At 40.2% G+C, this 72,089-nt stretch overlaps 2 protein-coding genes and 3 long non-coding RNA genes across 8 annotated transcripts in view; 2 read left to right on the plus strand and 3 right to left on the minus strand.

Moving 5' to 3' along the window:
- Positions 1 to 6,884: 6,884 nt before the first annotated feature.
- LOC135423892 (uncharacterized) lies at positions 6,885 to 13,089 on the plus strand. Its single transcript, XR_010435008.1, has 2 exons — positions 6,885 to 7,239; positions 11,696 to 13,089. It is a non-coding gene; the product is annotated as an uncharacterized LOC135423892 (long non-coding RNA).
- SNX10 (sorting nexin 10) lies at positions 9,008 to 44,697 on the minus strand. 4 transcript variants are annotated; one of them, XM_064674529.1, is made up of 8 exons: positions 44,631 to 44,697; positions 28,564 to 28,619; positions 23,294 to 23,380; positions 20,633 to 20,733; positions 19,947 to 20,045; positions 17,769 to 17,819; positions 11,638 to 11,853; positions 9,008 to 11,195 (listed from the first exon to the last, which is right to left on the minus strand). In XM_064674529.1, exons 2-8 carry the CDS (start codon positions 28,585 to 28,587, stop codon positions 11,117 to 11,119), a joined length of 657 nt encoding a protein of 218 aa, XP_064530599.1. In that variant the 5' UTR covers positions 28,588 to 28,619; positions 44,631 to 44,697; the 3' UTR covers positions 9,008 to 11,116. The 4 variants fall into 4 exon arrangements, with proteins under 4 accessions (XP_064530599.1, XP_064530589.1, XP_064530612.1 ...); XM_064674519.1 differs by having other exon boundaries at positions 17,769 to 17,822; XM_064674542.1 differs by lacking the exon at positions 17,769 to 17,819 and having other exon boundaries at positions 44,631 to 44,695.
- A 1,488-nt stretch (positions 44,698 to 46,185) lies between these two features.
- LOC135420422 (uncharacterized) lies at positions 46,186 to 47,838 on the plus strand. The gene is made up of 2 exons (XR_010433519.1): positions 46,186 to 46,325; positions 47,635 to 47,838. It is a non-coding gene; the product is annotated as an uncharacterized LOC135420422 (long non-coding RNA).
- A 6,742-nt stretch (positions 47,839 to 54,580) lies between these two features.
- Positions 54,581 to 59,155, minus strand: LOC135423947 (uncharacterized). Its single transcript, XR_010435030.1, has 2 exons — positions 55,318 to 59,155; positions 54,581 to 54,876 (listed from the first exon to the last, which is right to left on the minus strand). It is a non-coding gene; the product is annotated as an uncharacterized LOC135423947 (long non-coding RNA).
- Positions 59,156 to 63,890: 4,735 nt separating this feature from the next.
- Positions 63,891 to 72,089, minus strand: part of CBX3 (chromobox 3) — a 10,387-nt gene continuing 2,188 nt past the window's right edge. The window contains 7 exon segments of the mRNA XM_064674667.1: positions 63,891 to 64,552; positions 66,085 to 66,179; positions 67,522 to 67,687; positions 69,214 to 69,356; positions 69,809 to 69,850; positions 69,853 to 69,954; positions 71,208 to 71,357. Of these exon segments, the coding sequence (XP_064530737.1) occupies positions 64,426 to 64,552; positions 66,085 to 66,179; positions 67,522 to 67,687; positions 69,214 to 69,356; positions 69,809 to 69,850; positions 69,853 to 69,954; positions 71,208 to 71,249 (717 nt within the window). The 5' untranslated portion in view covers positions 71,250 to 71,357 and the 3' untranslated portion in view covers positions 63,891 to 64,425.

A 72,089-nucleotide genomic window follows, 5' to 3' on the forward strand; every position in this document is an offset into this window, starting at 1 on the left:
TCATGGGAGCTGCAAAGAGTCATGCATTCAAGTGGCAGAGTTCAGCACATGTCTCTCAGCAGACCTCAAAGCACCGTTTCCTGGGGGGAATCTGAGCAGGGTGAAACCACATCAAAGTGGTGCAAACAGGGAATGAGCAAGAGAAGTGACTTTCCTGCTGCTGACATGCCTGACACTAACCCACAGCCAAAGAAGTCTCCCTCAGCTGTGGCAGGAGGGTTTCATCCAGGGGCTCCTCCTTGCCTTCCCAGCTATGGCAAACAGAGAACTGCTGGAAGATCCTTCTCTAGGAACTACATTTCACTTTACAAAGCCAAATCTTTGAGGTCTCTCCTTCTTGAGCTATGCCCACATGGGAATTTGGACACTGCCTGCAAAGAAATTTCAGGGCATGCAAAAGTTGATAGTTATGAACTAGTGCAAGCACATCACCACCACGGTCATGAACTGGCTCTCCAAATTATGTTTCACTAAATTTAACATTCAGGACTCTGCTTCCTTGTGTTGCATCCAGAAAAACACCAAGTACTTGGTTCTCAGACCAGCAAAATTCTTTGTGGAATCCCAAGCCCTGAAGTAGCCCAGAATACTCCTCTCCTTACAGGATGCAACACATCAGGGCACATCCAGCTCTTCAATACAAAGCATCAATGAGTTTGCCATCTTCAGAAGGAAACATAAGCCTCATCTTTTTACAATGGCTCCAACATTATCCAGGAACAAGGAGGGACAAACTAAACCAAGGAATTTCCTAATGGCTTTCTTCTGTGGGAAAGAGGAAAGATAACATTGTACTTCTGGCTTTTGGAAAGGACAAGAACTTTCTTATTTACAGGCAGTGGCCTGTGCTGATAAATGCATTGTAGGAAGCCATTGTGATTAGTAAGGAACAAAGTGGGAGGGAAGATCCAGTAGAGCTCCAGCACAGCACAATGCCCTGTCCTTGGCACAGTCTTCATCTCCTTCTCAGAAGTCATTCACTCTTTCTACAAACAATGCAGAATTAAGGATAGGCTTGCAGAGCCTTCTGGTGAAGTGTTTCAGTCACCAGCCATCTCAAGAAAAAGATCTGCCCAGAAACTAAAATATGAACCTTAAAAGATTCTTCTTGGTTTTAATTAAATGAGCTGTTGTAATCTAAAAAAATTGTATTTACCTATAATGCTTATATTTTAAGTCAATTTTCGAGACTTTTTTTACTTATGAAAGGTCAGACCATACATCCCATCAGCAGAAGAAATTCACACCAGGAGGATATCTGCTGGAATCAGCTGAACAGGCAACACAACTTTGGTAAGGGAAGTTTGCTGTGCTCATTCGCACAAATGGTCTTCACTCATGCTAGTGGCTCCAAATTGTTTTAGTAAGTACTGTCATGGATGGATGAGTAAAGACTGAAAGATCTGGCCAAAGTCAATCTTTCTTATACTTTCCAGTCAACATCAGCTCCACTTCCTTCAGTCCAGTTCCAATGTTAACACCATCTGATGGCAACTAAACCACAGCACTTCTCCAAGTATCCCTCAGAGAAAATCCTGTCAGTGCTGCTTATTTAACCAAGCTAAACAAGGTACCCTAATTGCCTCTCTTCTCTCCTCCTGATTTTTTAATTAGTGAGAAGACTGAGTAACATTCTTTTTACAAAACAGACATAAATTTCTGTTCTGAACACTGCAACCCCAAAGATAATTAGCCCAAAATTTTCAAATGCAACAGATGCCAGAGGGAGTTTGATTTCCAAGAGCCGGAGTGCACAGTGCTTGGAAGTAAAAGAAAAAGCCTTTCAGGTGTTTTAAATCAAACATCAATAACTGGGACCCCTCTGCTACCTCTTAGAAGTGCTTCATGCTGATAGCTGGGGTGAGATTTTCACAAAGAGCATGGCACTTTGTCTCTCTCATCAGGTAAAGCAGCGGAGCCCAGCAGCAGGAGGAACACTGTTCTTCCCTTATCTGTGAGAGATGCCTGGTACATCATTGTGGTCACTTCACTGTTCCTCAGTTTCCTCAGCTGTAAAATAGTAGATCCTGTTTATTGTAAGGATGAATTAATTCCTCATCACAAAAGGCTTTGAAACTCTGGACGGGGAAGCTTTATCCTAAACACAGACAAATTATTAACTTCCTATATCCAGCCCATGATGTGCTGACTCTGGTGCCAGGGTGGAGCTTTGACTTGCCAGCAAAATTCAAACCATCCAGGATCAAAACTTGCTTTTATACTTCTTTTGGTATGTGACTAAATTGGCAGCATTTTTATGGGTAGACAGTCATATCCCACCTCCTCTCCCATTGCTTTAGACCATTAGAAGTAGCAAGAGTTTTAGGTCTTTTGGAGGGCAGAAAATAGTAACAAAATAGAAGATTCATAGAAACAGCACTTAAAAGGCATTTCTTGCCATGCAATAAGAAGCTATCCTATTACTATAAACAGGTTACTCTTCCAATGAAGTTATTTCTTGTGGCTAAGTACTACTGTTCCAAGGTGGACATTCACATGGTTACTTTTCTGTCATAGGACTGGGTCTTGAACATCAAGACCCTTGAACATAAGGGGTGTGGTGGGCTTCTTCAGGGAATGAGTCAAAGCAACTGAATTTTTTTAGGAACCAATCTCCCTAAGCCAATGTTAACTTCTGAGAAAAGCTCTGCCCACATTTTTAGTGCTTCAGTCTCATAATTCAACATGCAGAGCTTTCAAATGATCATTGGAAGTAAAAGGTGGTGTGCAGACACAGATGGGAACACAGGAACCCTGGGCCTTGTGGGTTAACTCCTGTCCCACATTGAGATCTCTCATTAAAGCCCAATTTCAAGGGATAAGCTGGATCCAGATCAAGTTGTATCTTACTACCTGACAGCCATTGCCTTCAAAAAAGCAAGAACTGGGTCAAACCAGCAGTTACTGTGACTCTGAATCTGCTTTCAGACAGGGGCCACCAGCAAATGCTGAAAGTAGACTGCAAGGGCAAGACAGGAATAGGGAGAAGCCTCCCTCCTGGGAGACCTGCCCGTCTCTCAGCCCCACACTGACTGTTTTCATCCCCACACAGGGATAAATACACAAGCCCAAAATTTGGGAAAAAAGCCTCCAAGAATAATCACATATCCAGATGAACACAACTCAGGGAGTGAGCTGTTAAAATATCTCAGAGCATCCAGGCCCAAGTGAGAAGTGCTCTGAAGAACTCAGGGCTGCATTTTCAAGTTTTTAACACCTTCATCCAACTCAAGCTTTTAAGATGTTTGGCCACCTATGGCCGCTGACTGCCTTTTCCTCACAGAAACCTTTTAAGAATGTATTGCTTAAATAGGAAATAAAACAGAATCAAGATTCCTGATGCTCAGCTCAGAGGCGTGACTTCAGAAAAATCACAAGTACTCCCTTTCTGAAGAACAAGGAGATACTGTCTTTTGAAACAGTTTTCATTACCTGTGCAAGTAACAGGAAACAAGAACCTATGCAAGGTTTTAGCAGCTGGAAATACATGGCACTTTAAAAGCACAAACATACAAAAAAGAAAGGATAAACTTCACAGTCCACTTTATCATCACTATTATTGATCAGTTAGGACAAGGGGTGATGGCTTTAAACTTAAAGAGGGTAGGTTAAAATTTGATATTAGGAAGAAATTCTTTACTGTGAGGTGGTGAGGCACTGGAATAGGCAGCCCAGAGAAGTCGTTGACAACCCATCCCCCAGGTGTTCAAGGCCAGGTTGGATGGGGCTTTGAGCAAGCTGGTCAAGTGGAAAGAGTCTCTGCCTGTGGTAGGGGAGTTGGAGCTAGATGATCTTTAATGTTGCTTTCAACCCAACCCATTCTATGATCCTATGATACCACACATTGAAGACTCATGACTTAACATAAGCATAAGTACACCAAAAATAGAAAATAAATCCAGAACTTCATCTACTACCTATTATCTTTCACAAACAAAAAATGAGTTTGCACCATATTTGAAAATGATTGTTTTAAAATGTTCTCTATTTCAAAGCAGACATTTTTCTGTTTTGAGGGAGAAATTAACTATAGCACATTTTAAAAGGCCACCTGTTTGTTCAAACAAAAATGTCATTTTTAATCTGAGTGCCTTTCAGAAGATAGAATGTTTTCACCCTCAGCATAAGAAGCATGAAGTTTTTACCATTGACTTCAACTGAACCAGCACTTGATATGTCTTAACCAATTCTACTGTGAAATTTGCATTTAGTATTTGTACTGGTATTGTTGTAAGTTACAAAATATCTGAAGCAAATATGTTTTTATTCAGAAGGCTTGTTTTTTTTTTCTGTATTCAGTTTTCTGTATCATGTTTTCGCTTTGTTTTCTGATTAACCACGAAAGAATAAAAATAACGTAAGAATCTGACAAAATATTCATCTCAGCTGATGACTGTTTTCTTACAAGCAAAAAAAAAAAAAAGGAGAAGACACTACGAGTAATTTTGCAAGCACTCAAAGTCATCACTGCCACAGGAAAGTTCTACCACTCAGGCATGTTTTAAATATAACCATGGGAAAAAATCAGAGAAAGTGCAAATACTTGTAATTACAGCATCCATTTAAACTTTACAATGTATTTTATTGCTGTTAGAAATAATTCTAAGCTCAGGCATATGCTGGCACATTTAACATGGAAATTAGCTGTGACTGATAAAAATTTAGTACATTTTAGTAAAACCTATAGCTGCAGCACTACCTGAGTAGTTTGCTCCTCCTGATCATTAAAAAAAGCAAAGATAAACTGAGTGAGACAATGGTTGAGTTTGGTGTACCATCACAAAAGATAAATTATTCCCTACCTTTGGGGAAATGTGTGATAGCTGACACGTGTGAAGATTTTTTAATTTATCAAGAGACAGTAAAATAAAATACATTCTTTGAAGGAGCACAATCAAATTGCAATCTCTTGGTCTGGATTGGGTTTAATTGTTCTTTTGAATGGAGGAGATTAAAACTATGATCCAGATTATTAGCTGACAACTACAAGAGCAATGTGAAGCGTACAATGGAGCTAGATCTATATGCCCAAGACACAGCAGCCCTTCTTCAAAGAGTTTACAATGTGGTGAGGACTCCAGCACTAAGTGCTTAACTCTTAGAAGATTCCCAGATTTAGGACTGAATGTTCAAGTTTTGGTACTGTGATTCATGTAATCATTCCAATACAATGATGGACAACAAGACAATATGTATATGGCCAAAGATGTCCAGAGGACTCAAGCCACATAGGCCTTATTAGTTGTGTTTTATTTTTAATCTGCATTTGCCCTTACAGTCGTTGCAAACAATTGTGGTTTTACTGTCCAAACCCCTGTTTTACTTCTTTTCCTTTCTCCACAGAAGCAAATGGCAGATCTAAGCAATCATGAAGGGGAAATGTTCAACTATCAAAGGGCATAAAGAAAAGAAACAATAAGAAAAGGAAAAATACCCCTCCATCTCTGCATAGCATTTATCACAAGAGCAGGGAAACACTTAGCATGTAGAAATACGATGATGCATCATGAAAGCCATTTAATGTCTTGGCTAACAACTGTATTCACTACCAGGGCAGTCATTAACAGGTTGCCAGGAGAGAAAATAAAAGCTCCTAGACTGTTTCCATACTGTCTGCACTCAATGGTATTGGTAATTGGTATATATAACTATTATACCAATGCCAAGAAATTATAATGGGATGAGGGCCCGCCCCAGCCAGGCACCATGAAAAACCATACTGAGAGGTTGTCAGGAACCAGTGGACAAAGGGAGTTTTCTTACTCTTGTCTTGAAGTTGAGGCATATCATGTGCAGCAGAGCCACGCTTGCCATGGCTGCATGGAGGCCTGTCCTTGTCCCTGGACCTGGTTCTTACCCACCCTGAGCATCCTTTTCCCCACTGGGGAGGGAGTCACAGTCCAGGCTGAAAGAAAGGTACCTCCCACTCCTGCCTTCCCCAGTATCATGACATCTCTATCTCTAAATCCCTCCAGCTCTTGGCAGCCTAGACCCTGTTACCAGAACCTCTGGCACTGCAGCCTCAGGTGCTTAGTGGCTCCCAGGAGACTCCATCTGAAGGTCTGCCTGAGGCAGCAAGGCCCATGCTGATGCTACAGACCTTCAGGCACTTTCCCTATACATCATCCCAGGGCTGCCTTTGTGGCATTTTCATTGCCACGGAGCTAGGAAAATCCAACTCTGGTGCCTGTGCTCTCCAGGATATATCCCTCCTCTCCCTCCCCTGCTTTGCTCCATACATGAATACATTTCTCTCTCTTTTTTTTCTTTTTTTTCTTTGGGTATTTATTTTTTTCCTCTTTCCCATTACCCCTTTAATGCAGAGCAGGGCTGCTGATTACAAAAGAGGCAGTTTGACTTGAGCAATAGGTCTTCTTCACTAATCCTCACTGTCATGGAAATTCCAGCTGCTACAAGAATAAGAGGCTCAATCCATATTTGCCAGCTCTAATATGAAATCTGTCAGGGCCCAAATTAATGAGTTCCAAATTCCTTACATCACGATAACAGGTTAAGACTGGTCAATTAATTACATAAATCCTTCCCGATTCATTGTGCATTTTCAGGAGAGATTGTGTCTTACATAACTGGGTGACACAAGGCCTTTTGGCTCTTGCTGTTCCGCAGAAAGGCCTCCATTTAAGAGCCGCCTCCCTGCCACCGAGGCTGGCAAATGTCTCGCCTTTGCTCTGCGCTGCGCCCTAATCGCTTTTGTATAAAAATATAAATAAATAAACGACACGTAAAATATATTTTAAAAACAACAACAGAGCCGTGGGGGGCAGGTGCAGCCCCTCCCCACCCCGGCTGCGCCCCATCCCCAGCGCGGTGGGCACCTCCCTTGTTTCGCCCGATTGCGGAGCTGCGCGGCTGCGGGAGGGGCTCAGGGGTGGGAGGCTGATGGGGAGCATAAAAAACTAGAAATAAAGGAAAAAGGCTCGGTCGCCCCCGCGGAGGGCCGCGGGCACGGAGCGCGCACGGAGCGCGCACGCAGCGCGGGGCCCCGCCCGGCCCGGGCCCGCCGGCGCGCTCCCGCTGGCGCACAGCGCCCCCTGGTGGCCGTGCGGGCGGGGGCGCGGGCCCGGGCGGGCTGTGCCGCCTCCCTTCCGCGGGGCCCTCGCGCCCCCCCGCCGTTGCCATGGCTGCGGTTGCCACGGGTTACCGGATGGAGGCTGGGAGGCCCCGCTCCCTGCCTGGCGGGCGCGGGGCGGAGCGGGGCGGACAGCGCGGCGGCCCCAGGTAAGGCTCTCGCCCCGCTCCGCGTCCCCCGGGCAAGGCAAGGCAGGGCAGGGCGCGAGGAAGGGCCGGGCCGGGGCGCAGCGGGGAGCGCGGTCTGGGATGCTGCCTGCCTGCCTTTTCTCTTTTTTCCCCTGTTGGTTGTTTTTTTTCCCCCCTCCCTCCTTTTTTTAAGTCCTGCCCCGCGCTCGTCGCTCGCACCGGCGGCAGAGCCCCGCGGGCAGCCGGCGCTGCCGCTCCCATCCCCGCCGGTACGGATGCTACGGGCGCCTCGAAGTCAAACCCGCGGGATTCGAGCCCAAAGGCGAGAGTTCGATTTCTGTTTTACAAGGCCATTTGAATTAATTTCTAAGGAGGTTTTGTTCCAGAAGGCAAAGAAGCGAGCTAAACCGTTATACAGCATTTTTAACGCCGAAGAAGAGAATAGTTGTGTCTTTCCTAAAGCGTTTAGGCCTTTCGTGAAAAGAATCAGTCTGAGACTGGAAATCATTATTTACATTTTTGCAACATTGTAAAAGCTAGAGAAGAAGGGTAAAGTCCCGTCCTTCCCCCTGTGCCTAGTCCTGCAATTACAGGGAGACGACACAGGAACATGGAAGGTTTATTCTTTTGACTTTATCTGCACTATGTAATTTACAACAGAGCGAGTCACAAACACTGTGTTTTAATAATTCATAATAATTATAAAAATTTAAATATTCCTCTGGAGAAAAAAAAATATCGGTATATCACATGTCAAAAAAAGACCTGGACACTGAAGTTTGCAGTGAGGCATTTTGAGTATAATTTTTTCTCAGTGCTATAGATCTACATTGCTATTTAAACATATTTCATTCCCAATACACCATCTTTCTCATCTTTCTGTTGTTTTTTTGCTGTTCTTTTTGTAAAAATCAAAATGAAGTGAAAACCCAAGCACAACAGTGTGGGTGTGTGTATATACACAGTGTGTGTATCTCTCTCTCTCTCTCTCTCCACACACACATATATACACACTGTATATATATAGTGTATTTACATATGTGTATATATATACATATTACAAAATAATTGAAGAGTAAATCACACATGATAAGTCATAAGGTGATTAGAATATTGATATTGAAATAAAGGAAAGCTCACTGTCAGGTTTAAACATGAGCTAGAAAGTAGTAACTTGTTTTATTTAATTACTTAAAAGCTTTTAGGAAATCATCATAAAAATGAGGATATAAAGTTCTAAGCAAAAGATAAAGCACAGCTTTTGAGGGCAGAAATACTGCAATTAGATAGAATGCAATCTGATTACTATTTCTAATTTATAAATTAGATATTAGCCTGTTAAAAAACAAAATAAAACAAACTAGCAGGAAATGTCAGCATTATTTAAAACTAAAAAATGAGAATCAAAATACCAGTGATCAACTGATCAAACTGCATGCCACTGTTGAGAAATCACCAAATCACTGAGGTCACAAAGGACATTAAAAATCTTTTTTTTAACATTTAAATTTGTAATAGTTATATTTAATGTTCCAAATGAAACAAAATGTCTTAAAGCATTTATATGCCATTACATACAGCTGATACAGAAAGTGGACATACTAGAGAGCATGGAATACTTTTCCTCACCCTTTCATACAAAAAATTCCAGTAATACTAGCTACACAAGCAACATTCAAAAGATAAATATTTAAACAAATCTCTGGCAAAGCTGAGAAGAAAGTTCTGTTATAGTAGTCTTAAAATTTTTTAACAGAGTGACAAGAAAATAACAGAACAACAACAGAGCTATTAGAAAACAAATATTTATTTCAGAAACATCTTCATTTGAAAAACACTCACTGGCCTACAGATAAGCTCCTAGAATTAAAAAATCAAAAAACCACCACAAAGGCTTTCCAAACCTTGTGTTTCTGTAATTTTTTGCAGATCTTGAAGATGTCCTAGGAGGCCAGAACTGTAAAGTGCTGCAACAGTTAAGCTCAATCTTTTAAAACAAAAGAAAAAACCACACTGTGTTAAATAAAAACATTAGTATCCTTCTCAGACATTATTCCAGTTTTTGTTTTTATATCCTTCCCATTTTTAAAATAAATTCACTAAACAATTTTTCTTGTAATGTGCCAACTTATTTAAAAAAAAAAAAAAAGAAGAGAAGTCAAGAAATCAAAATCTGTGCCTGGCAATAACAGCTATTTTTAAGCTACTTTTTTATGATAACTTGTTGCTTTAATTGTTATCACTTTTAGATTAAAATAACATTGCTGCTAACTAACACACAAGCTGAGAAAGTGAATAGATACATTTGTGCAAATCAGTAAGACCAAAGGAAAAGAAACATGGATATTTATCTTTAAAAAGTGCTGCCATCAACAAAATACAGTGGCTTAAAGTAGTTACCTAAGAGATGTTATTCTCAAGGCTATTAAAACATGGTTCTAAAATTACACAGATTCCCATCTGGATGCTTTAAAAAAGCATGCCCACACATGTCTATGCTAGCCCTTATTAGCTGGCCATTTAATAATCCATTGTTTCTGTAATTCACAGGTTTAAAATGTTCCTTCTTTGAAAGTAACCACATAATTCTTACAAAAAAAAAAAAAAAAGCAAGCATGTATTTATATCCATTTCTAGGCCGGTAACTACAGCACTGAAGTTAATGGAAGCTTTGCTAGGGTGATCAGACCCCCTAGCTCTTTTTAATAGCAGTTAAATGTCAAATATAAATACAACACCACAGTGAAACATACTCCTTTGACAGAATCTGGGACAAGACACTACGCAGCTGCTGTGAACAATAAAGAGCAAAACTGACATTTAATCAAAATAAGTGTTGGTGGTTACGAAGTTGTGTTTAAGCCTGCCTTTTGTTTGTGAAAAAGTCAATATTCCAACGTGTTAACTACAGCCACAATGAAATAAGCAGCTCCTGTTACTCCCAAAGAGTGGAGAGGACAACATCCATACAGCGTGTTATAGCTATGTGATTATCATCACCTCTCCATTTCAGCTGCTAAACTAAAACATCTCTCCCAGCATCTTCAGTTATAAGTGCCAAAAGTAAAACATGTTGGGTGAAATCCTGGCCTTAGCAAGGTCATTGCAAAATTCAGCCATCGGTTTCAATGAGCCTTATCCAGGATTTTCACTGCAAATGAGTATCCATAATTCCCTGGGAACTGAGAACCTCCATCAAGCCTAGAAATGATGTAATTTTTATTTATATTTCTAAACTTCTAAGCAACCATACTCGAAAATTTTTGCCTTCAGTACTCGCGCATGATAAAACCAGGCTTTCTGTAAACACTACAGAAAGACCATGGAAACATGTATTTATTTATATCTCAAATTGTCAGCAGCATATAGTTTGTATGAATGTTGTTTTGCTGATGTTGCTGAGCTACTTTAAAAAGTGAGTACCTTGGTGGGGTGTGTAATTTCATCACCAGTGTTAAATGACTTCTAAAGATGAAACTTCTCTGCTGCAAATTACAAAAAGATGCTTTGAATATGTTTAATACGATATACCAACTTTTAAGATGAGGAATTAAGTTATCTTTATTTTTCTGATCCAAGACATGCACTCACTGAGGGAAATATTTTAATTGCCACGTATGCCAGAAAAGGACTTACCCAATACTGAGATTTTAACAGTCACAAAAACATAAACAGGTAACATGTAGACCTGAATCAAGATACATTAGAAAAAAAAAATCAACAAGAAGATAGTATCGAGGTCTGTTTTGACTATTTCGTAAGGACATATGGTTGTATTGATGATGGGTCTTTTAGGTACGCGTTACCAGACAGCCCTGCTTATGTGGCACACGTAACCAGTAAACAGAGCAGGAACTGCTTTGTACTGTCCTTAAGATAGTAATAGAGGAATGATTTTTCATGATTCTTCAGAAGCTGGGCTTGCTTTACATCCACATGAAATGCTGTCATCACTAGGTCGGAGCCCGGAGGATGAACTGCAGAAAAGGGGAGAGGGGGGGAGAAAAAAAAAAAATAAAAGGAGGAAATTGGTTTTCACAACACACTCAAAGCCTGAGTAACAGAGGAGAACTTTAATTATCTCCAGTCACAAAGAGAGACAGGAAATTTGGACTTTTAATTAGCCATTTGGAGTGCAGTTGGATATTTTTTTAGCAAGATAATTTAAACGCGAATAATTCAAGTCTGACTAAATGAAATTCACATAATCAGAATGCAGATAATTGAATTTCTACTGCATTCATTAATTCAGTGTGGAGGTGTGTGTGAAGACTTCTATGATGAGCTGTCACAGCTCAATAAAATCTCAGTCAATTAATTTTTTCATTATCTTAGTATTACATCAACAAAAAAAGCGAAGCATGCGCGTGTGTACGTATGGATATATAACCTCAGAAAGTAAGGAAATACAGAAATCACCTCTCTGAATCAGAGTCTGCATCATTTTTTCCTTTTTTTCTCTCTTCATCTTCTACAGGAAAACGTCTGTTCAAAGAGGCGAACTTGTGAATCGCATCAGCAACAGAATATTTGGTCTGTCCAGACACACAAGCCTCCATATCTTCTGGGCTAAGCTGAGTCTGTAAGAAGAGGTGAAGCCTACTATCTGACAGCAATAATGCATCTTGTAGGATCCTGGAAAAAGAAAAAAAGGCAAATGTTTATATATAAGCTGCGCACAGACACATATATTCTAAACTGTTTTCTCAGAACGAATTCTAAATTATGTCCTGCTTTTAAGTTTTCAGATGAATCCTAAATCAGTAACAGAAGGTAACGAACATATTAAAATGATTAGGTGCGTGTTACTTTCTTATTGCATTATTTGGAATTTTAGGTGAGTAAAAACACGAAGCTAATAGTTAGGCACATCTGCTATTAGAATAACTTCAAGGACATTTCTTCCATTTAACCATCTGTTATTACCACATGGATCAATTAATGAATTTTAGGCAGTTGGAGGCATATACTCTTACGAAAACTTGGTCTTTTTTGTTTGTTGGGTTTTTTTTTTCTTTTAATAGCTAAACTTTTATAAAAATTACAAGTCATCAATTTGTTAGGTGGAATAAAAAAGTATGTAGAGAGACAGTGTGTAGACAGAACAGATTTCATACACGTGCAACATCAAGACTTTGGCATACCTGTAAACAATAGAGCCAACATTAGACAAAGTTATTTACTCTGTTACAAATATGCATATATTTAAGCTAGAATGAAAATGTTAATACTGAATATCGATTTTAGTTTACTTGCAAACAGTTTTCAGGGACTCTTAAATTTTATTTCATTCCAGCTATTATTTTAAAAAGTCCATTTTAATATTTGGTTCATATATATTTTAAGTCTCCAAATAAATTTAGCACAGTGTATTTACTTAACACACACGAGAGTAAACAAAATACAATCCATTCCAGTAACACAGAAAGTTGCAGAGTTACTTTTTCAAAGCCTCAGAATTGAGGATCATCATCACTATTTTGAAAAAAAAAAAAGATATGCAACTCTTCTTCAACATTTCTTTACAGAAGGAATTCTTTAATATGTAAATCCTAGAATGATTAACAAGAGACTTCTTTTATATGTGCATGTAATTTTACTCATGTAATAAAGACATCAGAACCTATGACCATGCCAAAGAGTGCTCCACAGAAAATTATTAAAATATCTTTAAACAACTCAAAACTATTAAGAGTCAGTCAATATTTACCTATTTCTACCCATTTTCACCAAAAAACTATTACTATGCAACAGGAAACAAGAGATTATATTAATGTAAGAACTAGTAAGAGCAGAAAGAAATATTGCATTTTAAAGGTACTCTGACTAAAATAAAAAGTATAACTGATTAGTTCCTTTGCATGAATAAGATTAATGCTGTGTTTGGACTGTAATGTTTTAAAACACAAATACGTTCTGAAAACTGTTCTCTAAAGTGGCCAACATTACAATAGTGTTTAATAAACACACAAAAGGATTTTTTGGCTTCATTCAAGCCTATAAAATCTGTCAAATTAAAAATAAGTAATAAGAGATATCTACTTGAAAACACAAGATACTTGCACACATGCACATTTCACTGGCCTAGGTAAACACACACACACGCAGTCTCAAACAAATAACTCAAACTCTTTACACCTTCCAGTGAGGAAATGTCTGCAATGACCCTAACGATCTACCCAGGTACTACTGAAATTCAGTCTCAGAAAGACCAGATTTTGCTGAAGTTCAAAATAAGCACACACTCATACCTGGAGAAAGACTTTTTAATCCCATCTAAATTCTCACAATTTTACTTAAATACAAACATAGCAAATAGACGTGTAAAAATCAATGCGTGTAGTGTATTAATACAAAGAAAAACTTTGTAGTCTAGAAGCCAGCAAATGCTGTGTAAAAATTATTCAAAACACAGAATTTAGAGGTCCACACACCTTGACAGCAACAGCTTCATGATTACAGTTTGAAAAGCCATCATTCAGCAGCCACTAAAAGAGGATTTCAGCCTTGACTCTTGATAAACACACATTCCAAACAAAGACAAACATTGCAACAAAAAGTAAAAGTATCATTCCAGACAATAAATCCACTTTTACAGTTTATGCAATCGGGGGAATAAATATCCTCCTTCCTCTTCCCTTCCCCTCAAAAAGAAAGAAAAAAAAAAAAAAGAAAAAAAGAAAAAGAAAAGAAAAATAACATGCTGGAGTTTACTGTAGAGTAACTCTACTGTTACTGTTTTTCACAGGCACCATGAGAGGATGCACATTTCTGCAATTCTAACATTTGCGTGTCTAATACCAAGTAACCAAGCAAAAAGCGAAGTCATTAAATTCTGTGGATGGCATTTAGTTTCACAGATTTTCCTCTTGCCGTACCTTCAAAAGTTTCCTGCCAACCAGCAGAAACACAAGTAACTAACTGTTCATGAGATTACACTACACTTACAGCTCTGTTGCTGTTTGAAATGTATTTTATTTTCTTTATAAAATAACGGCTAATCTTTAAAATTGATTTAAGATGGTTTGAGGCATTACACCAGAGAAGTAATGAGCACTAATGTCAATGATATTGGACACAAATTCATTTTAGCTTTATTTCATGTCCAGTACAATTCTGCTAAGCCTTGAACTGCTAAAGCACTGTTATTAACTCAGCAGTAACCTAACATATGGAACAGCAAACAAAAGTGATAAGAGTACAGACTGATCAGGACCTCAAGGCTACTTTCCTTTTTCTGCAGCTATAATTCAATTTCCAATTTTACTTTACATTGGACTCATTATTTCACAGTAATTTTCTTTTCTGCTTCATAGTGCCATCTGGAGGCGAAGGGAGTGAAGAGAAACCAAGGCGAAGAAATGGAAAGATCTTTATAAAGCTAATCACACACACATTCATATATATATGTGTGTGTGGGGGGGTGTACATACATATATATATGTGTATGTGTGCGTGTGTGTGTTCACAATGTGACCAAACACTCAATGCATTTTGCAAATCTTTTAAAACCATCCTGAAAGCAAATATATGAACATCTTTCACTCTTGAAGCATTTCTTTTTTCTCTTAATTAAAAAATAACTCCTGCTTTTCCCACCCCATCTGAACCAACAGGTTAGACTGCTTTTTAATTGCATTCTCCAAGCAATGAAAATGAAAAATAAATTCTGTGCTGCCCATAAATGTTATGCTTTCCTGTTCAAAATATTCCTTCTTCAAGGAAATAACCATATATTTGTCACCAGATGGTACTAGTAGCATTAAGTGCTGGTATAGTAGTTGCACTCTGGGGCTTTCACTGTCCTGGGGACTCACTGTGTGAAGGGCTGTACATCTGAAAAATAGATTTGGCTCCAAGGACTTTAAAAATCAAAATTACAAACCACTACCTAACAAATTAAAAAGGCAAGAGGAAGGGAGGAGCATCATAATATTAATACTGGGATGTCTTCACAGAGGCTGAACGCGTGCGCAGTCTCGACATGACCAGTAGCACTCCCAGTGCTTCTTCAACACTTTTATTGCAGCCGGTGTCAGCACAAGGCTATGGTTACAGTGATGTAAATCAGCACTCGCTGCCGTTGCGCTAATGGAGGAGTCACGGCTCACGGTAATAATTCCTATAAACTGACGGAGCATATTTAGGAGAACAACAGACCTTCTATGCAAGCCTGGAATAAGAACGAAAGGCTAAATCCTGCAAGTCTTGATCCCATCAGTAGTCATTACTTGTCAGAGATCTCACTCCTCTTGGCCAGATTGCTCACATGCATAATGACTGCTTATGTGATTAAGGGGGCTGCAGGATAAGGCTCTACATTAGAATTAGAGATAATAAAATCATTTTTTATTCACAGCCATGTGAATCTTTGTTTGTAAGCTTTCAGTAAATGCTCATGATCTCTAGACCTTTAAGGAAGCAGGGCCCAAAAACATCACTTCACAACCAGAAGAAATAATGTCATTTTTTGAGGAAATGCTGGATACTATACAAGGAATATTTCTCTTTCCCTGTGTTATGGCAAAAATATTTACAAAAGACAAAACATGTGTTTTGTCTTATTTGGATAAGGTCCAAAATCTGGTTTTCTTCAACATGATTTTATTAGGTATATTATACACTGTTCTGCTGGAGGAGAACAACATATGGCTGAACAGTACAACTTAATCCTAACTAAAGATTTCCTGTATCTCCTGTAACCTAATACAATGACAGATGCATGCTTGCATGTGTGTGGAAGGTTAACACTCTGGTTTTGTTTTCGACAAATTTACTCTGCCCATTTACATCATATCACGAGAGCAAGGTTAAAAACCAAGGAGCTGAGAGGCGAGGGATGACGGCCTGTGCTGTGGTGCCCTCTGTTGAGCATCCAGCCCCTCAACCCCAGCCCACACCAAACAAAGCCCCAGCTCCCACTTAGAAAAAAGCCGACTCTGTTTCCTCCTTCATTTTTTATAAGGGAGGAAATGTTACTGATATCAAGCAACTGCGAAGCAACTGTTGGGTATCTGATAATGTGTGTGTTTAGGAAAAGATTAAGTGACACATGCCTGCTAGACATTATTCACTCACAAGATAGGAAATACTAGCAAGGCTCCACTGGAAAGAGGCAACCACCACTTGCCGAAGGAGATCCACCTGCCCCACAGCTGCTGACACTCCTGCCTGAGCCCCTGGCAGGAGCAAGCTGGCATCCATCCCTTTTGGAGCCAGCCTCCCACTTTCCACATCCCTGAGAGAGCACCCAGTGGGGACAACTCCAAAAGAAACCTCTGATCCTGTACCAGCTTCTGCTTGTGGGATTGCAGTGGGGAAGGTAGGGAGGTGGGAAGAAAAGGGTAAAACACAAGCCACCTTCAGGGAATAGCTCTGCCTTAGGCAGCCAAATTTTGAGTGGCTTGCTCAATCCAGCACCAAGCAAGCCCAATGCATGGCCCTCTGGACCACCAACACTGTGGATGTCCTTTATCTCCTGTGGATCCAAGCACTTCCTTTCTCAAAACTCCTGCTATGTCTTCTACCCCATCATAAACTGCATGTCTGAAAACTAATTGAAGAGTACTCCTTTTTCCTAAATCACTTAATTTTTTGACATCCAACTATATTCAATTAAAAAAAAAATAAAGTCAGTGATTGAACCCAACTTCATTCAAAGTATCTTTGTTAATTAGTTTTCTCATAAGTAAATCCAAATGATCTTCTGTGGGGGTAATCTAAATCCCAAAGTTAAACCCACACAGCTACAAAGGGATGAAAGCAAAGAGGATCTTACAGAACCTAGTATCACAAGATAGTGTTTTAATATTGACCTCTAATTTAAGAATAAGCTTTTCCTGTGAAATTACAGGCATCCTTGAAGTATGAGGATACTTACCAGGAAAAACACATAATTTTCCTTATTCTTACTGAGTAATTCATAATTGAAAAGGGGCTAGCTGACTTCCGTTAATGCAAATGGCCTCTTGAAATATTAAATTATGCCAGACAAGAAGTGAGCCTTACAGCTCTTCATCACTCAGAGATAATAACCTGTAAGACAAGTAGGTCTTACCCTGCATTTGCGCAGCAAAACCAAATCTAAATGGGACACCTGTTTCCAGATTTCACCAAAATCTAGTGCTTTGCTTAAGTTTCCAGCTGTTGGCCCAATTCTTATGCTACTGTGCTCAGCACAGAGAGGCTTCACAAAGGCTCTAAGTATGCACCTTGCCCTTTGCTAACTTGTCCTGGAGTGAGATGCCAAGGAGGACAAGAGAATTCTGTAGCCATCCACATACAGGCAATATGGAGGTGTTCCCAGGGCCAGAAGCTGAGTACTAAAGAGCCCCCAGCTGCTCGATCCTTGCTCCTCAGGCACATGGCTCCTGCATGTAGATACTACAGGAACCTGCTCATGCAGCAACAGGCACGGGGCACAAACCAAGACTTTGAAAGATCTAACCCCCCTTTTCAGAGATGGCTTGGATCCTGATAACATCAGAAGGCACCTAGTGCAGAGAGGAGCTGGGATTCCTGCATCGCATGCGGGCATTTAAAACTGTTACCTGCAAACGACTCCCTTGACAGGTCCACATAGGCTCGAATCCCATTTCTTCCTGCTGCCACAAAGAAACACTGGTGGGACTATGAGCTTGTGCACAATGACTGCTGGGGCAAATGGAGCTTTCAGCTTTGCAGTTTTGGGTTACACCGCCTTTCCAACACATCAGAGAGGTTCTGCTTCACCTGGCATGGCCACACCATAGAACGTGCAGCATCCAGACCCACAGCTTCAGTAAAGTCAAGTGCATATAGATATAGATATAGATATAGATATAGATATATGCATAATATATTTATATTATACATATATGCATATTATAAATATAGAACATACACATCTACAAAATATATGTGTATATCATACATATGTATATTATACCTATATATTATATATATGTACATTATATATATACACACACTTCTTAAGGAGTCCCACAAATTCAATTTCAGAGAAAGAATCATCCTTTGATTCAGAGTCATAAAATGGGGGTGGGGGGAAGCATCATGGCAGCACGGCTGAGCCACTGGAAAGATGCTTCCTGTGAAGAGCAGCAGCACGCAGGTGCCAGCCAGCAGAGGGCAACGGTACAGCATGCAAGGTGCCAGGCCAATTCATCACAACACAATCTCTGAAAATTCCTTCCAGTTATTCCCCAGGGCTGAGAGAAAGCTGATACCTTTCTAGTAGTCACATTCAAACATTTAAATCCTTACTTGACAACTGAGTTTGCCTCTTTTCCCAGTCCTGGACTAACAGCAGTAAAGTAAAATGCTCCATATGCTGTCGTTTTCTGCTGCCAGTATCCACTTAAACTGCAGACATCCACAAAATTGGAGCATGATGATGTGTTTTAAGAGACTCTACCTCTCTGTTTTGCCTCTGTTTTGCACTGACAGTGGTTTTGAACATTTCTGATGCTGATATACTGTACCTTGTTACCAGATTGGCCTCTTCGCTATTTTAAAATGAGAGTGTTTTTTGAAATGCACTACTCCATGGGGCAAAACAGCTAAGCTACCCTGGAACTTGAGCTACCACACCCTTTGTATCATCATTAATATGCTTCTATGAGCACAGTCATTCCATTTCACTGTTTTTCTTTCCTGAGATGCAGAAAAAAACCTCTGATCATTTTCTGCTTTCCCTTCCCTGTCTCACATGCCTTCAACCAGTATTTATTGGCTGACCTTTTGGCCACAGATCCTATATAACTGTATACAGAATAGTATTCCTGCAGCAGTTAGCTCTCCCTGCCTTCAGCTGTTAAGCCTAACAAATGTAGCTCAGGACCAATGATTTGTAATCTGTTAGGGAGGCTTATAACACACTGACTGGAAAGAAGATGAATAGTCTCTACTTGCAGTGTTCCACCATGCCCTTACCCTGAGCAGCAGCTAGACAGATGTATGCACAGTTCCTGCCCCAGCAGCTGTGAGCAGCCTGCTCTCATTCCAGCAGTGCCAGGGCACTACAAGAATGGCAGAGAAAAAGCAGAAAATTACACCCACAGGGTCTCTGCCACTGCAGAAGGTGAAGTGGTTACAGCCATGGGACTGAAGGATGCAGTACTGAAACTCACAGTACTGCCTTGTAACACAGGTCAGGCTCCAGCTAAGCCTGATGAATGATTTTAGACAGATTGCAGCTATACTGAAAATCGTCACAGCTGCTAGAGGTTGCTTACATTAGCGGGACTGGTAAACAAAGTAATTTGCATTATGGAAAAGCTCTGTGTTAGGAGATCTCACTTGAGAATTTTCCCAGGTTCCCAGGGGTTTAGCCCACCAAAGACACTGATTTTCCATGAACATAAAGAGGGAGACTAGTCTGCATCTTTGCATGAGAATATCTAGCTCATTATTGAAAGCTAGAAACAGACATCACAGTGAAAGATCTCCCAATCTCAGTACACAACTGCAAAGTGAATTAAATCCAAAACATTGCATTTATAACCAATGCAATGAAAAGGAACGGAAAAGCCCCAGTTGATGCCTCCTTATAACCAACAGAGCTGAAGTCACATGTATGAAATATGACAGTGCAAATAAAAAATATAACCAAATGTGTAGCAATACAGATGACCACACGGTGGCTCTCAAGTACCAGAGATGAGCTATTTTGAACCAGAAATTGATGACCTCATAAAAATTCCAACATTTCTAGGATAGGCTGTACTTACTTTTCCAGGAATTCTTGCAGACCCTGACGGCGATGGTCCACGTGATGAGGATTGTTCATATTGAAAAAGGGAGTCTTAGATGGCAGTTCAGGTAGCTGTCTTTATTAACAGGAAGAAAATATGCAGTTAAAACCAAATGTGAAACAGCAGAGAAAAATGCAATAAGCAAATGCCCACCCCAAGCTGGTGAAAACCATGGGCCATATTCCAGAAGCTCTTAAAATCAATTTGGGAACACAAGGTTGAGAAACTGGAGGGCTTCTCACACACCTTAAAGGGGAAAATAAATTAATCCGATTTTTCTGGTCCAGTTGTTAAGCCTGCATGCATGTCTGGCTGGGTCTCTTATGGTGCTTGCAAAACCTAAGCAGACCCAAGAAGTGCAGAGAGGAGGTGCAGACACCTATGCTAGATTGCTATTTCTGCTACCTGTGCATAGCAAAAGAAAACACAGATCAAATCTCTTACAAATTAGAGGGGACCTCACCAAACAAAGGCTATCAGTACAAACCACATTCTTCTGGGTTTAAAGCACATAAAATGCCTTGTACAGAATGAACTTGTCCAAGTAAGAAACACAGGACATTTTTCAGATCTGATTTCTGTGGTTCTCAGAATTAAGATGAAACAATCCTTCCCTTCCTTGCCTGACAGATTATGCAATAGCCACGTATAAAGTTGCTCACATAAGCACCGCATTGCTCTGAAGCCTCTGACGAAGCCAAACAAATTCTCTAAAGCGACGTCTAACACAGGATGTTTTCCTTGTAAAGCACATGCTGTTTGTCTGTTGGGAAATAAAAAAAAACATTTTATTTTGTGAATCAGTGCAGGCATGGTATTAAAAACACATCTGAGATTCTATAGTAATGCCCAAGACACAAATGGAAAGCTTGACATTAATTCAGTTTATGTTAAGGACTTTGCTTTATCTCAGGCAGGACTGGTGACAGTTTCTACTGCTTCCCAGGGAAGTATTTTTCATTTGCTTCCTTTTTAAAAGGAAGAGATTTGGATTACTGTACAACTTACACTAACAGGAACAAAAAGACCTCAGAAAAAAGTTTCAGCAGATAATGTCAATCTTTGCAGGGGAAAAAGATCATCTTTAGCTATTTTAGTTATAATCCTGCAAACAGCTACATAGAGGTCTTCCAGTGTGCAGTCTCACTTATATCAAACCAAAGAAACCAAAGTGACTGCTCTCTGCAAGTAGCAGCATTTGGAAATTTTCCCAAAGAACACTCTTAGTTCACTGGAAAAATGACAATTCATCAAAAAAGAAACAATTTGTGGAAATTAAATACTTTTGCCAAATTTTCCCATGGAGTATACATTTAGCTGAAATCCCACCTACCACACAAGACTCCATTAGAAAACTACCAGCAGCCCAACCTACCCTCCTCGCCTGTCAGGAGCCATAGCTCCAGAAGATGCAGACTCTAGAGAGCACAAAGATGACAGCTTTCTGGAATAGAGGAGTATCCAGAATATCTCACAGTTTAAGAAGCCAAATGCTCTAGGAGCTGGGTAGAAGAGGAACTCAGCTGGCTTAAGAGCATGGCAGACAGAATAACTTAAATCCACTGAGAAGTCTGGATGGTAGGACTGACCTAGGGAGTTGGTCTCCAAAAGCCCTGGCATTGTGATGGCAGGAAGCTGAGCTGGTGCTTAACAGCTTCACAGATGCCCAGTGCTGGAGAGTTAATTTTCTTCACAGTAGCTGGTATGGGGTGTGTTTTGGATCCATGCTGAAAACAGCATTGATAACACAGGGATGTTTTTGTTATTGCTGAGCTGTGCTTGCACAGAGCCAAGGTCTTTTCTGCTCCTCATCCGTGAGCAGGCTGGGGTTGCACAAGAGGTTGGAGGGGACACAGCTGGGACAGCTGACCCCAACTGACCAAAGGGATATTCCATATCATATGGTGTCATGCTTAGCAATAAACTAGGGTGGAGGTTGGCTTGGGGCTGCTGCTCAGGGACTGGCTGGGCATTGGTTGGTTGGTGGTGAGCAAATGTTTCCATTTGCATCACTTGTCTTTCTTTGGTTTTATTTCTCTGTTGTCTTCTTTTAATAATGATGATGATTATTATTGAAAATTATTGAACTGTTTTTATCTCAACCCATGAGTTTTCTCACTTTTACTCTTCCAATTCTCTTCCCTCCATCCTGCTGGTGGGGCAGGGTGGGCAGTGAGCAAGCAGCTGTGTTGTGCTTAGTTCCAGCTGGAGTTGAATCACGGCACACTGGGTCTAAATGCAATCTCCCCAACTTAGCAATTGCAGAGAAAACCAGTAACACACTTCTATTCAGAGGCACCAGTGCCAGTGAAACTAATATAGCACTCACCCTGCCAAATGCACAGAATTTCTCTTTACCAGAAATCAAAAATATAATTGATTTGGAACCAGCACCTGAAGCAAATTGCAAAATGTAAAAGTTTCACAGTTCTGATTGCTACACAGGAGAGAAGTACTTGTCACACAGACATTAAAGTCATCATTTGACTGCTTGCTTTCATTACACTGAATGCTAACTCTTCCACACAGGAAGGAAATGCTTTTGGTCTTGTGCCAAGCATTAACCATGTAACTTGGTGCTCTCCAATTCTTTACCTTTAGTAGATATAATTCACAAAAAAATTATTTTACACTGCAGTTAACATCCCTGGATCTAGATTTGGTAAATCAGGATAATGCCTTCCATACGTCATCCACCAAAGAACAATCAAGAAAACAAAATTAGGCATAGGACAGATTTAAGGCACACAAGAACCATAATTCTAGGTGCACTTCCTTTACATATGGTGGACTACAACCATAAACCCAAATGCAGTTATTTGACACATCCAAGCACAAGTAAACTAGCATAATATGAATGTCAAGGTATGCTGAAAACAACCACCTTGCAGCAACCAAATAACTTGGCAAAAAGAACTGAGGAGAATTTGAAGTACAAATAACCAAATAATTACTCTAAAAGAAAGATTTTTCCCACCAATACCTGAACATCAACATTGTTCTATAACGGTAAGATGTCACTGACCCTGACAGTCTTCTGGCTGATAAGTAAAGCTAAGAATCATCTCTGTTGCAAGACACAGTGGAATGCACATGTGAACAAAACAGGTCCAACTTCCAACCCTCCCAGACCTACTACATGGCTATTGGTCAACTCACCTTACCTGTTTCACTGCATCTCAGTTGCTGAAAGGACAATAATAACCTCCAGCCTTCCGGAAGTAGTATACAAAAAATTCCACTAATATCCCAAAGACAACCCTGGCTTGGACAGAAACAGCAACAAGAGCACAAAGAATCTGTGGTGATATTTTTATACTTACATGTATAAATATCTCATAGTCTATGTAAGAATGCCATGAGTCTTCTTTCTGTGTCCTGGGGTCTCTCACCAAGACAGTTACAAATTCCTGCAAGGGCATAATAAAAATCAAGCAATTAATTTCAGAAAGCAAAGGCAGACTTAAAGACTCTCTTGATTGTTCTCCTGTTCCACAAGCTACTGTGCTCAGATTAAAAGCTAAACTGCTGTTTTATTGAATTTTGCAACCCTATAAATGGAGAAGCAAAAAGCAATGAATCATCTGAGCTACACCATGTGTCTGGGAAATTCCCTGCCAAACTGCTATCTGAAAAGGAGTATTTCAGATTAAGTAATACTGTGAAAACTCATACATGTTTCATGCACAGGAGACATGTCTTGGTAGCTACAAACTAAAAACCTAATATTCAAACCTGCACATGTAAAGGAGAACTATGCAGGTGCTTTAGGCTTTCCCCACACTTGTAATCAACATTTACAAAGACACGAAGATGCAGCACCTGGGCACTTCTGTCCCAATCTGCCCATCCACCTGTCCAAGGAAGCAACACAGCTGCACTGTAGAGCATAATTCCCCATTTCAGGGGGACAATGATATAGCGTATTCGTTGTAGAAATTGTCATATCTTGTCTATTACCTTGTAATTTCTACATTTATATAATAACTTAGAGGGATTCCAAAAGAGAAAAAGAGGCCTGTGTGCATTACTGTAATGTAACTGGTCATCCCTAATGGGAGTCAGAAGAGACTGAAGAACTAAATGTTCCCAAGTATCATCAGCTAATGATTAAAACTTGTATTTTAGAAAAAACAGAAAACGAAAACCAAAAAGCCTGATAAATCTGTATATTCAAACTGAGATGGAAAAGACTCCTTTCAAATACAAAGGTCAAAACTGTGCTTAAGTGCCCGTTATTCCAAAGCAAACAAGCAGGCTGCCCTACTCCAGTTGCTTACATAAGCTATTCACCCAAAAAGCTAAGCCAATCACTTAGCAATGACTCAGTTAAAGAAAAGCATATCACTTTAAGCTGTAGATACACTCCCTCCCAGAGAAAGGCACTGCACAAGATCTCCAGGTACAGGATTCAGCTGTGGGAGGAATGACAGTGTCTCTGGTAAATACCATGCTTTTTTAGTACATATTTGCATAAATCAAGAAATCTTGAACTAGAAAGCTCTCAAAATGTGTCTTCCCATGCCCAAACCAGAGACATCAAAATAAAAGCTTTTCTCTTCAGACAAGTCTTCTGCCCCTGCCACACACTTCAACACATCACCAATGGCAACTTTCAATGGACCAACAGGGGAACAATGACAACCTTGAAAGGAAAACATATATTTTTCCCTGAACAGCCATTGCACTCAGCACATGGCAGGGAGGTATTCAAGGTCTGGATTAAGTTATTTACTACTCTGATTTCCAGGTGGTACTGCTTCAGGCTGTGCCTGATGGCTGGACACAACCCACAGTTTTATGTCACTTAGTCCAGCTCCTAGTCACAGCAGCGTCATCTGCATTATTGCTGGATACCATCTTGGTGAGTAACATGAGTACCTCGCCAAAGAAAGACCATTTGAAAGGCTCCCACAACCTCTGCTGCTTCTTTCCTCACTGAAGAGCACTGGAGGGCCAATTCTCCTCTGCAGCTTTTAAACCCCGTGCCAGTGTGAGACAAGAGGAACAAATGAACAGAGCTGTAATCATTTCTACCAGCTGAGGGTCATGCCTTTCCTTTTACGAAAACACCAGTGGGAGACACGAGGAAGTCATTCCCACTCCTGAGATGATCATGAGCAATGTGCTGGACACGGGAGAGATGACCATTTTTTTGGTTGCTTTTCTCCACCTGTATCACTGTCTATCATATTTGGCATGCATATATAGACAGAACATACTTTCATACCCACTGTAACATCTTTTCATATCCACAGTCCGAGGTTCTCCCAAGTTTTTGTCTTCCCCAAACTCCTATTTCCCTGTGTCCCACTCCTCTCCAGAGCTGCAACCACTTCTAAACATACTGTCTTTTCTTTGCTGAGCACTAAATGCATCAGTCCTGCAAGAGGAAGAAGAGGAATTATGCCAGGAAGCTTCCAACAGGATGCTGCTTTTCTCTTCCCTTCAACTGCTGCAGCCCCGAAGTCACAACTGCAGTCAGCCTGCTTATAACCTGATCTCAGTCCCCTTCCTCTCATCTACTGCTGTATCAGCTTCTTGTTGACCTTCCTTTTGACCAGGTTCCCCAAATTACTCCATTTCCATGTAACCTTCTATAACCCTGTCCTTTGTATATAATCAAAATAGTCTTTGAAGTAAAATACTTCTTTCAAACCTTTATTATACCGAAGTTGCTATCGGATATGCTGTGGGTTAGCTATGGCTTACCTTGCAAATCATTCCAGACCACAAGATTTACACAATAAGTTCTGTACTCTTTCAACTCACACTTAACTAATCACTGAATTTCAATACAGAGGAAGTTAAAGCCCTTCACACTCTACCTACTAAAGAAAAGAGACCTGCTGTAGGCACTCTGGCAGGCAGGTGTCTAAGCAGTAAAGCACTGAGCCAAGAGCAAAAATGATCTGCAGAACAGCAGAGCACCTCAGCGAACTGCAGTCCTCATACAGTCATTGTCAGCTCTGATTTAACACACCAGGATTTCAGCAGAAGTTCCTTTTTCCCCTTTATTTATCAAAGAATGTTAATACTGAGTTTAGAATGAAGCAAGATAAACATTAGGCAACTAGAAATAAAAAATAATGTACAGCCTTTCTCAAGATCTAGGGTTACTTCCCCTAGAAACCTCATGAATCTAGGAAGTGTTAATCCCAGTTCCTCTTGCAAAGGTTCTGCTGCTCTGAAACAGTGTCATTGCACATGTAGACTACTCCTTATCTTTTGACCTTTAATTCTTCTCCAGGATACAAGATCCCTCAGGGAAAACAGTATTGATTTAATCAAAGCAGACCTAACTGTCCAGTATAAATGATGATCCGCTCACAGAAAAGGTGCTTATGCTTTTGCATCCCTAGAAAAGTAGGCTTGTAAAGACCAATATTCACATATAGGCTATGTTAGGGTCCAAGCAGAGTCAGCTGGCAGAATATTCCTCTGTGAGATTGCTGTTTTATGCTCAGTCCATCCTGCATTCACTACTCACAAACAATCACAAGATTACAGCAGTTCTAGGTAATAATTGCCTTTATCCTCTGTATATACTCCACTCCCTCCCTATCTTGCTATAAAAATTAGGATACTCTCAACAGACACATCTATCCTCTGTCCACCTGGGGGAGGTGATGCTGACCTCTTCCTCCCACAGCCCACTTGAAGACTAACTTAATTATTTGTCACAAAACTGGATTGCAGACCAGCTGTACAACATGGGAAGCTCAGCCCAAAGAGAGACAAGGTTTCAGGAACTTTTTACTTTTGCCAGCTCCAATCCTTTCCAAGGTGCCTCCTTCTCCTGCCTAGTGCTGCTTGGTTTTTCCAGAATAGCAGATCTAGTTATTATGCAACACTACATATACTTTCAGTTTTGTTTGGGGTTTTTTGCTTGATTGTGCTGTTTTGCTTTTTCTAATTGAGGGGCACAACACATGCATATATATCATGCATTCAAGAATGATATGTGTCCTGTAACACTCAGTGCAACAATTCTCTCAAACCAGAATTTACTGCTGACACTTCAAAGTGTCCAGGCTTGGGCATGGAGGCCTACTGCACTAGGCACAATATAGACTCAACAGAAAGCTACTGAAGTGTCATCTCCATTTATTCCTTCTCCCTGCAAAGCGCTAAATTAAACACAAAACATTTCCTGTCCAAACTGCTAATGCTATAGCTTTGATATGGGTCCCAGCAGCCATGCTGGCCTGGACATCCTCACGAATATTCAGAATTTTCAAATCTGCAGCAAAAGTAGTCATAACTACTTAACAAGCAGGAATTGCAGAGCAGTTTCTCTGACTGGATGTGCCTTTTAATTCCTGGCTAAAACAGGCAGTTTAAGCCTGGCACTGATGGTATTTTGCTACCTTGTCCTCAAGGCTGGGAGTAGTCCAAGCAGTTAGAGTCACTGACAAAATGGCCAAAGTGACACCTAAATCTCCTTTACACCTACTCCCTCATGGTTATAGATCTGTGCAAAGAACATTTACTCTGCTGATAGCAGAGTAAAAGGGCAGCACTGAGGTCACATAGACACAACTATGGAAAACCGAAACGTTCCCATTTGGATTTGCCTCAAAAGAAAGAACACACCAAAAAGGCAGCTGAAGCAAACACAAGAAGTCTTATCTTTTAGTTTTTCTCTTTTTTTTCCTTCCCCCTCTCTCCTTTCTCTTGTTGGATATATTTCTGCAAAATGCAATGGATTGCTTAGAGACAAGGGTAAATCAGAAGCTTTATTATATAGAATTTGACCACAAAACTTGTCTTTCTGAAAAGTCTCTTTAACATTTTCCTACTAGGAAATAGGAAATCTAACATGGAAATATCTATTTTTAATATGAGGGGAAAATCTAACACAAGGAGGTGGAATAAAAACCGTCTCACATTGGTTGATTATTTACATTAATCATTCCAGCTGCATTTTAATTCAAATCTCTGTGCTCAGGACTGTATCAGGTGATAACCTTGTGCTCTTGTTACCCATCTGATTAGTCAATAATCCCTGAAGAGTCATTTTCCATAAAGCTTCCAAGAAAAACAGCATATCCCATCAGGTTGCCTGACAGTAAAAGGATCAGCCACAAAGGACATGGGGCTTTTCACACTGGGGGTGTTGGCATCTTCACTCCACACGTGCTGTGTAATAAGGCTGATAAGAGACTATAAGCTGAGATAAAATAATTTGTTGAAACTTCTGGTGTTCATTGGAATGAGCAAAATAGAACAGGCAAGTATGATAGTTGTGGTCCACACAGCTGGTAATCAGAGTTCAGACCCAGCTCCAACCATTATGTCCTAGAAAATATCTAAAGACTGATGAAAAGAAGACTCCATAGAAGTTCTTCTCTCCTGTCACTGTGTCTGAGCCCCTTATGCACAGTCACTTGCTCTAAATGAATATCTGATTCTTCCATCAAACTTTAACACAAGGAACTGGCACTGCATCACTTCAGAATATTCTGTATCCTGGCAACTAAAAGGATGAAGAATGCAGCCAATTTTCCCTGATCCACGTGAACCTTAATGAAGTTCAATCCACAACTGCCAAACCTCAACCCTTTTTTATTAAAGCTTAGACATGACTTACCTGTTTTTCATGTTTTGGTGTCATCCTCACTGGTACGTAGCAAAGTAAAAATCAACCTGAAAAAAAAAAAAACAGAATAGACATTAGATTGGCATTTAGTAGTTTTTTTAAGGTCATTATCACTTTTGCTACTTACTAGTAGACTGTGGAAAGAGCCAGGCTTAGTGCCATATACACTAGAAAACATGCTTGCATTAACTGTACCTCAGAAAGTACTCATTTTTTAAAAAATCCCACTTCAGAAGCACTGGGCCCAGTCCCTTTCTGTTTGTATTTGTCATACATGACAGTCCAGCGACGCCTGTCCATCTCTGAAGTCACTGCTTTTCCTCATTGCTCCAAGAGCGCTCTCAGGGCTCATCCTTGCACCCACCTCCCAGCAGCTCCGCGCAGCCAGCGTTCCCAGTGCACAAACACAGCTGAGGCAGTACTGCCTGAGCCTCATCCCAGCTGCCCAAGCACAGGTCTGCGTGACCGCAGCTGAAGCCCAGAGACTCTAAAACATCTGAGTCAACAGAATCAAATGCCCCTCTCAACCATTTCCCTGAAATGGAGAGAACTGGAGAGACAAACAGGCTAGCTAAAACTCAGGCTAAATTTCACAGTGTCTGTGGTTTTAAAACCTTCATGTAGGGAAGTGTATAATTAGATCAAATCAAACCATCCTGTCATTAACTCAAGTTTTAAATCTACTCTTTCACTGAAAATCCCAATAAATTTTTAACTACCTCTGCAGTCCAAAAAACCAGACAGTTTGCTTAGGACAGATATCCACATGGGAAGACCGGGACAGCTTTATTTACTTGCCAGCTTACATACACACCACCTGCCCAAAAGCAACTGCTGTGGGAAAAGGATTTCCAATATATTTGCAATTTGCCTTTCCCCATTACCCCTCCCACATGCCAGCCAGCCACTGCCAGCTAACACCTACACTGACCCCCAGCTTTAGAAATATCCCATTGCCTCCTCAGCTGTTAAAAGTCAACCTCCTCTTTCCAAACTGACCCAAGCAGGATCTCCCTTTCACTTCAGGATTATAACTCCCTACACTGATGCCATGGTCAGGATGGATGCCACTCGAGTAGGAGAAGTTGAGCAAAATCCTCCTGCACATCCCTCCAGGCAGGCACCTTGCACTGGAAAAGGTGAATTTGCAGTTTTCTTTAGGCAATCCCTAGAGTTGCTCTCAGCCACCTGCAAAATGTTCACATGTGCCAAGGCAGACACACGGCTGTATTTTTGGACATGGTTATCGTTAAGGTTTAGTGATACAAAGCTTGAAGACGCTCTTGTTATTATACAACTAGATATTTAGGTCAAGCCCAGCTAAGGAGTGCTGGACACCCCACCACTGCCCAATGCCTCTTATAAACAGCTTAACTTTCAAATTACAAACTCCACTCCCTTTAATAAAATACAGAACAAAGATAGGCACGCATACATTTCTTACACCAGGAAATTATTTTGGAACAAACACACTGTTGCCAAATTTCTAGAGGATCAATTGTATCAAAATAGGATACTCTGTTTTCAAATCAAAATGTCCATACACAGGACTTCAGACATCCTAAGGGTGCCATTGTACAGTTCCCATCTCCATGAAGATAAGTCACCATCATTTCACTTCTAGAGCTAGAATGATGCTGACAAAAACACACTCCAAATAAATTTTCCTTTTTTTTTTTACTCAATGTATTTATGATTAACTTGCATGTATGTTCCGAGCTGAAGGCATAGAAGAGCACTCAGACACTTCTTGCTGCACAGGCTCAGCAGCTCCAAGTACCTCTGCAAGGTGAGGCTAAGAATTTGGCTTACTGGTTCTAACTAATGTTAATACAAAAGTATATTAGGAACTTTCCTTTTGGGGACATAAATAGCTTTTATGTTACAGGAGAGTACGAGCCCACATCACAAACCAATCTCTTCCCATTTGGTATAGCTGTAAACCTATATAGTTTGAGGTTATTTTCCCCCCTTTCTGCTTTGGTTGAATATGTTGTGGTTTCTTTCAAAATGGCAATTCAATTTTTTTCCTCAGTAATATATCTTTATTCCATCAAATGCTGCAGCGTGTTTCTCCTCTGTCTCTAAACTGATTTATGTAAGAAATTATGCAAGCCCAAAATACCTCATTCCTGACACAGCTCATGAATGACAAGGCTGAAATAATACATTTCATTTTTTCACCTGTTTCTCTAAAGACTGAGTTATGTGCTAGTGCAGGTTAGAAAGAATAGCTTAAACTCTGAACAGCCATCCCACTTTTAAATCTTTAGTGACAGAAAATGAATATTTCAACACAAAAAAGCTTCCTAAAATATTTAAAATACATCAGTTTTTCATCAAGTAATTTGAAAAAAAAATCAATAATGGAAACGCAAGCCCCCCAAAGCTGCCTTTTTCCACTGATTTCAGCAAGATTGCCTAGTCATGCTGCAGCCACTCGCAAACACACCGAACCCAACATTCTGTCTGGTAGCAAGATATATATTTGGGGACTTCTTTAACACATATAGAAGCCAGTGAAGCAGAACGGTTCAACTCTCTGCTTAAGAAGTTGTCTTTTTATCTTGAGAAAAAAACTACCCAAAATAGCAGTGATGGAGAGAAGCAGCCATCAGAAGACAAATAGAAGGCTGCTGGTCTCTTTGGTCATTAAAAAAAATTTCCTCTGACAGAGAAATGAAGGGCTGCCAGGAAAAAGAATCAAAAAAGGTGGTGGTAGATCTGTAGTTTTGATAAAACACTTTCTGCTGTGACTGGGAAAAAACTCCATTGGTTTCTGTATGTTTTTGTTCTGCTTTTGATCCATTATCAGTCTGAAGACTTCCTTTTTTTTTTTTAAGTTAGTTTTATATACTTAGTATATCAACTGCTCCTTGCAGTACATATTTTTGATGGTTCTTAATTGCATAACCAACAAAACTACCAGGAAGCAGCTCCACAAATGCCAACAACAATCACCCCAAAGCAAAAAGATTACGTAGGATGAATTCCCATACTTCTGTTGCCTAAAAGAGAATCGTGAAGAAGTGGGGAACAAACCCAAGTACTGCAGTGCTTTTCTTGGAGAAAACAGGTAAACTGCTGTGCTCTTCTTCAGGGTAATAGATAAATAATACTATTATATTTCATTTAATATTTTAGAGATTATTTTATATTTTAAAATCTAAATTAAAACAGGTAATTTGATATTACTAGGGGAATACTCTTTTATCATGTAAATGGATTCCTCTTAAAGGAGGAAGTAACTTGTCCCCTACATTGCCAAACTGCAAGATGAAAACTGAAGCTGTAGCACCGACAAAATCCATGACAACAGAACAGCATGCACAAATGAAATCCTCCTGGCTGCCTCACTAGTAGCTGTGTTCAGTTGCACTGAAATTTTATTATTTCATTCCTTGCTGGGCAGTGGCCTATGCAATGTGCTTGTCCACTCTGGGAGTGCTGATGGATTCTATGTGGCCAGTGTTTCCCCTCAAGGATGAATGCTGATCTTCAGCTCATCCATCCACACACCTTTGGTTATTTCTAATCATATAACTAAACGACCACCTTCAGGCTTTAATGGGGAAGTGTGATTTATTTTTAGACCTTGGTGATGACTGAAAGCACTATCCAGTCACAAGCAAAGCCCTCAGCTGCACTTTCAAGGTTGTTCCCATCATCAGTATCAAATGAAACTTTTATTCAGGGCTTCAATGTGACCAAGTGAGAGAGATGAAAATTGAATCTCTAAATGCTTTCAGATCTTTCCTGTATTTTATGTTTTGCTTATTCAAGACTCAAAAAGTCATAATAATTTTAATCTAAAGTCTGTAGAAAGTTCAGCTGCATCCATACATTGAGTTCGTTATCACAGAACGCGCCCACATGCACCTGACCACACTATGTTCCCAAAAGGTAAGTAATCCATACGGATTTATATGGAAGATACACATGCAGGGGTGATGGTGGGAGGGGGAGAACAGGAAGAATAAATAAGAGAAGATATTAGCTCCGTAGAGTTCAAAAAAAAGACCATAATAAACTCAATTCCATGCTAAAACAAAACTGCTACTTAGATTTGGGATAGGATAATCCTAATTTCTTTTGGGGAACATTCACTGCATTTGCAGAAGCATCAGGTTCTGGACTAATTCTTAAAGGTCAGTCACTGGCAGGGAAAGTCACTGATGCAGAAAGACCATCTCTCACAGCTCCTGGATAGATCAGAGGACCCAAGAGGCGCCTGTGCCACTGCTGTTGCAAGGGAATAGGAAATAAAGGAGCTATATCCCCACTTAGTACTAACTCAAAGGTAGTCAGAAGCATGGATGAAATATTACTATAGGTTTCAAATGAAAGGATAATAAATGGGAGAAAGCAATGTTAGCTTGTTTATGGAAAAAAACTGCCTGAAACCATAACATCAGACATAGTGCATATATTAGTGGAAAGGTCCATCTAGTTCAACAATGACTTAGATGGTGACTCACAGTGGAACCTCAGAGTACAAGAAACAGGCAACATTTTGAGTGCATATTCCCATGTTTTGAGGGGAAAATTATTAAAATTATATATGCATAAATGTATGCTGCCTGTATAAAGTGTACCATTCTGTGATGCCAAACTGACCACATCATAACACAGCTTGGCATTTACAGCAATTGTGTACATGGCTATCATGGTTATCCCATCTTGTTGACGGGAAAAAGCCTTATTCAAATGCTGTTCCCCAAGCAAGGATTTTCAGTCCATCCAGAGAAACTCAGTCTCAGCATAAGCGAATGTCTTGTACTTCACGTGGTCCACTTTAATACCTGGGGTCAACCCAACTGTGCTGATCAGAGTCATGTGTTGCCTTCTGTTCCTCACTGTCCATGAACCAGATGGTGAGGACTGAAACTCCAGACTGAGCAGGTCACAGAGCATCTTCTCTTCTTTCATCTATTCTGATGACCCCTCACCCTCCCTCAGCAAATCACCATAGGGGTCTGCTCATCAGAAGTGAAAAGAATATGAAAGACATCAGCATTTTCATCTAAACTCTGCACAACAGTCAGGGGTGCACAGATTACTTAGTGAAGTCGACAAAATAAGGTACCCCTTTAGCAAATCCATCTCACTTTCCAGGATCAAGGTACCCCTTTCATCAGTGTTGTAGAACAGTAGCAGAAGAATCACCTTGTTGCTGAGCAGGAAACAAGCACACCGTCTAACCTGCTTTTAAAAGAACAAAAGCTTTCCAAACCACTGACAGAATTCACACACCTTCCCTCCAACCACAACGCCACAAAGAAACACACTGCCAAAAAAATCACGCGTTTGCGGCTGCACTTGAAATTCTGACTTCCAGCCTCCACTGCCAAGAGGCTTAGTTAACTACTCTTTTCCTATGGGATTTCAGTCCATTTGGTTGCTAAATGTTTGTTTATGGCCACCAGGTATGTTATGCTAACATAACCATCATGTTAGCATTTCTCCTCAGTCAGCCATTCCTTTGTCCTACAATCTTCCTAGATATTAAGACCTGTTTTACCAAAAGAATGAATTTGGTTCATTTAAAAAAAACCCCAAACCAAAACACTATACAAGAAATTTTAATTTATTTCAGAGGAAATTCAGAATCAAAGAGTTAATCAAAGATACTAATTTCCCTTTCCCCTCCAAAATAAATACATCACATGGATTACAGTGTCAGGTGTGGATCACAGATTTCCAATTACCTCGGTATTATACCACACTTTGAACTGCTTCAAATTAACACCATATTGCTGGACAGCAGCATGACTCACCCACCAAGCCTCTGTGAAACGTCTAAAAGCCTAAACAAGGAATAAGTACTAAGAAATCTGTTCACAGTAGGAGAGAGCATCAGATGTTTCCTCATCATCCTCTTTTTCTTTTTTTGTTTGTTTTGTTTGTTTTTCAGTCTCAAATTGCAGACGTATCCTCAACCAAAGGACTTCATGAATATTCTGCAGTTTCGGTGGGTTGCTGATCCCAGAGCAACTATTACTTCTGTTTTCTCATATTAGAAAATACTGATAAGGCTAACACTGGGAGCTAGGACTTTTAGGCAGTGGCTAGCGAACAGTAATTGTAGGTCAAGACACCGGAAGAACAGTACCTGTCAGACTTCCTCACAGCAAGTATCTGATGCTTGCCACAGTTTCTGCAGACAACCTGGGGACCACTCAAAACTCTCCTGCAGCTTTGGCTCCTGTGTTTTCCAGGCAGCCTGTCAAGCTTGTCTGCCCTGTGAGCCAGCCTTTGCTACTCCTTCCAGTTATTATGGTGCATAGTAAGTAGCTTAAACTACATGAAATGATTTTGTGGCATACATGATCACAGGTTTTGGCCGGTTTTTTGCTATGGCATTTTCAGAAGGCCAATAAAGAAATAAGGCAGTCTTTGAAGGGAAGCATTGGTGACTTTCAAGGTGAAGTTTCAGAAAGCATGCTTGCTCCAGGGAGCTTTTGAGATCCCTTGAGCTAGAAGAAACCAATTTCAGAAGAAACAGCAACCTTAGCAATCTGGCAAATTCGACCATCTTTTAGCTACAGCCGTACTGCAGATGGAAAATACTGGACAAGCACTAGGCTTCTTACTGATACACAGAAAGGGCACACCACTGGCACTGAAACTACTTTTGAAAACAGAGGGGGAAAAAAGCAAGTAATTTCCAGGCTAAAACCACTTGCTGACATAGCACCTGACACCTAGCACTATGTCTCACTGACATAGCAAGTGAGAGTTCTGTTCAGTTACAAAAGCGATGAGTGAAGATGTACATATTGTGCACACATAAATGACACCAGATTTTATCAGATATACCAACAGGGACAGATGAGCAACCCCTAGGTATTTTTTACATGATGCCAGTTACAAACAACACATCAGACAGCTTTTACTTTACAAGCTGGATTACAAACCAACAAGATGGCAGTTGTAAAGAGAAACTAAATTATCAGCATTTCAGAACACAGATGAAATTCCTAAGAAAAATATTAAATGCTTCTTCTGAAGAAAGGTTCAGAGAATGTATGTCTTTCTCTTGAAAATTAAATTGCCTTAAAAATAGCATCTTCCTCCAAGCATCTCTCTGTAATAACTAATTTTTACTTATCACAGGAAAAGAAGGGCGGATGGAAGCTGTGTCTTTGCTGCTGAGTAAGCAGAGCAAATTCAGCAAATGCCATGCAGTCTTACTGCAACATTTCTTTCTCTGTCTCTCAAATGCTGCCATCACCTGATCCTTCCTTTCCTGACTCACCTGCTGGAACATTTTGAATCTCATGTGCCGGAAATGTCTCATTTTTTGTTCATTTCAAACTCTTTTAATTTATGATACAATTTTTGTCTGCTGATTGAATTGTTGTTACTTAGCGCTGCGTGTTTTAGCTTGGCTTCCTTCCTGCTGCAGATTTCCTTATTCTACCAAAACGGCTGGTTTGGTGACATGTCACCTAGTCCAATCCAGGAAATGCTAGGACTTGGTCTTGTCCCCAGAGAGGAAAGTGAAGCAAAAGACATGTCTCGACCATAACCACAGAATTAGAAGTCTCAGTCTCATGACGTTTGTCTGGGGAGATGGCTGGGAAAGACCAAGCACAAATACAGACAAAACCAAAATGAATAGTTAAGCAGTAACATCCTGAGACAGATCGATCCTAAGCAGTCTGTGTAACTGCAGCTCAAAACAGGCGGGTAAGATAGGAAATACTGCAGTCAATACAGCGTGCCCATAAAACTTTTTGATCAATTCTCTTCAAACTGCTGTGTTTCTTGTGTCTTTTAAGTTGACCACGCCCATGAGGGATCATTACAACAGTGCAGCTGGATCAGATGTCCAGTCTTTCACAATGTGGCAATTCACCCTTCAGGCTCTCTTCCCCTGAAGAATGTATCAGATGGTCCACTGTTACTACAAAAGCTTACTGTTGTTGGGTATCTGTGTAGCTGCATCCACATATTGCGCTAGTTTGTGAGCTGGATGTATTGACCATCAAATTAACCATTTATGAGTATATTAACAATGAATTCAACTGTGCAGTTTGCTTGTTCAACAGGCTTTGTTCATTTTCTTTGCTAGCCTATGCCAGTAGCCTGAAAACAGTATTTTAGAAGTAAATAGCTTCTAAATAGTGTTACTTATTACTAAAGAAGACAATTCTGAGAAGCAAACGCCATTTGGCAGGAGGAACTTTTCATGAGACTGACCAATAAGAAAAACAGGTGGAAAATCAGTGATTCATCCATGTCCTGCATTTTCTATTTCTTGTTTATTTTGTGCCTACTAAATCTCAAGATGTGATTTTAGTTGTTTTTGCCCCACTGCTGCAGCATGACTTTATAAGGCTGACATCACCTTTTGGCCAGCTCTTGGCACAGAAGGCACATTTCTAGTATGGTAAACTTTTTTCAGAAGTTGTGAGAGAACAGCAGGACACATGTCAAACACACAAAAATGGGAGGGAGAGAAGAAAAGCAGCACTTCGGTTTGACTGTTCTGCCATCACAGCCAAGTCAAAGAAGTCGCTGATCAGCCTGGAACAAACCCTGGTTCAAGGTCAAGTGATAAAAGAAGGAAAGATAGAAAACTTAATGCCTGCAGGACAAATATAACCCACAGCTTGTTTTCACAGTGCCCAAACCCATGTGATATTTTTCCAGCAATTAATTCAAGTTGACCAAGTGGTCTGAAGGACAACTTCTGCCTTCAGTAGGAGAAAGACTTCCCACTCATGGAGCAGATGCTGCCTAAATGAGCAGATTGCACAGATTTTGTATTGCAAGATTTGGATCAGATGAAACTGGTTTGTATTAAATAAGGCTTATTTCAAGTTCACTTAAATATATCTATTTCAGGCCAAAAAAAGCACAGTTCGGTCTTAAAATAGAACAAGTGTCAATTTATGTAATCGCACCCTTAGCTATAGCCAGTTGAAACCTACACATTCTGTATGGACATATTTAAAATACTACTTTGTGGTCCTACAGTTAAATCCATAATAAACATCTATCACATGGCTGGTGGGATCGGACAACCACCAAGAGATTCTGTCCAGCTCTACTGTTCTGTAGAAACACGGTAATGTCGCAGGGGGCACAGTCTCTCAGCCCAGGGCTGAACAAAACTGCAATCAAGGCAACTCAATGAAACAAATGGCCCAGATGAAGAAGAACAGAAGGTACCAGTTACAGCACATCCTCTGCAGCTAGGAGCCCACAGAGAAAAGCCCCACCGCAGGTATCCAGCCTACTCTGTCACTGCCTGTAAATCTTCCGTAGAACTGACACAACTGGGTCACTACTGCAACCAGAGATGTAAACAGCCATTACTGAGGACGCATTCCACCTTATAGGTGAGTTTCAAATCCTGCACCACTTTATACAAAGGCAAGTGCCTTACATACTCAGAAAGCACTATATAAGGATAGCACTGTCCTTGACACGGTTTGTATCATTGTTCCAGCAGGAGAACAGGAACAAGAATGGTTGTCATCAAGCCCAAAAACAACACAGCTTTTCCAACTGTAAAAGCTAACCATTACATGACTGCTAAAATCCAGAATTTAGCACAGACTAAAGCTATTCAAAGTTTGAAAGTTATCTAGTTTAGCCGAGCTCATGGAGAAAAGACAGTTCTCCTTAGAATAAAGTTTTGGTAGAAATCCAGTGAAGGATAATCATATGCACCAGACTCAATCATTTTTCCACACCGCTAGCAGACTTACATTTCAGATGTCTAGGACAAGTCAATTACTATCCAAGGTTTGAATGACAGAAGCTCTAGTGATCCTCAGGCAGTAAAAATAATTCTGTAGTGTCAACTAGTGTTTGTTGCAGTGTTGTTCAAATGCTGTAAATCCCAAAGCCTTATGTTTCCAAACAAACCTACTACTCTAAGAAAAGATATTTAATTTGCAAAATTCTCCTTGGACAAAAAGATCTGTGGCTCTAGAAATCCTGGAGAAAATGGAAGAATCATTTTTGAAAGAAAATCACTGCTTATGAACATATGCTACAATGTACTGTTTTTTTCAACCTGACTGAAGCCTAAGATTGCCTTTATGTTTTCTTAAAAGTGGTCCATGCTACTCCAAATAATCTTTACAGTTGTTTTGCATTAGTTACAAGGTTTGATGCAAGTATTGATGGGTAGTTTTTCTGAGAAAATCTATCTGCTTTCTTTGTAAGGTGACCTGCACTATTAACACCAACCTCCTGGGGTTTGCATTAAACCCCTGTGATTCGGCTGTGGAAAGCTCATAGAAAAAGACCTCAGCTGGATCTTACATGCCTACTCTAAGATTTAGCCTTCAACTACACACTCAGTGTAGACATCCTCTCCTGGCCAGCAGGTCAAACAGATCTTCCTTCCAAATCTATATGTGATGATGACAAAATAGCAGCTAGAAAGCTTCCTTGCAGATGAGCAGATTAGGAAGGCCTTGTTTCTGCACAAGTATTTATGTGCCTCAAACAGTTCTTCATAAAATCCCCAAAATAATATTTTGGCCATAAATTCTCTTTGATTCTTCAACCTTACTGCCCAACTCAGTTTCATGGTCTGGGAGGTGGAGGGACTGTTTAACACAGGCACTTAGCTGCCTTCCTTGCCATCTGCACAGGAACCCCTCCCTTTGTCTACCCAGAGAGGGCAAAACAAGGGACTTTACCTCATCTGGAATAAGGGATTTGCCTTCCTGTCTCCCCAACAACCCTGTCGATTCAACTCCAAATAGTCATACCTGCACTCAGTGACCAGAGAGATCTAACAAATCACAAAATCCTTGGGGAGTAGACCAACTGTTGTCACAGGCATTAAACATCAGACTCATTATTTCCCATGTCTGAAGACACGTGAGGGAATCTTTGGGCTGTGCCATGAAAGACAAGGCTATTAGATTCAGCTGTTCTCAAGGCAAGCATGACCACAATGACACTACACATCAATGTGACTATTTATACACACAAGTACCTGGCACGTCATAGGCTCTGGCATTATCAGCATTGTCCTTCAGGGCCTGAGACTTGCAGATATCTCCTTCTTTCTGTAACCACTCACCAACATCACCATTACCACCTCATCTTTTCATACCTCATCAGTAGAAATTCATTTCTTCTGGGAAAAGGCACACTGCTCTTGGGAAAACAAAGCCTTCCCCTCTGGGAAGACAACTGAAGATCTCATTAAAACAGAAGCTGAAGTTATGGCTAATTTAAAACCATACATCATCATTACACAATTAAAATGATGAGACTATTAGAAGGCACAAACTTATCATCGGGTGACTGTTGCTGTACACAAGAAGCAAGGTAGGTGAGCAGTTAGGACTTCCCTGAGGGAAAGGAGGGGCAGGAACTTGAAGGATGCGTTGGCAGCACAGAAACAGAAGTCAGGGCAAATTACTCATTGTCAGCTCCATAGTACAACAGATGCTTTGTTACCGGAGCAGAACACTGTTTTGCTTTGAAGAGTCGTTTTACCTATAAGTGAGTGTATCTTCCTAGACATCTCTGGTAGAGAAGAAAGTGAAAGGAAGAAGTAATTTTCTTAAGCCACAAATCCTTTCAGTACCAAGAAACAGGAATTCCTTCATACCACAAAAAGGCAGGCATGCAAAATAAATGGTACTCTCTTTATACACAAGAGTTAACTGAGGGAAGATCCATACCAAAATCATTGTTGCTTTATTTATTCTCAAACAAATGAAACGTATTGGTGTGCACCCTGCTTATCAGCTCTGTGACAATCTGTAATGCCAGTCACATGAAGAAACCACTGTTCCCCCTGGTCTGCAGAAATCTGGGCAAGTAGGATTCAGATAGCTAGACATGAATATTCTGTGTCTTTGTGGGTGCTCACAAGGTGTCCTACTTACTCTTTAGCTGCTCCCCCCAAGAAAAGGGGGATCAACTGTAGGTCATGTGACAGGGTGCCACCCTCATAAAGGTATCTTGGACCCCTCTGGATGGTCACCTTGAAAGGCACCAGTCACCCACATGCAGGCAACCGATCCATGCCCAAGCTGCTGGACACTGCACAGGCAGCACTTCGGTGCTACATGCACTGGGGAAGGATTGCTCAGGAGACTGCTCCATCTGCAACATCTCCAACCATGAGGGTTGGTCTGTGCCAGGGCTGTTGCAAGTGGTTTCAGCTCCAAGCTGTCTTTGCAGTCTCTCTGGTTGTTCTTTCCCTCCCACGGACGCTTGATTTTAAGAGCGCAGAGAGCCGTTGACCAAGTGTGTGACTCAGTGAGAGCTTCTGCCAACAAGGAAATCACGGTGGCAGGCTGCTTTCTGTGAGCCACCTGCAGCCACCAATGAAGTGACATGATAAGCTTTTTATTTTTGCTTCCTTGTTCTTCAATATCTATATACAAAACATGAACATTTTGTAAACACAAGGATTCCCTTGGGTTTGTTTTTTTCCTCTAAACTGGGGAAGAAGAATGCTTATGGAAGGTGTTTCCATTCTTGAGTTCTGTGTAGAGATTTAGCAAGCAATGCTACAAAGATCCAAAGCCAAACATTACAGGCCAAACTTGTGCACATAGTCATGTAGCATGATTTGCTTCTCTGTTCCAAGAATTATCTTTCCATGAAGTCAGGAGGTTCCTGTAGAAGACAAGCTAGACCCTCCCCCTTGTATTTTTAGTATAGAAGAACAAAAAGGTCACTGAGGTTTGGGGTTGGGTTTTTTTTTAGATAATAAAAATATGCAAAATGTTTAATGAGAAGAAAGAAAAATCACAATATCCTAAATTAATGAGCTCTCTTTTACTTGTCTGTTTACAAAAGCCAAAAGCTTATGCATGTTGCATATCATACACATGGAAATAAGATCCATGTGACACATTGCAGAGATATGATACACCAAAGTTGTCACCTGTCTTATCCTACCTACCTACTTCCAGGAAGCAAGAAACACCCCCAGCAGTCCATCCCGCTGAGTAAATGTTTGCTTTGTGATTCATTACATGGGGTTTGTTTTTTTATTTCGGTTTGGATTTTTATTTGCTTTTTTTTTTTTAAATCAGCCTGCCAGAGAAGTGTTTCCTTCTTTCATATGATGAAATTACAAAACTGCAAAATAAAAGCAGGGAAGGTTGCAGTAACCTGAAATTATGACAATTTGGAAAAGTACTGAGCAAAAACTGACTAAAATGATGCTGCAAGACTGATTCAGCCCTTTACAGTCAGAAAGGCCCTACCTTCTGAATTGATACCCTCAACCCTATCTCTCACTCCACAGGATCAGAGGATCAGGAGATGGGTGGCCAGAGGGGAACACCACACTGAAGCAAGCACATTTTGTACCAGCAGGCTTAGCCCCGTGGGCCGAAGGCAATGCTGCTCTATGGCAGGGATAAATAAGATACCAGGGGAAGAAGGAGGGAAGTATGAAGGAAAGGTGCTCTAGGGTTGCTTAGCTAGAAACAGGATACAGGAATGTTTCAACTGATGACTGATACAACATTTTTCTGGGTGGAAAAAGTTATTCTGTAAGACATCCACATGCAGGAGCAGCAGCATGAACTCTAAAATTTCTGGGAACATAGCCTTCAGCCTTATCATGTTCTGGTCCTCATCTGGTCAGTGGTACTACTTTGCACTAGTCACATCACCGATCCAAGAGGTCACATCACATGTTTACCAATTGCTAGCTTGATTTAATGCTCCACTTCCTCTTATGTCTGAGAATGACACAGTTTGACCCAAATCCTCAGTAGTTTTCGCACTGTATGGCACTGTGCTCAGGAAGGGAAGTCCCAGGACATTTGGAGCCAGTGGCACAGCAGGGCACCACTGACATCTGACCTGTATGCTGCATCTGCGCTAAAAGCATCACATCCCTGCGGGCATGCAATGATCACAGAATCAGCTTAAGCAGGTACACCAGGGCTGGTTAATGACACTGCCTGAGAACAGTTGTTCTTGAGGAGTTAATGTGGAAAAGCACAGCTGAAAACAACTTCTAAGTGCATGAAAAGATGAGAGAGAAAGGTCTCGATGAGTAAAGGCAATGTTTATGCAGGTCTACCTGCAGGACAGGGAACAAGGGAAAACCAAAAAAATTAAAGTCTGCTGAGAGAGGATCGAGGTAGTATTTCATGAAACACAGTAACACTGTGAAGTGATGCTACTCCAGCTTTCCACTGAACTATCCCTGACTGTTTGTACCACAAACATCCCCTATTAATTGCATAATCAATGAATAAATAAATTGACCACGTGGTTCAAATAAATTACTATCTTATTCAAATATAAAAACTACTACAGCAGATTCTATCATAAAACAGATAATTTTAGAAAAGCGCATCTGCAAGCTGGCAACTGCTGTTTTGCAATGGTACATGAGCACAAATCTTTACATTTTAGTAGTAATATTTTCAGAACATTTTTCTCCTTTTTCAAAAAATACTAAAATATAATTATTTTCCAAATAAAATTTAAAGTAATAATGATAATAATAAATCTATAATAAAGCTAATACTTAAAATATTTATATGAATACAAGCATGGTGGACCAATGCAAGATTTTTTAATTTAAATTCATTAAAAGGTAAATACTCTTTAGAGTCAACAAAAAATATACATGGTAAACCAGAGACACCTGGATTTCAAGTCAAGCATCATAAATAATACCCTAGGCTAAATGAGTCATAACTATAATTTGCATCTTCTACACACAGAAAACACTAGCATTTCCACTTTTCTAAAGGAAGTCCAGTTTTGTGTCATTCAGGAAAGCCCTGCCTCACATTACTTTCAGTTTCAGTTGTCCTTAGCACAAACAGGAAGACCTTTCCCTTCACTTGAGCTATTTCTGTCAATGTGTGAAGCAGAGTGGGCAATGAAACCTCCAGCCAGTGTTTCCCTTGGGCAATGGGTGGCGTGGGCACGTGCCAGGTGGCAGCCTCAAACACACCCGAGCGGGCCAGACCCTGATCCTCCATGGCCTGGCTCCACACCTCCGTCTCCCTTTATCCCTTCGACACTGCTAGCAGAACTAGGCAATATTTACTTAGAATTGCCACATCCTCGAAGGGCTGTGAGAACACCCAGCCTCTTGTGCTGATCCGATGGCGACTGTCTGTCTCCACGGGGATGATCCCAGTGAGTGTGTATGAGACAAACAGCAAACACAGGCGCCTCAAGGAAAAGCACAGGCAGCTGCCCCTGTGCCTCTTCTGCCCAACTCCAGAACGTATCCCATGGCAAACCCACCAATTCTCAGTCACTGGAACTTCCTTTGCTTTATAAATTGGTTAGTTTTAATTGCACGCTCTGTTTCCAAAGACTGTCTTCGTATGCACCTAAAAATTCTCGCGCTGCTTAATTTAGATTAACACAGAATTTAAAAACAAGGCAGTCTCCTGACTAAGAAAATAGTACAATGAATATGAATACATTTAATACAAATGAAGTCATGATATAGGTGTCATTATAGATTTGTATATTAGTATACAAAGTAATATGCATGAGGTGTATACACAATAATAACAACGTGTGTGTATATATATATATATATATATACATATACACACACGCGGAGCTTTTGCACATCCCTGTAAAAGTCACAGTTGCCAAAGGCGATGGATTTGCCATAGCGAAACAAAAAGTGGCGGTTTAAAACAAGATTAGTAATTACTTAAACCGAATTTTCCCCGTGCCCGGCGTTAGCCACTGCTCAAACCTGTCATTTACACCGCCGTAAACCGCGGCGGAGCCCTCTATCACAAACCAGGGGAACAAACACACTTCAAAGGGCCGGGTGGAGCCGAGCGCCGCCGCCGCGGGCAGCCCCAGGACATTTGGAGCGGGCTCGTACCGGGGCTTCCCGAGCCGCTGCCTGGACCACGGCCGATGGGACCGAGCTCAGGCAGCGCCCCACCGTCACCCGAGACCGGAGGAGAGCGGCCCTACACCACCGCCCCGCCGCTTCCAGCTGCACACAGACACCCCCCGGCACACAGAGCCCCAGCAATCCCGCACCGCTCCGGTGACCCCGGCTGCCCGGAGGGGCTGACAGCCCCAGGCCCCGCCGCCGCCCCGCTCACCCGCCGCTCGCCGCCGCTCCCGCCGCCGCAGATCGGGAGAAGCCGGCGCGTCACTGGCAGCGGGCGGGGCCGCGATCCCCCGCCCTGCCCGCACCCTGGAAACTCGGGACGCAGGGAATGGCTTTCCTCAAACAGAGGTTTTTCTTAGTCGCAAAAGCTCGGGAGATGTGTGGATGGGGTGCTGAGTCCTGAGGCCCCGCTGATGGAACAGGGCGTGGAGATTCCCTGTGATCTGCATCTTGATCAGATCTGCATCCTGTGATCAAGTCACCTTGATTGAGTTGGGCTCTTTGATGTTTACACCTTGTAACGCCTCGGTTGAAGGCACCCGATGTGCTTTATGATGTTGCACCCTAATCACGCACCTTACTAAGAATGAAGAAAGCACAGGTTTTACTGGGGCTTTTTAGAAGCCTTTCGGTTCAGAAGGGGAAGAAAATAAGATTACACCTGAAGGTGTTCAAGAAATGAGTGGATGTGGCAGTTAATGCTATGGTCTAGTTGACAACGAGGTGATGGCTCAAAGGTTGAATTTGATGACCTTGGAGGTCTTTTCCAACCTAAATGATTCTGTGACTCCATGACTGATAAGTTAATTTTTAAATTTTTTTGAAGACTGAATAAAATCTACCATGAAGGTTTATTTTCAGCTTTACTTGATTTCTCAGGAAACCAAGATACCAGTAATTTGGTTTCCTTACTGACTAGATGCTAAAGATCCCAGAGGGATTTGAAATACATAACATCATATGCCAATGTTTGGAGATCTTCTTCATAATAGTATGGTGATTTTATGCCAACATCTCCAGAGCCTTTGGAATCTGGCTTATGAAAAGGAGCTTAGCAAGCTGGGGGAAATAATTTATCTGGGAGAATGCTTGTCTTGATTTTGAGGCTCTTTCTTAGTGCTGAAATTAAGAGGAATAAATGAAAGCACCTTGGGAAATATCCACTAATGAGAGTGCAAGGAAAAGAGTCAATTTTCTGCTACAAGAAGAAGTGGTGTTTCTGCTTCTGAAAAGCTTGAATGATCTTTACTTATCTATGTACTGATAAGAATCAGCAACTTCTCCTATTTTAAAAAAGAAATAATTTTAATACCATAATACATATTTACTTTTTTTCTAATTACCGAAACCCCATCATATTTTCTTTTCTTAGCCTTTTTCTGTAAACCGTTGGGTTAATTTTTCCCATGATATATGAAAACATGAAGCAAATTCTAAGACAAAAATTCTCAAAGAAAATAATTATTAATTTGCCTTGAGTACCCCAAAGCTTTCATTTGATAAAAGTCCTTAAGCAAAACTCTACACAAACAGGTAGAGGTCAAAATTAATAACTACTGAATCACAGCAACAGAGTACAGAGAATTACAGGGGGTATTACATGAGGTGGCTACATCAGCCTTTTCCACAAAATATTTGCCACTTTTTGTAGTGGTGGTTCACCATCACTGGCATTGGAAACCCCATATGGGTGTGGACAGTGCTCCGAGTGGCACTTGTGCTGTAGTGGCAAATTTTGTCGTAGGATGGTGAAAGCGCCAAGACTGAACTTCACTTTTTTTTGCTATTACTGTCAGATGCTGTGTTGAGCAGTGGCACTGAGTAACCACCCTGTCCAAGAACTGATTCAGAGAGGAAGGCCAGCATAGAAGAAGGCTGAAATGAAAGGGAAGAATGAGGCTAACTGGTAATTAAAACACTCTCTGCAGATTGCCAGTATAAACTCATTTTCAGAAATCAATTTTTTCTTATATTCTAGTATTAAAAAAAATATCAATGAGATTTATAAAACTTGTTTATCCCTGCATAAAAGTGAATAGTGCTACCTCTAAGCCACACAATTTTGCCAACAAAAGAAAATCATAATTAGATATAGTTAAATTTAGCAAAGACAGGCTAAACTGGCAAACATTCTTAATGAAAAAAATCTAAAGAATGATTATGAAGGGAACAATTTATTTTTTAAAAAAGGTCTGTTCAAACTTCCAAACCACTTATTTGTAGGATTTGATTCCTTAATTCCTTTTCCAGACTGTTTTTGTCCTATCTCACTTCAATGCCATACTGAATTACCACTTTTCATAAGCATATGGTTTGCAGATATATTCTAGTAAAGAATGGAAACTGAAAGACATCAGGCCTTACTAAGATGACCATGGCAAGCATGAGAATGAACACATGAATGATGCTCCTACAGGACTTTTCTTCCTCCCTATTTTGATAGGAAAGCTTGCATCAAAAGGACCAGATCCCAATCATCATAATATCTACATTTTGTGGTTCTGAAGTGGAAGGTCTGTCCAAGACCTCCTTGATGAACTTCCTCAAAGGGGTGGATTTCTCTTTCCATAGCTTAGTTTAGTCAATGTATCAAGTTTTGCTACCAGAGAACTGATGTTGCCAATTTAGTTCTGTTGACAGATAAGAATTTGCATAAAGGAAATTCCTGTGCATTTTCTGTTAAGTGCTCATGCTACTTTTGTCCAGTTTTTTTGTGCCAGTAGAATTGTGTCCAGAGATGATGTCCAAGAAAGCATTTGCTTCAAGGTTTTTTGTGAGCATTCCTCAGGGGGCAGCTATGGTGCTGGTATGAGTGATACAGCCTCCTGCTGGCCTTGGCTGACCTGCTGGTCTGGGGGGACTTATTCCTCTATGCCAAGATCTTCCTTCTCAATGTTGTGATAAACTAATTGTGCTTTAGGGAGTTATTGAATCTATGTAAAGTATTTTCTCCATGTTTCAGGCAAAAAGGAGGGGAACTTCATTCCACAACAGCTCTCAAAATTTCTACTGAAACAAGGTTTTATTCTGCTATCTTTACGTCAGTTTGATTTATTTCAGATTAAACCTACCACAGCTATGGCCATCCATTTATTCCTATGGATAAACTTAAATGTGCCTTCATCTACATTAACATTTTGTTTCAGATGAGGTATGTATTGTTCGAAGCAAATCTCTGGGTGTCTTCCCTTCCTGCTCTTTAATTCATTTTGTAGAGCAGCCCCAGAAGACACATAAGAAATGCCTCACCTGAAACATAACAAGAAGCTGCACTCCAATCACTGATGAAGCCAGACTGGAGCAAACCTTCCAGAGCATGCAGAGGGTGAAGGTCACATCCTCCACAGAAGCTGGTTTGCACTGCAGAGTTTTTCCTGTTGGCATCATGGTGCTTGCTAATATAGACCTATCCTAAGTCATAGAGTGATTATTTCATTACATTTGAATAAATTTCTGCATTCAGAAAATGCTACAGGACTCTCTGGATCTTGACTGCTTGATCATATAATGAAAACTTAGAGATAAAAAGAAAGATTCTTAAATTTGCAGAGTGCACTGCTTTGAACTAGAGAACTAAAGAACAAAGACACAAGGCATACTATGAACACAAAATTAAAAAAAATATTTTTAAGATTTTCCTATCATTTCCTTCCTGTGGCTAAAGAGAGGAGGAAATTATGCAGCATTAGGCTGCAGTGGGATTTTAGGTGTTACTATCAGGAAGCATCAATAAAGAGTGCAGAGGAGTTGTGGCAAGGACTGCAGTTCTGAAAAACTCTTAGTAAAGATGCTTGGTGTTTTCATCTTGTTGAAAGTGTAAGGATTAAGAAAACAGTGAGAAGAAGAAAAGAAAGAACTCAGCAAATATTTCCCCTTACTGGTTTGTGTTCTGTGGTGGAAAACAAGTTGTCCCTCAACTGTGATGTCACATTGTGTTTGGCAAGTAGTGACTTCTTTGTAGCTTATTTGTAATAAAGCATGAAATCCACACATTTGCCGATGTCTTGCTAATAATTTGTATCCATTTTCCAAGTATGTATGGTGATAAATACTTCTACTTGTGAATAGAATGTTCCCTCATGCAGTTTGGGCAGATGTTCTGATATCTAAAATTGCTCAAGGAATAAAACTCTTGGCTTTGGCTTGTCCATTTATGTGAGCATGGCTAAGGCAGGACTTTGGTTTGAACAGGCAAGTTGCCAGTACACTGGACATTTAGTGCCATAACTGCAATAGCTTGAAATTTGATTTTGCAAGTACTGTGCTCTCATATTCAGTAGTATCTGCTAAGTTTGCAGTCTCAAAGGTGCCTGGCTTAGAAGCACAAAGTCTGCTCAAGCAAAATTGGGTCAGACTCTGGGAGGGAGGGAATTATTTGGATTTGCATGTAATACGAAACAGGACTGTTTATTTTTTTTCTTTTTTTTTTTCTTTTTTACTCATAAGTAATTCCAGTTTTCTGTATTATATCTGATCTGAAGACATGGTAAAATGAAAGACCTCAATGTTTCTAGTGTGAAGAAGAAAATTACAAGAAAAAAAGGATTATTAAAGAAATCCTATGCCATCTTTTGAACTAGAGTGGAAGCCAAATGCCTTATTAAAAACTGAAAACCATCAGAAAGAGCTGTGATTCATTGCCATTCACTTGGTGTTTCATAGAGTTGTCTAGCCTGGACTTGCATGATATGCTGCAGTAAAAATAAGCAAGGATGAAAGAAAAAGAAATATTTTAAAAGGACTCCTCCTTTACACGTTTGATAGAAGCAAAGTAATACAGACTGTCTTTTCCTTTTTCCTCTCTAACTTTGCTTCTTACAAGGTTTTTGTTGTTTACTCCCTTTATTGCTAGGCAATTTTTATTCAGCTGAACTTTGTTTCTCTGAGTTAGGTTTAATAAAATAACATAGACCCACTGTGTTTACTTTCATGAATCCTCCAGACTGACAAATTAAAATCAACATCCAGGGAAAATCCTAGAGTAACAAAATATATAGCCCTCAAATTTGGCTTGATATTTGTGACTATTACAGAGAAGGTAATAACAGCATAAAGCAGTGGTTGACTGGAAGAGCCTCAGGCACTGTTTTTGCATATGCAGTTTCTTACTGGTTGTGTGCTGGTTTCTTGCAGAATATGAGACCAGAACAATCTTCCTCTTGAAGGGGATTCCAGATAAGTGTTTCCCAGTTTCCCTTCCTATTAGTGTTCCTTTTTACTGGGATGAAAGGCGCGAAGGCCAAGGAGCTGGCTGTCCTATTTTCCCTGCTTATACCGGTTACTTGGATGTTTGTACTCAAGGCAGATACGAACATCTCTGTTAGACAATTCAGATTGCCTAGGATTTAACTTGTCCTCTGAGAACACCTGTGCCTCCAGGGGCCAGAGCAGCAGCTGAGGGCAATTCTACACCTCAAGTGGGAGATGACTGGGTCAGGCTGGCTATAAAATGGTAGTTTTGGCCATGAGCTGGCATTTGGTATTTGGTTAGCACAGAAAATGTGCATGTTATACAAAAGACAGTACCTATGTGGACTACTGTGTACTGCCACCATTGTCCTGATACATTCATAAAAAGGGTGGAATAAGAAGAGGCTTGTGATATTCTCAGTCCAAATACTCTCAGTTAGTACAAACCTTTCTGGTTTTAATTTTGGTGAAAGAAACCTGTGATAAACTCTCATGTACCATTTATTCCACGTTTTGAAAAATAAAACGAAATTAAAAAAAATAGCCATTCTTTATAAACGTTAGAGGGACCCCTGCTTTCAGCAGGTTGTACATGTGTGTTTCCAAATGATCATCTGTTTCCTTTGGCAGACTAGCCCACAGTTCTCACCACACTCTTGAAGTCTTGGAAATTTGCCTCTTCTGCTCGTGGTACTCCAAGACTGAGGGGCAGGTGGGTCGCATCCAGTGAGGTGACTTCTGCAGTTGACCTCTAGACAATGTCTGTGCACTGACCTGCTAAGGTAACTTTTTGTTCCCCTCAGGCAGAAGGAAGTTGAAGCGATGGGGACCAGGGGTGACAATAAAGAAGCTGGGAGGAATTAGTCATTCTGAAAGGTGTTTGGATTGACAGGTTTTTTTCTGAGATGAGTACAGGTGGGAGGGGTCAAGTTGGTGGTGAATATTTTAGGAGAAGTTGCAGCCAGGTGTCTACCAATGGAGTTAGAGGATCAAGAAAGCGAGAGGCAGTTAGGAGAAGCAGGTTTTGAAACACCAAGATTTACAGGGTCTGGCATTACTGGAGGTGGTTGGGTTACTGAGGAAGGGACTCCTTTTCCTAACAGCTGGAGGGCTTGTTCTAGTCACACACCAAACAAACATTTCCCATTGGTACATTGACAGCAAAGGCTCCGGGCTTACGCCTCTGCCAAAGATGTGGCAGCTGAACAAGTTATTGTGCATTAGCCAAGTTTCACTGACGCTGCTGTTAGTTCATGTAAATGCCAGAGCATACAATCTCCTTTAGGAGGCAACAAGAAAACTTTAAGCTAAAGCCTGTCACCTTGCTTTCCCAGTGCTCTGACATGGATTTCTCAGGCCAAGGAACAATGGGAGCTTGCTCCTGTGGTGGATTTTTCCTGCCATTATCACCCCTTGGCCCTGTGGCCTGGTTACATGCAGGGTTTGTGCTGGCGTAGGTGCCGTTTAGGGCGGTATTTTTTTACCAGAATAAATATACTGGTACAATTCCTACTATTAATGTATTATGTTGATTTAAAGCTATGTTACCTTAGTATAACTTATGCTCTTCCTCAGCACAATCATAAGCTTGCACTCTCCTAATGCCAATTTAGTGAAATCTTTGACAAGTATTTATTATTTTAGACACACCTGCTTTGGCCCAGTCCCAGAGAGATTTGACATCATTGGCATAAGTGAAACCTAGTGGGATGAGACCTGTGACTGGAGTGCCCTGTTGGATGGTTACAGGGTCTTCTGGAGGGACAGGCAGGGCAGAAGAGGCGGAGGGGTGGCACTGTGTGTAACAGAAGAGTTGGAATGTATGGGGCTCGCAGTTGGCAATGGCACAGTTAAGAGCCTCTGCATAAGAATCAAGGGGCAAAAAAATAATGTGGATGTCATCATGAGAGTCTGCTACAGACCTCACAGCCAGGATGCTGATGCCAACGAATTATTCTTTGAGGAACTAAGGGACGTTTCCAAGTCTACTGCTCTTGTCCTTATGGGGGCCTTCAGCTTGCCAGAAATTAGCTGGGAGCATCACACAGCTGGTACAACCCAGGCCAGAAGATTGCTAAAAAATCTGGATGACAACTTTATGGCAAAGGTCATAAGGGAGCCAACTTGGAAAGATGCCCTCCTTGATCTACTGCTTGTCAACAGAGTGGATCTCATGAGAGAAATGGAGATTGGTGGACATCTTGGCCACAGCGACCACGAGGAGATTGAGTTTAAAATCTCTGTTGACAGGAGGAAAAGTGGCAGCAAAACCTCAGCTGTGGACATGAGGAAGGCAGGGCTAAGGACTGGACTTGATGAGCCTTCCAGCTCAGCATGTTCTGTGATTCTGTGATTCTGTGATAGTTAGAATGATACCACTCCCATGTGATGATATGACTCTCATACATAGGCAACCTCTAACTACAGCATTTAACATGTCAATGGTTGTCACTTTTAATTATATCAATACCTTGTTGCTGCGAATAAATTTTACAAGTACCTATGGCTGAAATCTACTGAACCAGCTGGCTTGTTCAACTAAGCAGATGGGTGAGCTAAACTATCTGTTGTTCAGAATTCCCTCTTATATTTTAGGGGGTCTTGCTTAGTTCTTTCAACAGTAAGTCAGGTGGATCAGGTATCTCCTACTTCCTGGTACAGCCACGTAAGACAGGCTTTGCCCTCCCTGTTTACTATGTATTCTGTTCCTTTTAGAAGAGTATATCTATTATCTTTTAGTTAATACAGTGAAGAAATGCTGCTATTTTTTTCAGACTAGTTCTAAAATCTGTGTGGAATAAGCAGTCACTGCTATGTAATATTTAAACTTACAATATGAATTATACTGTATTCACTAGTACATTTAAAGCAGCTTCTTAATTGACTTAGAAACACCTGCAGTGCCATTTATGGCCACAGAAACACCTTGGAGGGTGTGAGTGTGCTGGACTATTGTTGCTTCTTTGCAGTTGGCAGCCTGGACTTTGTGAGACTAAATGTATTAGTTGCAGCAATAGCTCAGCACCACAAGCAGCTTCTGGCTAACTATTACCTCATCATAAATCCATGTGGTCTATTGCTCCATTTCCTTCAATTTGTACATTTACAATGAAGGAGTAGTGCACTTTGGATTGATCTGTGTAAGATGGTTACTGGGAAACAATCTGAAGTGCGGAATTGAGAGCCCACCAGTTATGGTGTACCAGTTCCTCCAGTAGATGCACTTATTTTCCATGATGAATGCCTTTGTTTGCTTTCAACATAGTTCACTTCTCATGTGTATTAAGCTAAATCACACAAATGCATCGTTAGTGCAAAAAAACACATCCCCTCGGGGAACTGTTGCAGAACAGATACTCTGCAGTGGTTGTTCTGAGGTCTTTCCTGTGTAGACAAGCCCTGTGGTGTAGATCATTGCTTTGTCTGCCCTTAATGTCCTCATGTGGTTTTTTAAATTATATTACTTGGCAAAAAAAGCTAATGTCAAGGTCTATCTGAAGTGTGTTACTTAATTAAACATGCTTTTGGGCATTTCAGTGATTCTAGTTTCCACTCGTGGCTTTATTCCCTCTTCCTGACTTCAAATTCTAAAATATTCGGGTTTATTTTTAATTAGCTTGTAATCAATGTTGGATACTAGTGTAACATGGGAAGAATGGTAAGAATTTTTAAGTTAAATTTTTACAAAACTCATTGGTCTGACCTTCAGATGTGTTGGTAATGCCTCCTGTCTCATCTCAGTTAGGGATGTGGACTGCCACACGCTTGCTGTGATTTCAAGTAAGTATTTCCATGCTGTACTGTGCTGCACTCTCTCACTTCATTAGCACAGTTAAGCAAAAAAACAAAAGCCTTTTTGCAATAATTTATTTGTTTTCTCAGAAAGTTTTTGTAATATTAAAACAAAATAAAATAAAATAATAAAAAAGCACTATGTCCCTGTGAATGGAGAGCATGGTAGCTGGGCATGCTGTTTTCCTTATACAGATTATACTCTGATTACAGATACATTGTGTAATATCTGGGGAACAGGCAGAACTAAGATTTCAAGAGAGCACATAAGCAACTCTCCCTTACCTGTCACTCTCACATGCCTTTCCATAGCATGTATTCTTTCATGTCTGCAATGTCCAGCCCTTGATACACCAAACTCCACTTAGACCAGCCTCAGACACTATGGAATTCGTTTCTCACTAAGTATAGGAAAGTACAGTTTCTCACTAAGTACATAAATTTTAAATGAGAGCCTGGCAAGTTGTCTTAATAGTGAAATGTGACTGGGTCAGACACAAAAAGATGAAGTTGGATCTGGTTTTGTGCTTATTCAAAATAGACAGAAGCAGTGGGTAGTCTGTAGCCACTCTAATTGAGCAGCCTCAGATGGCGAGGAATATGAAGGGTGCTAAGGAAGAGCAGGATGTTTGAACCTCAGTTTTGCTTCGGATGTTTAAGACTCAGTTCTCCACTAACAGAGAGTATCTCTAGAGTTTGTAACTCTGTCTTCGAAATCTACTCCAGTGCTCATGGCTTCAGGTACATACACTGTCCTCTACTAGTTCAAGCTTTAGTATTGCCTTAAACTTCAGTTTTGCTTTTCCAAAGCACTATCATACCAGTTTGCCCCTCTTTAAAAATACAGCATCTCTTATTTTGGCAGCAGTTATTATTAATCATGGGAAAGAGTGAGGGACTAGGCATTAAGCCTGTGATGGCATTGGTACTGTAGGTTTCTTGCAACTGTGTTAAAAAAAAAAAAGCAAAATGCTCCATGTCTGTCCTTTTCATGTAACGTCCCCAGTATATATTGCAATAATTCTATCTGTATGGATAAAGTGCTGTCATTTTTTTCCACTGTTTTTCCTCAGGCACTTTACTGCATCGTCAGCCTTGCATCAGTAGGTCATCTCTGTGAGTCTAGTCCAGCATTTACTGATGTTACTGCAAAAGGAACTGGAATGTTTCAGTGAGTGCTGCTTCAAGGGCTGTTTCAGCACAACAGCTTTATTGGAAAGGTAGTAATTTATCAATGCGTAGTCTTTTAACTAATTTGAAATATTTGTATTCTGCAGAGGCACTTCCAACTGGTGAGAAAGTTTACCACCAAATCTGTTTACCACCATTTGTTCTGGTTCTTCCGTTGCTCTTGCACGTAGGCACAGCAGGCAAACTGTGCACATCACTATGTACAGCTAGTCTGCATTCCTCCACATCTGCTCCCTCCTGCTATTCCACACCTGCCCTGGATGAAGTTAAACAACTTCTGCCTCCTGCCCAAAAATCAGTAAAGACATTTGGAAGCCAATGAAGAAAACAGTAAGTTGTATCTTCAGGACATCACATCACCACCAGTGGGACTAGCAGCCATGAAATCACAAGCAGGAAGGTAAATATGACTCTCCCAAAATCAGTTTGAAAAGTTTTTCTTTTTCATCAGAACTATTGGCAGGATAGAAGAGTCCTTTACAGGATAGAAAAGTCCTTTACAATGTCTTTAGTAAGGGATTTTAATAGTCTAATTCATGTTATCTTACATATCTATTCCACTTAATTTAATCCTTTTAAACTTTAACATTTAGTTGTCATTCATCCTAAAAATACATTTACAAACTTCAGCATGGATTTTGCATGTCTGCCATGAGATAAAAAAAATCGAAGTCTCTTTATTCAAACCCTGATCCATATTTAAGCCGTTAATATTTAAGACTTACATTACTATCTTCATTCCCGTGGTCCATTTATTTCCCTCTAAATGAACACAACATCCTCTTAATGGAGGCACTAATCTTCATGACAGCAGCTCTGACTGCTGATCTACTGGCAGCAAATAGATTAGTCACTAGAAAGGAATTAGCATAATTAGATTCCTGAAGGAGGTGTCAATGTCTGGAACCATCTTGAGGGAAGTCACTGTTCACCTCTGAAATTCTTTGGCCACTGCTTGCCATTCCATTCTCTGGCACAAGCACATCCTAAGTGGAGCTTCCCAAGGAGCTGCTTTCATGATCCTCTTTCTCCAGCGCTGTTTATGCTATGTCACAGTGGCAGAGAATCACAGAATAGAATCACAGAATGGTTTGCATTGGAAGGGACCTTAAAGGTCACTCATTCCAACCCCCCTGCCATGAGCAGGGACACCTTCCACTAGACCAAAGCTCAAAGCCCCATCTTCCAACTCGTCAAAGTTGTCCACTAAGATAAGGGCCGATACGCCTGAAGAACGATTTGGTACTAGTGGTTGTCAGAAAGATGGTGCACAGTACTTTGAATAAGGTACCTAGAGGGAGCATTAGCAGCAAATTTACTGAGGAGCACTGAACATGGAGAAACAGTACATTGTTAATTTGACCCCAATCCTTACTATTCTGTAGGTTGTAAAACATATCCTATGGAGCAGTCAAAAGGTATGTCATTGGAGCATAGCACACCAGCTATGAATTCTTTGCAGTTATGTGGGAAAACGCAAACATCACCCCCCCGGCATCAACAGCTTCTGAAAGGGGAGGAACAGACTTCAGCAATCTGCTGTTAAAACACAACAGCTTAAGGTCCCTTTAGCCATGAAACTCTTGGAAGAGTTAACAGCAGATGATGCCTAAAGATTTTTAGCCATTTTGTAGATTTTAATATAGCTGTATAGTTTTCTTTCACCTTAGAGACTTTAGACAGTTACTTAATTTTTTCTCACGGTTTTGCAACATTCCAATGAATTTCTGTCTAACAATCTTTTCAAGGAAAGATATTTTAGCAAGGACATCCTGTTTGGGACGTGTACCTCGACCAGAATAAGAAGATATATTTTAGTCGAAACAAGATAGAGGGCCCAGAACCCTTCGAGCAGCTCCAATAGGGCAGTTCTGAGGATGGTACCAAGGGCAAAATGGTTTTCAGGTTGGATGTACCCACTAGATATGGTAATTAGTTGAAGTTATAAAAGTGTGAGAACTCTGTGTGTGGGTGTGCGCCTGTGTACTCCATGCACCTGAAAGCTTTCATTAAAGAACTGCTCCCTACCTTATCTATACTAATATTGCTTGGAGAATTTTTTTTCCATTTTAGGCATCACAGGATGGCACAAGAGTAACTCACTCCCTGAAAGACCACAATGCTATTCAGACCATGAACAATCAGGTGTTCTCAGAGGTCCTCTGTGGTTCCCCAGCATCTTCCCCTAGTCGATGCCCACCCAGCCAGTGCAGACCCAGCCACTCCACCTGCTGGGGACTGACAGGGCTGGGTGCAGGCAAAAACATGACTCCCATGCTGGAGTGCCATCTATTGAATCACCACCATCATTACCGATGGCAGATGGGTTAGGGTTTGTTGATTTAGCCACAGCATTTGAAATAAAAGCAGCAATATGTGAGATATTTAAATTATGTCTTATACCTAACCACACGTTTAAATGCTTAAACCCAGCAACTATGCCTTCAACTGCCCCTGTAGGTGTAAAACCAACTATAAGTCAACAACTCATTCAAAAAAGATAGATAGGATTTTTTTCTAAATTGAGAGGGTAGGATAGGTTTTCTAAGCAATGATATGCAGAATACTGACAGACATGCCCACCTCTGGGTCCATGACAATTTAGAAAAACAACATAATTTCAACAGGAAGCCCACGAATTCTGCTTTTTATCTGAAGACTACTAAAGATACTATCTAAAGACTGTGTTATTCTATAAAAGTGAAAGTTTTAAGCGCCTCCACCTGGATCATTAATGCAATGATTAACACTGTCAGGACACAAAGTTTTCTCAGGTGACTGGAAGCGTGCCGCCTGCACACTGTTTCACCTGGCTTTTGTTCAACATAAATGTGTCTTGTCCAGACTACTTGTGGTGCTTGGTGATGGGAGGAATAAATAGGTTTTTGGTTCTTTACCCTCCCAATATGTTTAGTATAAAGAGCATTTGGTGATTCTGGGAAACCCAGAGTCACAATTCATTGCCTGCCTTTTGATTGGTAATTTAAAAAGTTGGGTAAAGAATTTCAAGCTGCCTTTGAATTGCAGACAGTGGAAGAAAAAAATACATTTAGCAGTCTCCTGTTGTCCAACTTGTGAGAATATATACTTCTTTATAGTAGCCGCCATAACAGTATTTATCTTTCTTGGTGTCATTCTCTTGGCTTCTTTTGAAATGGATTGTCCACAAAAATGAGAGATATTTTTAGATTGCTGACCATAGCACGTCCACACTAACGAGAAATTGTTATTGCTTATGGGCAATATTTTTCTGTTTTATTTGTGTTTAACTGTAGTTATCTAGTTTAAACTAGCTTTTGGTTGTCGTTAAGGAAAAAGAATATCTGGCTTTTTAACATCAGTTACTGAATACTTGAGAATTTGCAGCTTAGTCTATTAGAACAGACACCACTGAGAATTATACTGAAAATCAAAATTTGTAACTCCTGGTTTCTTAAGGAAGCAAAACCTCTTTATTCACTTTTACGTATATCTCAGATGTATCTTTGTGGTACCTCTTGCCTTAAATTTCCTCATCCAAAGTGTTGCACTGACCAATTTCTTTGTCAGATTTTATATTGCAGTGAGAGCAATGGTATGGTTGCCAAATATAAAATCTTGAATTCAGAGAGATGCATTTACTCGAAACATTTACTGTGCTGTGACTTGTCAAAACCAAGAAATGTTTACCAATAGCATCCAAAACTGCAGAGTAATCAGGTACAACAGATGGACTAATACAGAATAATCAGAAATGCTGCTCAGTTAAAGACAGTGATGTTTCTGCAACAACTGTACAATGTCTGTGAAAACAAGGTGAGATGCTGTTTCTCCCTTGAATCTCTGATTTTACGGGCTTCTCAGGATTTATGGCCTAGTACAAGAGCTGGAGTATTAAGTTTGAAGGTTCAGCATATAGCATGATTGCCTTCCTTGTCCTGGTGAAAAATGTCTTCTTTCTAATAGTTTTACAGGTATATATCTGGGGTTTTTTTTCAATTAATCAAATAAATGAAAATTAACTGAAACCCCAAACTGCAACTCTGTTCATATGATTAAAAATGAATTAATGAAAGTACTATTTCTTTGTTATGCAGAGAAGACTCCATTATTTATCTATGATTTCACTAATATACAGTTTTTTAAAATACTAGGAAGATGCTTTTCTGTAGTGCTTTTTGGTTTCAGGTCAATAGTTTCAAATTATGGTAAAGAATCCACTGAACACAAAGCCCTGAATTACAGTGGGGTCCAGTAGAATCATTAGACCTCAACATATGCACTATAACAGTCCCTTTCTTGTGGAGATGCAGAACTGGTGTGCAACTTGATGTGCAAAATGGATTCAGTACGTTGAAAAATTATGGAGAAGATCATGCTGGGTACTAAGAAAGACATTTAAAGAATAATGCAATCACCAGGCACCATCGACATGCACACCATCAGGTTTTTTTCTTAATATGTAATCTAAACCTATTCTATTCTATTGCCTGAACTCACAATTAGTTTAATAAAAGTGACACCACTATTTGCATGAAATACCAGGGTTTTGTCAGCTCCAAAAAAACCTCTCAAGCACACAGAAAGGTTTTATTTTTCTGAATCTATTTCAGAGTCGATGCTCACAAGCATTAACACAATGCGCATGAGTAGCCAGGGGCAGACTTGCAGCATTTCAGAAATCTCTTTTGCATTTCTTACAGAGGGTGTTTAGAAATTTGCCAGTGTTCATTAACATTAACGTGTCTAGTCTGGAGGTTTACTTGTTGCATTACTACTTGAATGCAACACTTCACTGATTGCTGCTTAATACCATATTGTTGACAGATCAATAAAGCACTTTGATCCCAATTTGGTTTAAAGCTATGTGGACTGAACAGGTTTTCCCTACACAACTCAGGAAAAATAAGAGTTTAAAAAACCTCAGCTACGTATCACTTAAGGGTACTGTATAGAAGGTAGATATTTAGAGACTGAAAACAAATCACCCTGGAAAGTTTGTTCACATCCTCAAAATGCAGAATGACTGTTGATCTCTCTCCCATAAGGCTTATTTCTTGAGTGATCTATCAAGAGAAAAGGGAAAGTCACTGAGCTTGTTATTGGAGATGTTACTACAGTCTGCAGAAGACAGACTCAGCTGGGTTCATATCTGAAATGAGAAAATTTTTGTGTTTGTTTGAACAAACTTTTCTTTTAGGCATAACACCATTATTCACATTCAAAACAACAGTAGAAAATGCTACTACCTCTGCCCATTCCTGGAACAAAATAAGCAAAATCACTTCTTAGAAACCACCAGGAAAAAATGCCCCCACTCAATCACACACATCTCTCTCTCTCTCTCTCTCTCTCTCTCTCTCTCATCTATGTCTATCTGTCTATAATCTATCTATCTATCTATCTATCTATCTATCTATCTATCTATCTATCTATCTATCTATCTATCTATCTATCTATCTTTACATCTGTCTATATATCTCTATATCTATCCCTATCTGCTGGGAAAGTGCGAATAAATGGTGGTATCACAGCAGTACTGCTAAGTCCAGCAGAAGGCATGTGCTGAGGACACCAGTTCAAAACACCAGTGCTGCAGCCAAGGCAAAGGGAGACAAGCTGGAGGGAACTGCAGCAGCCATGCTATGGCAAGAGAGGTACATAAGCAAAGGCAGGAAACAGGAGAAGCCATGAAAGGACATGTTGCTGATTTATGCTATGTCCTGAGTTGGTACCAAAAGGGAAGTGTGGGCTCTACAAGAGTAGGATAAAGAAATAGTGACCTCCTTAGGAGAAGAAAGAGACCATTTTCTGATTGAAATAATTTAATCTAGAAATGATGGAGAAAAAAAAATTGCCATCATCTTCTTTTCATTATGATTTCCCAGACCAGACATGTGCATTTGGATGTGTGAACAAATATTCTCAACTCTAGAATTTAAAATACCTTCAAGCTGAGAATAAGGTGAAGATTTGCTCATCTTCCATCCTAAGAGACATAATTCATCTTTGCTCTGTATGGGCAATGGTGCTCCATTTACAGTCGTGTGATACTACATTGCATATTGTCTCCACATCCTGTCTTGAGATTATAACTACCTTTAGGATTATTTTTTTAAAACTCTTTGGATAAAATGAAGCACTATTGGCACATTTGTATCTTAGGCAAGTTGGTGAGTGAGCCAACAAGGGGAGGCACCCAGCTGGACCTGTTCTTTGTGAACAGAGACTTGTGAGTGATGTGATGGTGTCTTGGTTTTGGTTGGGATAGAGTTAAATTTCTTCCTACTAGCTGGTACAATGCTGTGTTATGGATTTAGGATGAGAATAATGTTGACAACATATGGATGTTCAGTAGTTACTGGGTAGTGCTTACTTCAGACTTTGAGTGTCTCATGCTCTCTCAACAAGCAGGAGCACCAGAAGCCAGGAGGAAGCATAGCCAGGACAGCTGACCTGAACTGGTCAAAGGATATTCCATAACATAGAATGTCATGCTGAGTATATCAATTGTCAGGGAATTGGCCAGGAGGCACTGATCATTCCCTGGGGGGCTGGGCACTGGTCAGTGAGTGCATTGTGCATCTCTTGTCTTTCTTGGGTTTTATTCCTCTCTCTCTTTTTGTTATCTCCATTTTCATCATCATCATCATCATTATTATTACCCTTATTATTATGTTTTACTTCATTTCAATTCTTAAATTGCTTCTATCTCAGCCCACAGGTTTTACCTTTTTCTGATTCTTCTTCCCATCCGACTGGGATGGGTGAGGAAATGAGCGAGTGGCTGCACAGTACTTAGTTGCTGGCTGGGGTTAAACCATGACAGAAAGTTGGAGGCGATCTTGGACATATGAAATGATAAGAGTTTTTGATTGTCAGAGAAGTAAGGACGAGGGTCAGCAGAACTGCACCTTGGACTTCCAGAGGGCAGACTTTGGCCTGTTTAGGAGACTGATTGACATAGTCCCTTGGGAGGTAGTCCTGAAGGGCAAGGAAGTCCAGGAAGGCTGGACATTCTTCAAAGAGGAAATCTTAAAGGCCGAGGAGTAGGCCATCCCCAGGTGCCAAAAGATAAGCCAGTGGGGAGGACCAGACTGGCTAAAAAGTTTTGGCTGGAGCTCAGGCTGAGGTACTTAATGCCTTCTTTGCTTCAGTCTTCAATGGTAAGTCCAGTTGTTCTTGTGGTATCCAGCCCCCTGAGCTGGAAGACATGGAGAGGAATTAAGCCCCCACAATTCAAGGGGAAGTGGTCATCAACCTGCTACACCACTTAGACACACACAGGTCTGTGGGGCCGGGTAGGATCCACCCAAGTGTACTGAGGCAGCTGGCAAAAATGCTCATCAAAGCCACTATCCACCATTTATCAGCAGCTCTGGCTCACTGGCGAGGTCCCAGTTGACTGGAAGTCAGTAAATGTGATGCCCATCTGCAAGAAGGGTCGGAAGGATTCAGGGAACTACAGGACTGTCAGTCTAACCTTGGTGCTGGAGAGTTAGCGAGCAGCTCATCCTGAGTGCCATCACAGAGCAAGTGCAGGACACCGACAGCGTCCCCTGCTGACCGTGGTTAGAATTGCGCCAGAACGCAGAAAGTACTGAACTGTTTTTTCATAGAATCATAGAATCATAGAATCAGCTGGGTTGGAAGGGACCTTCAAGATCATCAGGTCCAACCCTTGATCCACTACCACTGCGGTTACTAGACCATGGCACTAAGTGCCACATCCAGTCTCTTTTTAAAAATCTCCAGGGACGGAGAATCCACCACTTCCCTGGGCAGCCCCTTCCAATGTCTGACCACCCTTTCTGTAAAGAAATTCTTTCTAATGTCTAACCTAAACCTCCCCTGGCACAATTTGAGACCATACCCTCTTGTCTTGCTGATAGTTGCCTGGGAAAAGAGACCAACCCCCACCTGGCTACAACCTCCTTTCAGGGAGTTGTAGAGAGTGATGAGGTCTCCCCTGAGCCTCCTCTTCTCCAGGCTGAACAGCCTCAGCTGCCTCAGCCTCTCCTCATAGGACTTGTGCTCCAGTCCCTTCACCAGCCTCGTTGCCCTCCTCTGGACCTGCTCCAGGACCTCAATGTCCTTCCTGAACTGAGGGGCCCAGAACTGGACACAGTACTCGAGGTGTGGCCTCACCAGCGCTGAGTACTGGGGAAGAATCACTTCCTTGGACCTGCTGGCCACACTGTTCCTGATACAGGCCAGGATGCCATTGGCCTTCTTGGCCACCTGGGCACACTGGTGGCTCATGTTCAGCTTCCTGTCAATCCAAACTCCCAGGTCCCTTTCTGTCTGGCTGCTCTCCAGCCACTCTGTCCCCAGCCTGTAGTGCTGCATGGGGTTGTTGTGGCCAAAGTGGAGGACCCGGCACTTGGCCTTGTTGAACTTCATCCCTTTGGAATCAGCCCAGCTCTCCAGCTTGTCCAGGTCCCTCTGCAGAGCCCTCCTGCCTTCCAGCTGATCGACACTGCCCCCCAGCTTAGTGTCATCTGCAAATTTGCTGATGATGGACTCAATCCCCTCATCTAAATCATCAGTAAATATATTAAACAGAACTGGGCCCAACACTGATCCCCGGGGGACACCACTAGTGCAGAAGTAAAGGGTGGGGAACTCAGGGGGAGGGAAGTTGCCTTTTACCATTCTTTCTCCAGTTGCCATTATTCTTTTCAGTTGCTCTCATCTACACACCTTCTTTTATTTGTGTTTTGACCACCATGGTATAGTCTGCCTTGAGCTGTGCCTCTATATTTTAAAATCCAAACAGAAACAGAAACTACATCTTTTGTTCCGAGTAGCATGACTTAAGTATCTTCATTTAAATATTCCATTTTAAGGGTTGAGCTATGTAAGTATTCTTCAGGTAATGGCCTGAAGAATAATTCCTTCTGAACCAGCACTAGCTACAATATTGCCTCCTATTAAGACCTGAAATTAAAGCAAAGGCTAATGCTGTCAATACACATCAAATATTTCCTAGTATGCCTGCAGAGGTCACTTGGCCTTGGGACCAACTGGGATACCTAACCCGTATGGTTGCTATCCATGACTTACACAAGTACCCAAAGCACATTCATTTCACGTGCCCTTCCTGCCTGAAAAGAACTGCATCTCAGGCAGTATTCACAAAATAAAAATATTAATAATCAAAGCCTGGTACTTTTCTGGAATTACAGAGTGGCATTGGCATAATATTAATAATCAACCTACTCCCCAAAAAACAACTTACAATTAATATATTACAAACTGAGTTTAACATCAAAAGTTGGGAAATATACTGCTTCAAAAGAGTCACAGCCTATCAGTATAAAGGAAGAATATAAAACTATTTTATTGACCACTGTTCACCAGTATTTACAATAAAGTAAACAATATAAGTAACAATATAATAACAAGTCTGATAACATTCAAATTACTACAAAGTTAGTTTTCACCTAGTCTTCTGAAGACCAAGCGATCCCAAATACTAAAAAGAATGACCCTAGGGGTTTAAAGGGCTAGGTTTGGGTAAAGAAGATACATGCACATCAATAGTACAGAAGACTACAAAACATCTGTGAGTTTGTTTAGACATTCATTATGATCCTGTAATAACTATGGAAATTCATCCATGTTTTATAAAAGCTTTTACCTAATATGGAGGAAGTAGTAGTATCAAATGCTCTCTTGTGATAAATGAAACAAGTTGCAGAAAGCTTTTATTTACTTGCTGTTGATGCAAAACATACTACTTCAAAAAAATATCAAATTCGAAACTGGTTAGAATGTATGCTTCTCACATTGCTAATAAATCAAACTTTAGGTTTTAATATTCTTATATATAAAAAAAGCAATGCAAACAATTATTGTGCTTCATCTTCTGGGCATGAATGCCAAGTTAGTCGTTCTTCATAAAAAGCGATTACGATCTGAGGACACTCCTTGTTAGCGTCTTTGGCCAGCACCAGATCTGCCTCATCAGAGCCTTTCCTGATGTAGAAGAGAGTGGGATTTAAGAAAAAGCAAAATCATTATTTCAAAATATTTAGTAGCTCTTGATAAGTCCTAAGTTTTAAAAGAATGTCAGCTAGAAATTGGTTTCCAGTATACCTTTCACTACAGCTATCAAGAATTTCCACACTAATGGTAATGACAAGGTTTCATAGCTCCATCTTCCTTCCCTTCCCATATTTTTTCTGTTGGAAATGAAAATGCTTTTCAAAGGGTACCAATTATATGGTTACATACTGTAGTATGTAATGAAACAAGTAAAACTTAGTTAATTCTGTCTTTTAAAGACTAATCAAAACTTCAAAGTGAGACTTAAAAATTAATAGCACCAGTTTTAAGAGGTAGTACTTACATCCTAATTATATTTACTGTTGATGCAAGTAACTTCTTGTATTCATATTGCTATTCTTGATGCTGTGTTGGGGTAACAAAACAAACTTTCCAGTCTGACATGCTTCAGATTCCATTTTTAAGTGTATGCTGCCTTTACGAGTCAGCTTTGTGCATACATAATCATATCTATGCATGTTACCTATTACCAATTATGAAAAACTAATCAACTGCAATGGAACTAAACAAAAAAAAGATTCTTTTTGTCCTCCGAGTCTGATTTTGCCAATTATCACTATAGAAATTCAAACACTCATAATCTTTGTTTTGCAACTCTTCTAAGTTTCATATAAAATTTATAGCGAATTTGGAAAGGCAGAAGGGAGACAATCTCCTAAAGCACTAATCTGCAACAGTCCAGGCATGTCACATGACAAATCATGTCTCTGGAGAGCACTCAGTTTGACTCCATTCAGAAAATCACATCCTTCTCAAAGGCTGTGGAAAGCTATCCTTCTTATCCCATCACTTAAAGAGATCTGACCCCTAGCAAGTGTCAATTCAATGTCTTGATTTCTCAACTGCTAGAAAGTACTAATTTTATCCCATTTGTTCAAGAAATCCTTCTGTCAACACTATGTCACCTATCCTCCCAACAACACAAACTCCCCACGTCACTTTCCCCTCTTACTAGCCCATAATGGCAAGCCTCTCCATATTGTTTATTTTTCATCTCCACCTCTGCTTCCTCCACTACTTGCTTCCAGTTCCAGTTTGCTGCATGCAGAATAGTTGGCACTATGGTTGGCTATCCAGCAGCTGGCTTCTGCTTATTGAAACATATAAAGCTGTATTCCTGCCTGCCATTTCCTCAGCAAGAGCATTGCCAAGATCCAGTTTTTCCATACAAATGCCAATTTTCCCTTATTTTATGAGAAATTACCTTTCAAATTTCTACTTCTGTAAAACTAAACTAACTGAAATGAAAGATATTTTGGGTTTTGAAGGAAGAGGGATTAAGTACTAAATGAATATAGAAGGCTTGCTTTTCTAAGAACACAAGACTAATTAGGAGACCACCAGCTTCTCTGTCTTACTCTTGCAATGAAGTTGTCTCATGAGCCTAAGTGCAACTGCTGCCCTCTTGTAACATGGATAAGAACTGTGGATGTAAGACTTACCATTTCATGAGGAACATAAGCTCTCCACTGCTATCCGTAGCCCCAATTATCCGCTCAGGAGCAAGACCCCTTGCGAACCCTCTTGGTTTATCAACCTATTGATTAAGTTAGAATATAGTTATCTAGGTTAAGATGAAATTCCATTTTGCTGCTAGATGCATAAATTTTTGTACATACATATATGTACGTGTGTATCAGAACAAAAACTACAGTCTTAAAAAACCATCAAATCTATAATTACATATTATTGTCAGAATAGGACACTGATTTTTTCATGACCAATCTTCAGGCCAAGTCATTTAGGGGCGTAACGATGAAAGAATTTTACATCCATGTTTCCAGCATTTATTTATGAAAACACAATAGATGAAAAAAGTGTTCTAAAATCATCATAGCAGATAAACAAACAAGTATGGTCAGTAAAAGTAACAAAAGTGGCAAAGCAAAAATGCATGCCTGGAAGTGGGAAAACCGCATGCTTTTCAGCAAAATAACAGGTTTAGGTTGGCTTAAACCAACAGCAAAACTCTTGGGGAACACCTCCACTCTTCTTGGCTCACTGAGACCACACTGGTGACAAGAAATATCACAACTATTTCCTGTATTAGCTCCTTTAGAGGTTCACGATACCCTTTTAGAGACAGTGGCCACGCCTGTACCAGATGAAGCCACACAACTGACTCCATACAGAAAGTAAAATACTCATTGTACTATTCATCAACTATTTCTTCTGATACTTTCCAATCCTTTTGACAGTAACCACACGTCTAAGACTTGTCTTCATACATGAAAATGGTTGCCAATACCAGCGGTTTCAAACTGCTAATCTGAAAGTTTACAGACGAAAATGTAAACTATTGGAATGCCTTACTACATGTGTATTATTTTGTACTTAGCAGCACTAAATGTGTCATGTTCACTAATTTGTATTGCAGAAAAAATCCCCACTTTCAGAAAAGGTAGGCTTTCTGCAGTCACGCTTTCTACTCCCTCTCCACCATCACATCTGGTCCTGATGTAAGTAACTGACTGGTCTTCACATTTTGCCATCTTGCGACTCACCTATTCAAAATCATGCTAAATACGAAAGCCAAACATCTTGGACCTTTTGCTCTAATACAAACTGATCACTTAACACCATTAATTAATAACTCTTAACCAGACTTATTTTCAATTATTCAGTAAGTGTCATGGGACAATGCAAGAACTTTTAATCATCATGTCACTCAATCATCTTTTACTTACCATTTGGACAGTCTCATTAACCACAACGAATGTATATCCTTTTCAAACCACAGTTCCAGATACTGTGCAATTTTTACACTTTTAAATCAGTGTTCAGTCTCATTCTCAAAGTCACAATAGATTTTTTGGGGGATGGAGAGATAGGGAAGAAATGTAGGGGGAAAAAAGCTTAGCACATGAACATATACTTACAGAATCACGTTTTTTCTTTGATTTACTATCATCAGATTCACTATCTGACAAAGATTTTCTTTTGGCACCGTCTGTTTTTTCTTTACCAGCTTTCTGAGAGTTCAAAAAAGCTTCAATTAGCTCTGGACAATCTAAGTTCTCTTCAGGTTCCCATGTGTTGTCAGCACTGAAATATACACACATTTATGTAAAACTAACCGCACGGCTCCTCTTAATTTAAGCAAGTGAATTTTGTCTCATTATATAAGGTAGATTTCTTAAACTCTAAGGATGTTCATCTAACCCTAAGGATGTTTATTGTGCCATCTTTAGTAGCCTTCATGTACTGCAATTGATGACTGAAAGGAGTATGCTCAGTGATGAAAAACAATGTTCTTAAAGAAAAGATAGGAGTTAATAGAGCTGGTTATTGTGCTATGTTCTCAGTGGGATCATCAGAGTTAAAACAAGCAATTCCCACTCTACGAAAACCTATCTGCCCATTTACACTGACTTGCTTCCGTGGTTCCTCTAAAGACTGTCCACGCAAACAAACCATATAATACAAGCACTAAAGATGCACTCACAGGGAACAAGGTGTACACAACACTTGTTACAAACAGCTTAAATATATATATATATATATATATATATATATATATAAAAATAAGCTTTCAGATACCAGAACACTCTCTGAAGCCTCTGAGAAGTAAGCACAACTACACCTGGAACTATCTTCCTCCTTCCATTGACTACAGGAGGGAACAAAGGTGGGCAGAGCTCGGCACTGCACGTTTCAGTGAGCGTGCATTTTGTTAACTAAAATTTTAACAAGTTCCTGCAACAACTAAGCACCTCATCAGAAGTACTCACGCACACATACTGCCACAATGCTATTGCACAAGCAGGATATCAACTTTTAATAAATTTTTTTCCATTACTGTAACAAGTTCAAATAAGACCCTTAATTACGAAACACGTGTTTGCATTTATATATTAATCACCACACGCACTTCAGGTGCTAGAGAGCACAATGTTGTAATGTAATAATTTTGAGAGGTATGCAACAAAAATTAATCACTGCATATGTAACCACTTATGCCCAAATGTTGGGTGCATCGCCTTTTCTCAGCTAGTAAAGCAAGCTGCCATGAAGCGTCACTGGAAGGAGACAAGAGGCACAACTGCATTCCTTCTTAAACAATCAACTTTATCATGTAAGTCCTGGGCAAGACACTTAAAAAGGCAACCATGCCACAGAATTCCTTAGGCAAATTTGCTAATTTGAGAGCAGTTCAGGAAAATTAATAATAAGCAAACTATCTGCTTCAAATTCATTGCTTCAGAGCTGCCTGCAGTTTAAATCTCTGCATGATTTCTTACTCAGAAGTAACATTCATTCCACTACATATGTAACAACTGTCATTCTAGCTTACCTTGATATATATTCACAGAACCTATATCAGAGAACAATCACTAAGGACCTGGTTAAAGTCCTCGACTATTTTATGTAGCACAAACATTGAGCTACATTATCTTCTATTTTATTTTCAGACTTGACTGTCCCACCTGAATATGCATTTACAGATGTCCTTCCCTCAAGGTTCTTTAAAGTGGATCCCCATCACCCAATCTCCTCTCTGTACAGTTATCTCAAATAAATGGTTCGTGTTTATCATTCTATCAGGAAAAAAAAAAAAGGAAATGCCTTACTCTGTAAATCCTTTCCACTTCAAGAAGTATTCCACCTTTCCATTTTGAACACGTCTGTCCAGGACCTTCTCTACAACAAATTCTTCAGACTCTGCCTCTTCAACTTTTTTACCTTTGCCATTCTGTTTCTTTCCCATTTTGTGCTACAAAAGAAATTCAGAATGGCATTATTAATTCTTTTGCTTTATACGGTTACTTCACTGGCCAAATCCAACTTTGCTCAGTAAACAGCAACGAATCATGTACTTATTAACACTAAAGCCAGAAGCTCAGACTCCTTTTACGTTAGTGCATGTGGTCAGGTAACCTGAGCAAGACATATTAATGTTTTGGGTTTTTTTTCAGCTGCTTAATGAGATACCCAACACCAGTTTTTAAAAAGATTAAATTTTTTGTCCACATACTCAGTGACTATACTCCCCTTATAAATTTAATTCTCAGTCCTACATGCTCAAAAAAATATGAAGCTTCTAAAATTTAACTCTATGCCTGTGAAAAGGCAGAGGGCAAGGCAGAAATAAAGAAAAGAAATAAGAGAACTGTGAAAATGCATAAAATAGAAAAGAGATGGTACTCAAAAAAAGGTGGTTACTACCTGTTCGAAAAAACCAAGGAGAAACTGATGGCAGCGAAGTTTTTATAGCGTAGTGCTACAATAAGCAAAATACTCAACAATAACCCGTAACTATTGAACAGGACACATGCTAGGAGCATTCCATTACTGCTGTTTCTTCCACGCACCTATGTAAGTTACAAAGATGTGTCACAAAGGTGCATAAATTTAAGATTGCTATCCTTAAGTACAGCTGTTAACACATTAATGAAATGTTGCTAACTTAAAAAACCGTGTTTCAAGTTTACATTTGATGTTTCGAATAATATTAAGTTCTTAAAATAAATATTACATCCACATCATCCTCAAGGCATTCCCAGTTTAATAAGGCACAATCAAATTGTAGTAGAAGGACACATTTCAGAATTTCCTTGTTTGTAATCTCAAAAAGGTTGGAACAAGCCCATCATGTTGTGTCACATTTCTGGAGGACTGGCAGACCAAAATCATTTTGCTTGCCATTTTGGACCACACCTTATAAGGAAATGGTTAAAGCGGCAGCCATCAACTTTTAAGCTCTTAAAACATATAGTCATGCAGCACCCTAAATCAAAGAGGAGAGAACTAAAGCACTTTCTATACAACAGAAAGCAGTCAAGCAAAAACCACAAAGCACCTTTATTTGCTTGATGGCCTGTCTCTATTCCTCTCTATAACTGATGTGGGTTAGTTTGAGAATATTGCAATTTGGGAATTTTCAATTTTTTAGACTTCATAGAATTTTATCTTGATGTGGTGAAAGGTAAAAAAAAAAAAGTATGTTAGACACAAAAAAATTGTCTCATTTTTGTAAACTGAAGATTTGAAGATGATTATCTTGCCAAAGCCCTGTCTTCATACCCTTTATTTTTCATAATTAATTTTTTCCCTCCCTCCCTCTCTCTCCGAAATAGCTTTACTCTGGGTTAGCAGCCCATAAATTGAAGGTGCAAATGACAAAGAGGAGAAAAAGTTTCTAGTTTCTTATTGAAACAAGAAGTTTCTGTATAGATTATACCTTGCATGGCAATTGTTTTGATTTGGAAGCATAGAAGAGAGATTATCTAGAACAGAGTATGTATTTCCAATTAGATTTTAACTGCCTGCATATCCCAGGTGTATTTTGACCACAGCATTCATGTCTGAAAAGTGTCAACTTAAGCACACTGGCTTTTTTTTTTGCCTCCACAGGAAAAAGAATGCAAGACTGAAATTGAAAGGAAATAAAACATGAAGATGTCCAATGCTTCTATGAAGGCAGGTTCTTCCAAGAAATGGAAATGTGAAAAAGAGAAAGGGGTAGAGATGAGGAAAAGAAACAAACAATAAAAGAAGCAGAGGAAAAAACAACAACACAGTAAAAGACAGACTCACTATACCATAGTAATAACATTATAATTACTGGTGATGAGGCAAGCAGGCTACAAGTGGGGAACATCTCCATCTGTATTCTCCGTTGGACTAAAATTCTTTGATTCAATGGAAGATTGTTTTCTGGTACTCTTTTCGGCTTCACTAATTCTTGTCACTTAAAGATCAATGTTTTGGATTTCTGTATCAAAGCAACAATTTTTCTTTTTACTTTCTAAGACTTAAGTATATTAAGTATCTTCCACAGAAGAAAATTAATGTCATGGGGGTCTGTATTTTTTTCTTGAAGTGCAATAAGAAATAACAAAATCAAGACTATGCTGCTTTTAGTATTAAAGATTTGATTGGGTCTCGTGCATCAGCACTAATCTCCAAAGTCTTGAACTTATTAAAATAATACTTGGTTGCAGAGCCTGCAGAAATACTGAACATGTTAAAAAAGCTGTACATTCTGAGATTATATATGCCCATGCAAATCTCAGCCCACAAGTGAATGTGATATCTGACTGAAGTTAAAGGGTACTAAATGACAACTAGGCCCCTGAATCTCCCTTCTCTGTGGTTGCATGATATAAGCTGTAACTTAGGCACTTGACACTGAAGGCTTTTCTATGGCTTGTTTCCCTTTCTGCATTCAGAAGCTATGGATAACCACTCTTTCTTTTAGGGGCAAGGTTAAAACACTGAAGTGACACTGTGGTGTACGGTTTTAACATACAAGAGGTAAGAAAATCAGAATTACAGCTCTAGGGCTACCCTATCCTCTAATACATTTAGGTTTTGCATGCAAATACATAATGAAGCAGAATTAGTTACGGTTCCCATGGGAACCATAACTGATTTTCCTGACCTGTGCAGCAAAATTCTTAACAACATTGAAAGATTAAAAATTCTGCATTCATAGATTTTTTTC

Source organism: Pseudopipra pipra, chromosome 1, assembly GCF_036250125.1.
Source record: "Pseudopipra pipra isolate bDixPip1 chromosome 1, bDixPip1.hap1, whole genome shotgun sequence".
Lineage (NCBI taxonomy): Eukaryota > Metazoa > Chordata > Aves > Passeriformes > Pipridae > Pseudopipra > Pseudopipra pipra.

Bases quoted from the DNA above. Each gene is read 5' to 3' on its own strand.
- SNX10 (XM_064674519.1), bottom strand. From the start codon at position 28,587: ATGACACCAAAACATGAAAAACAG. The intron at 17,823-19,946 runs GTAAGTACAGCC...TCTTTGTGGCAG, and splicing joins CTGCAAGAATTCCTGGAAAA to CAGGAAGAAATGGGATTCGA. The intron at 11,196-11,637 runs GTGATTTCTGTA...CCTTTTCTGCAG, and splicing joins GCAGACTCTGATTCAGAGAG to TTCATCCTCCGGGCTCCGAC.